Source organism: Gadus morhua, chromosome 7, assembly GCF_902167405.1.
Source record: "Gadus morhua chromosome 7, gadMor3.0, whole genome shotgun sequence".
Taxonomy (NCBI): domain Eukaryota; kingdom Metazoa; phylum Chordata; class Actinopteri; order Gadiformes; family Gadidae; genus Gadus; species Gadus morhua.
The window spans coordinates 14,387,698-14,459,050 of record NC_044054.1 but is presented as its reverse complement, the minus strand read 5'-3'; the positions used below and the strand labels follow the sequence as shown (position 1 = coordinate 14,459,050).

At 44.4% G+C, this 71,353-nt stretch overlaps 4 protein-coding genes across 5 annotated transcripts in view; 2 read left to right on the top strand and 2 right to left on the bottom strand.

The window, feature by feature from the left end:
• il13ra2 (interleukin 13 receptor, alpha 2) overlaps positions 1-2,854 on the top strand; it is a 5,358-nt gene extending 2,504 nt beyond the window's left edge. The window contains exons 4-8 of the mRNA XM_030362123.1: positions 1-40; positions 899-1,083; positions 1,214-1,254; positions 1,608-1,727; positions 2,103-2,854. The exon at positions 1-40 is cut by the window's left edge and continues 72 nt beyond it. Coding sequence (XP_030217983.1) covers positions 1-40; positions 899-1,083; positions 1,214-1,254; positions 1,608-1,727; positions 2,103-2,267 — 551 coding nt within the window. The 3' untranslated portion in view covers positions 2,268-2,854. The remainder of the gene's footprint in view (positions 41-898; positions 1,084-1,213; positions 1,255-1,607; positions 1,728-2,102) is intronic.
• Positions 2,855-13,116: 10,262 nt separating this feature from the next.
• Positions 13,117-30,815, top strand: sms (spermine synthase). The gene is made up of 11 exons (XM_030362116.1): positions 13,117-13,414; positions 22,397-22,517; positions 24,615-24,702; positions 24,855-24,919; positions 26,276-26,451; positions 27,305-27,459; positions 28,043-28,132; positions 28,545-28,659; positions 29,029-29,108; positions 29,321-29,436; positions 29,858-30,815. Exons 1-11 carry the CDS (start codon positions 13,369-13,371, stop codon positions 29,886-29,888), a joined length of 1,083 nt encoding a protein of 360 aa, XP_030217976.1. The 5' UTR covers positions 13,117-13,368; the 3' UTR covers positions 29,889-30,815.
• Positions 30,672-51,353, bottom strand: LOC115547665 (uncharacterized). The gene is made up of 35 exons (XM_030362056.1): positions 51,243-51,353; positions 50,981-51,054; positions 50,674-50,771; positions 50,259-50,292; positions 50,123-50,160; positions 49,689-49,819; positions 48,928-49,018; positions 48,060-48,124; positions 47,638-47,708; positions 47,467-47,534; positions 46,859-46,892; positions 46,547-46,584; positions 43,386-43,516; positions 42,966-43,062; positions 42,426-42,493; positions 42,250-42,300; positions 42,072-42,139; positions 41,757-41,800; positions 41,635-41,671; positions 41,011-41,045; positions 40,454-40,578; positions 39,960-40,077; positions 38,942-39,831; positions 38,287-38,497; positions 37,569-37,725; positions 36,965-37,123; positions 36,036-36,158; positions 35,743-35,788; positions 35,535-35,638; positions 34,917-35,041; positions 33,878-34,249; positions 32,968-33,251; positions 32,544-32,645; positions 32,219-32,350; positions 30,672-31,328 (listed from the first exon to the last, which is right to left on the bottom strand). Exons 2-35 carry the CDS (start codon positions 51,038-51,040, stop codon positions 31,237-31,239), a joined length of 4,299 nt encoding a protein of 1,432 aa, XP_030217916.1. The 5' UTR covers positions 51,041-51,054; positions 51,243-51,353; the 3' UTR covers positions 30,672-31,236.
• Positions 51,354-58,309: 6,956 nt separating this feature from the next.
• Positions 58,310-71,353, bottom strand: part of gabrr3a (gamma-aminobutyric acid type A receptor subunit rho3a) — a 13,733-nt gene continuing 689 nt past the window's right edge. The window contains exons 2-9 of one of the 2 annotated variants that reach the window (XM_030362098.1): positions 67,927-68,039; positions 66,902-66,969; positions 66,108-66,331; positions 64,895-64,977; positions 62,332-62,469; positions 61,606-61,758; positions 60,452-60,645; positions 58,310-59,135 (exon numbers count right to left, since the gene is read on the bottom strand). In XM_030362098.1, the coding sequence (XP_030217958.1) occupies positions 58,824-59,135; positions 60,452-60,645; positions 61,606-61,758; positions 62,332-62,469; positions 64,895-64,977; positions 66,108-66,331; positions 66,902-66,969; positions 67,927-68,039 (1,285 nt within the window). In that variant the 3' untranslated portion in view covers positions 58,310-58,823. The remainder of the gene's footprint in view (positions 59,136-60,451; positions 60,646-61,605; positions 61,759-62,331; positions 62,470-64,894; positions 64,978-66,107; positions 66,332-66,901; positions 66,970-67,926; positions 68,040-71,353) is intronic. The other variant, XM_030362099.1, reaches the window with a different exon arrangement.

Genomic DNA, 71,353 nt, shown 5'->3' with positions numbered 1-71,353 from the left:
AACAAGCCAACCACACCTCACTACACCGCCTCTACTACTGGTACGCCCTTATACTCATATCGACGATAGATACTTATCCTACTTATCCTTATTCTCTGTATTCTCCGCTACATAAATACTCTCTATTTTACTCTACTCCACTGCTACAGTACTCTGACACATAACATATACATACTCATATACTCTCCGACAACATAGCTATACTGTACCATACTCTATACCACTTGTCTAGACTCAGGACCCACATGAGTCATTGGTCATGAAGTCACGACCCAAACGTACAACATTAATTTACCAATATTGTAGTAACCAACAATGTGCTTCATGTACTGTTAAAAACGTTGAGCAAACAAAAAGCTACAACAATTGGGGGTTATTTCAATGAAATAGTAAGCCATTAAAAAAGGAAATAACATTGAGACATTATTTAATTCATTGACTATTTTCGAAAAATTAAGATTTGGCATATGCTCTGCGACTCACTCAGAAGTAGGCGGTACAATTTTTCGCCCCCGGTACAATTCTGGTGTGACACCGCCACCAATTTATGAACCGCAACCCACCACGGGAGAATCACTGCTCTATACTCTACTCTGCTATACATAACTATACTGCACCCTACGATACTCTGCTGTACATTACTATACATAACTATACATAACTGTACTCTACTACACTTTACGTTACATTACCATACTCTACTATACGTACACTTTGCTTTTACGACTAACACGATTCAACACTACGCCTCACACAACTCGGCAGTACACCTATCTCTTCTCAGGGGTTAATTCCACCATTCTATTTATTTCTATATTTGAAAAATAATTTAATGCATAAATAATTTCCTTAACTTCTTGGTAATAGTTAAGGTCATTGTTTATTTGTAATCCCCAAGGTACGTTGACTCTGGGGCCACCCAGGAATGTCCCGAATACATCTTCCATGACGGCGTCCGCAGAGGATGCAGGTTCACTAGGGGCCAGCTCCCCGTGTCTTCACTTGTCAGCATCTGCGTCAACAGTTCTTCTCCCACCAGGGCATCTGAACCGGCTTATCTATATCTCAAAATCCATAACCATGGTAGGTTTGGTAATACTCCCCATTCCTTTGGTACTCAATGTACCATATCAAACATTCTTCACACTTCATGATGTTTACGCAGCCAGAACACTTCCTGATATGACTCATGGATGTCTCCTTTCATGTGCAGTGAAGACTGCGGCCACAGAAGAACTCAGCCTCAAAGTTGTGGTGCGTGTAATCGATGAATCCATCTTGATTCTTGAATCTTCAGGATATTTCTCCCTTCTAATTGCTTCTTATATATTTTTATCCTATAGTTACTTAAATTGTTTTTTTTGCTATTTTTTTGATCCTATCTTAAACAAACTTCATGTTTAAAAGTTTGCAAAAGAAGTGTCTGTTTCTAAAAAGTTGTTCTATTTAAAAAGGCTGTATTTGTTTCAACTCACCCCCTTCCACCGGCTAACCCTTTAAGGAGCAGGTTGCCTCCCTCAAATCCTGCTTGTTGACTTCTATCATATGTTCAAATATACATCCGTGTGTATGTATGTGTCTGTATTTGTTCATATGTGGCCCTACAGAGCGATGTGGAGCCCCGGTTGCAGCTTGAGTGGACACAACCAGTTGGGAGGGTACCCGGTCACTGTCTGCAATGGGAGGTGGAGCATGGCTCAGATAGATCCAACGGCAGCCAACCGAGGGTAGGCAACCTTCTCCCCTCGAACACAAGCTCTGGTCCACTCCGCTGTTGTCATGGATACCCTTGAGGGAGTGGGTATATGTCATGTAACAAGCATGTGCGGTGGGTTGGTGCATCTTGCTCTCTGGGATCACCACACAGGTTTGGCTGCAGGCTAACCTCTCTGGGGATCAAACCCACTAACGGCTGTGAGACAAACACCCTAGAGCCGGTACACTAGCCCAGTTGTAGCTTGTATTTTATTCATAAATAATAATAAATTAATAAAGTATAAACAAGGTATTACTAGGTTACTGTTATGGAAGTTGAAAGCCAAAAAATCTGTTAGATGTGATCGCAGGAGGAGGATGACACTGACTCCATTTGTCCCCGGCAGAAAAAGTGGACCGTAACCACGGAAACAAGCCTGAGGATGCCGCTCCCATCTGATACAGAGAGGTTTTGCTACAGGGTTCGCTCGAAACTCGCTGACTGCTGTGCCAACCATGGAATTTGGAGTGACTGGAGTCACTGGGAATATTACCTTCCTGCCAAACGATGATTAGTTCATGCAGGAATGGCTATCTTATACGTTGTTCATATATAACTTATACTTATACTTACTTATAGCTGGACATTTTGAAATGCCCACATGCGGAGGAAAATCCTTGTGTGTGCATGTTTTTGTGTGTGTATGTCTGTGTGTGTGCGTGAGCGTTTAATTAACCACCTGCGTTGAAACAACGGCGCTATGGCGCCATCTAATGGTTAGAGGCCAACAGGCCTCTCTCTCTCTATTGAGCGCCGATTGCACACATTTAATCTTTAATCCTGGCAATTTATCCTACGGTAGCCCATTTTATCGTGTACATTCGTACTGATCCTGGGCTTGTTAAATAACTGTTTGTTTCCTTGGACAGAAACAGATTTAAATGTTGTTTTAGGAAAGCTTTCTGTCCCAGGGCATTTGAACCTGCAAACAAATATTATTGATCCGAAAAGAGAGCGAGACACTTTGAAATGGAATCAGATGTGCCGCTGACAATAACAATTGAGACAGATTAACAAAAAAAAAATGGAAGACTTTTGTACAATTTATTAAAACTTTTTTGATCAATAAATAATCACGCCTCTGAATACAAACATTCATAATTTGTGTGTTGTGTAATTTGTATATGTAGCCTATAGACCTACATTTTCTGTGAGAGGTTCAAGTCACCATTCATGCAAATCAACCCTTGTTATGATGTTTGCATGCAAACAAATACCCCTTCCGACCAACGATGCAGAGCTCGTAAGTACGCCCTTTCCGGTAGACCCCCTTGGGACCGGTGAGGTCGTAAAATATGAATGGCTTTCAATGGAGAGAAAGTCATTCTTTCTGGTCCCAGTCTTTCATGCCCTGGAATACACATGTTGTTTGTGGATTTAAATTATAATTTTCCATGCAAAGAAAACGGAAAAAAATCCTAGAGGAAGTTTGATAATGTTGTGTGAGGCCGCTTTGTGAAGGTCACCACCACTCTTGTACAGACATGGCGATCTCTGCTCCACCTCACTGCTTTTTTCCAAGGGGAGGATAAGAGCATCGAAAGAGGAGAAAACCATTATAAGTCGGGGTATGTGTAGATTTTCAGTTATGCCGATGGGGAGATTGTCGGTCTTGACTCTTGTCCAAGCCAGTCGCAAGGAGCGTGACGTCACATGCGAGATGTGTAGTCTTTCTCATTGTGTTTTCTGAGTCTGCAGCCTTTAACTGAACAATAAACGGTCAAACTCTTTATATGAAAAATTATTATTCGGACCCACACAAAACATATGTGTAATCCAAGGCATTTAATGACTGGGATCAGAAAATAAGACATTTCTTTCCATTGACTCCCATTCTAATTTTCCTAGCCAAGAGGTCCCATGAGGGGTCTACCGGAAGAGGCGTACCTACGAGCACTATAGAGTGGCGAAGTCACGCCTCTTCCGGTAGAGTTCATGGGACCTCTAGCCGTTTCTCAATTCCTAGCACGCGTACTACGGATTCGATGACTTGCAAGTACGTACTTGGCAAGTCCGCACTTCAAGCACAGACTTGTGAGCACGCGAGTACGTACCTGCAATTGGAACAGCAGCGGACTCGATGACGTCACCACCTCTGCTCGTCCGTTAGCTGTGCTACGGCCTCATTTAGCATACTACTGAACAATATAAACAAATGATATAAAACAAAATCCCAGCCTCTTTCATTGTCAAATAGTATGTAAATATTCTGAATGAATAAAAATTTAAAAGATATGCGTTTTCCTGTCATGTGTATAAGCTATATACACACGACTTTATATATATTTATATATTATCTTATGTTATTATTATTATTATTATTATTATTATTATTGTTATTATATTATTATATATTATATAAATATATATAAAAGGCCCCGTCCACACGAAGCCGAAACGGGCGAAACCGTTACGGTTTCGATCTATCCGGTTTCGAAGTATCTCCGTAAAGACGAAGCCAAGCGAAACCGGATAGATCTGTAGAAACGCTGTAGTAAACATTCCAGGCCCATAAGGGGCGCTGCTTCTGGTACACAAATCCAGAAGAAGAAGAGGCGAGCATGCGCATAAAGGCTGCCCCCCGAACCACTAACAACACAAACAAACAGCTCTTCTACGATGGCGAACTAGATTCTTAATAAATAATGGCTTAGCAACCAAACAAGGGACATGATATGCTGCAGAACGATTACAAGCTTGTAGTCCGCCATCATCATTTTTGTTGTAATTTCTGAGACTCCGCGGGCTTAAGAGCCATTGGCTAGGAGGTCGAGGGGTGGGGCGATGACGTCATGGTTTGCGGTTTCAGTCGGTTTCAGGCGTCCACACGAAAGCAAAACGAAACCGGATAGATTTGAAACCACCTCCGAGGGTGGTTTCAGAAGTTTGCGGTTTCGGTCAGCGGATTCGCCGGCTTCGTGTGGACGGAAGGCCGAACCGTACAAGACCTTTGCGGTTTCGCCATGAAATCGGCTTTGTGTGGACGGGGCCTAAAGGCCTATTTAGGGTCGTTTTAGACGCAGAGACGTAAGCACGTAATTTACGCAAGGGACTTGTTTTAGACAAGTTTTGATTTACGGTTCCCGTAAGGTTCCTTAAGGACTGCGCGTGTTGCAAGGGGATTCTCCGCCAGAACAGTAGGGGGAGCAACGAACGAATCTGTGGGCGTGGAAGTGGAAATCGCTGGCTTGTTTATATTTATAATCATAGCCGCGGAAATGTATTCTCAGCAGGGGGTGCTGGAATAAAAAACTTTGCCTGGACTAGACTCGCAACTCGCTACATTGATAAAAAAGATATATAGCAGCGCAGCTCAATTACACCAGTGCATGCGCGCACAGTCGAAAATCGATCGTTGTGTTCACACCATGGTTCACATCCAGCTGCTCACAGAACAAGTTTAGCGCGCCACCGCTCCCCTCACACTTTTTCATACAACTTTTTTTCAGCACTAGTTCATATGAGCATTAAATAAATGCTGCGTCTCAAAATGCCTTGGACAGCAGCGACGATGACCCGCTTTGCCACGGGCCGAAACAGTGCGGAGCGACCACAGCCAGAGCGAACACAGCGGGGCAGAGGAATGTCAGGAATAGTCTTTTGTGTACACATCAGTTCGGCCTATTTGCACTACTGTTTAGTGGCAATGCAGTGTTTTATTCTATGCCTTTTAATTTTCGTATATTATTTCAATGAATACAATTTATTTATTTATAAAAACAAGATCTGGTCTTCAAATCTTTTTTCCAAACATAGGTCGGGTTTGTGTTTATATTCGGACCAATACGGTACAGCGGGCGCTCACATGACGTTAAGCATTTCCTGGTGCATAATGTGACGCTTCAGAACCTAAAATCCCGTTTCTCCCCGTTGACACAACACATAACCGGCGTTTTCAGAAATCTCCACTTTGGCCGGAGTTTTTAGAAATAATCGTTTTCTGTGATAAGACAGGGCCTCAGACAGGGGGTGCGGCAGCACCCCCAGCACCCCTACTTCCCGCGGTACTGTTTATAATTATCATAATTCGTTCTTGTGTTTTCTTCTTCTCCTTCAAAATTCTTCATTCGCTTCTGTCACGGCCTTTTAAAAATGGCGCTATTATGCTGTAAAACCGGAAATGTGAGACTCCTGAAAGGATGTGGTTAGCTGGCCAATCACAGTCTTTGCGTGCTGCGTAGGGCCGTAGTGTTTTAGTCGCATAGTCAGGAATTTGGGCCGACGCACTTAAGCACGTAAGGGGGGATATTTTACCGCGCAAGGGGGGGTTATGTATCTTACGTGCTTACGCGTTACGTCTAAAACAGAGCATATATCGGCCTTGAGTTAAGAGTAACTTAAGCTACAGTTGTGCGTCTTCTCCATATTGTCCGCCATCGTACTGCTGCGAGTGCGAAATGCATCCTGGGATTTATAAGGGTTGCAAGCACACACGAGCCACCTCCGATGCATGCTCGGTGAAACGGCGAGATCAAGCACGCATCAAGAACACTTCCGGGTTTTACGACAGTACTCGCTTGATGCATGCTTCGAATTGGAACAGTGCTCGGGCAACGACTGACGACGTTTCACGAGTCCACGAGCACGCACAAGTACGAGAATTGAGAAACGGCTTATGAGAACGAAAAATATGAATGGGTGTCAATGGAGAGAAAATAATTATTTTCTGGTCCCAGTCTTTATATGCCCTCGATTACACATGTTGTTTGTGGATTTAAATGATCATTTTTCATGCAAAGAAAACTAAAAATGTTCGTGAAGAAGTTTGATAATTTTAGGTTTTATGTGAGGCCGCTTTGTGAACTACGGCCGTTTCTCAATTCGCGTACTTGTGCGTGCTCGTGTGCTCGTGGACTCGTGAAACGTCATCAGTCGTTGCCCGGGCACTGTTCCAATTCGAAGTAGGCCTACGCATCAAGCGAGTACTGTCGTAAAACCCGGAAGTGTTCTTGATGCGTGCTCGATCTCGCCGTTTCACCGAGCATGCATCGGAGGTGGCTCGTGTGTACTTGCAACCTCTATAAATCCCAGGATGCATTTTGCACTCGCAGCAGTACGATGGCGGACAATATGGAGAAGACGCACAACTGTAGCTTAAGTTACTCTTAACTTATATATATATTTATATAATATATAATATAATAATAAAAATATAAGATAATATATAAATATATATATACATAGAGTCGTGTGTGTATAGCTTATACACATGACAGGACACGCATATCTTTTCAATTTTTATTAATTCAGAATATTTACATACTATTTGAAAATGAAAGCGGCTGGGATTTTGTTTTATATCATTTGTTTATATTGTTCAGTAGTATATGCCTAAATGAGGCCGTAGCACAGTTAACGGACGAGCAGAGGTGGTGACGTCATCGAGTCCGCTGCTGTTCCAATCGCAGGTAGCCTACGTACTCGCGTGCTCGCAAGTCTGTGCTTGAAGTACAGACTTGCCAAGTACGTGCTTGCAAGTCATCGAGTCCGTAGTACGCGTGCTAGGAATTGAGAAACGGCCAGAGAGATCGCCATCTCTGTGCCGAGTTCCAAGTGCGGGTGTGGTGACGTATATCATATGCGTCGAGAGCAGCGAAGAGCTGTAGTTCACAAAGCGGCCTTACATAAAACCTAAAATTATCCAACTTCTTCACGAAGATTTTTAGTTTTCTTTGCATGAAAAATTATCATTTAAATCCACAAACAACATATGTGTAATCCAGGGCATATAAAGACTGGGACCAGAAAATAATTATTTTCTTTCCATTGACACCCATTCATATTTTTCGATCTCATAGGTCATACGGGCTCTACCGGAAGGGGCGTGACTTCGCCACTCGAGCTCGTAAATCGAGCTCTATAGAGCTCGTAAGTCCGCCCCTTCCTGTTATCCTCCTCTTGGAAAAAAGCGGTTCAGTGGAGCAGAGAGATCGCCATGTCTGTACCAGAGTGGTGGTGACGTATATAATTTGCGTCGAAAGCAGCGAGGGGCTGTAGTTCACAAAGTGGCCTCATACAAAACCTAACATTATCAAACTTCTTTTTTTTTGTTTTCTTTGCATGAAAAATTATAATTTAAATCCACAAAAAACGTATGTGTAATCCAGGGCATATAAAGACTGGGACCAGAAAATAATTATATCTCTCCATTGAAATACATTCTAATTTTCCTAGCCCAGAGGTCCCATGGGGGTCTCCCGGAAGACTTTCGAGCTCTATTCTTCTCTGAAAAGACGTTCTTTCCTCATCAGAGAACTATAGTTCAACTCGATTTTAGGGAGCTTTGCAGTCTTAAATAGTTGGACATTTTTGTCCAAAAATAAATATAAATATCTGCTCTAAAATAAAAGATGAATGAGCGGCGAACATCGCAAAAGCTTGAAAATGTTACATGCAGTAGGGTGGGTGCATCTATGGAAGAAGTGACTGGGGTCATGTCCTCTTCCTACTATTTGGCCGCTGGAAGGTCTTTACGTAAACTTTCCCTTGTTCCGAAATAAGATTGTTCAGGAAACATTTTCAGGATATGACATAAAACTGGAAAAACAGATCGTTCTTGAGACTAGACTTCAAAACAACAACATGTATGGATGCCCACAGGGACCTCTTTGCGTTCTTTGCTGAATCAGATGAATCGGTTATTAGGACTGCTTGCGATGGTTGAACATGAGGGAGAATTTATCAGTTGATGTTTATAAGATAAGATAAGATATATTTATTTGTCATTGCACAGAAGTACAACGAAATTCAGTGCACTCACGTACTGCTCTCAATGAAAGAAAATAAGGTAACATAATAAATAGTAAATAAATAAAGAAAATACATCCAACATTTCGTTCACTCACTACATTCATGTCGTCATACACTATACCGTTAACTTAGTGCCATTGTATGCCTAAAAATAGTATGCCTTAAAATAGTAGTGCAAATATGTAAAGTGCTGAGCATTGCATTAGGTGTGGATGTCACTGGTTAATACTGTCGGACTAGTGGATTTATTTTCAGGTCAGAATTGAGTATGGTGACTGCTTTGGGATAAAAAGTGTCATGAATCTTGTGGTGCGTGTTCTGATGGACCTGTAACGTTACCCTGAGGGCAGCTGTTCAAACAGATAATTGGCAGGGTGGTATGAGTCCTTCAGAATGTTGTGTGTCTTCTGCAAGCATCGGGAGTTGAAGATGGTGTCCATGGTAGGTAGCTGTTGGTTGATGATGTTATGAGCGGTTTTTATAATCCTCTGCAGTGACATTCTGTCTGCAGCAGAACTGCTACCAAACCACGACAGGATTCCGTAGGTGAGCACACTCTCGATGGAGCAGTGATAGAAGGACCTTAGGTGCTGTTGTGAGAGATTGACTTTCCTGAGTGTGCGGAGAAAGTATAACCGCTGCTGTGCTTTCTTAACTATTGCTGTGGTGTTTATTGTCCATGATAAGTTCTCCGAGATGTGTACGCCCAAGAATTTGAAGCTGGACACTCTCCACCGTCTCCCCGTTCATGTGTAGTGGTGTGTGTGTGTCCTGCTTCTTCCTGTAATCAATGATCAGTTCTCTAGTTTTTTTGATGTTGAGGCTCAGCTTGTTCTCTGAGCACCACTGTCAGCCTTTGAACCTCCTCTCTGTAAGCGGCCTCATCACCTTTGGTGATCAGTCCCACCACAGTTGTGTCATCTGCGAATTTCACTATGGTGTTGGTAGTGAGAGATGGAGCACAGTCATGTGTGTACAAAGAGTAGAGTAAAGGGCTCAGTACACAACCCTGTGGGGCCCCTGTGCTGAGTGTCAGAGTAGGCCATAATAAGCCATAATGTATCCTAATGCAAATGTTAGAATGGGTGTTAAGTTTGCCTCTTAGTGCTTGCAGCAAGTTCACTTTAGACTATCAATGTTGGGCAGCTATTGTTCTGATGTCAACTCGGAGGCTCGGGTTGCTGTACTTCCGCACAAAGTTCAGAGGGAAATCTCAGACTTTAAAGAGTGTTTAAAATCGATTTCCTCCGATCTTAATGTCCCAACCTCCGAAATTCCTGGAAACTCAGACTGCTTTGAAGTAACCATAGAGCTACCCGAGTCCTCTGAGTTCACGTCACAACAATGGCTGCCCATTTCATTGATAGACTAAAGTGAACTTGCAGCTAGCACCTAGCACTAAAGGCCTGATTCCACCGGACGCGTTAAGGCCTAAATACACCGGTGCCGCAGCGGCGTGTCAAAAAGTCTGCCCCCATTATTCCGGATATACTAGCCCACACCGGCGCTGACTAGCTGCGCGGCGTCCTGTTGGTGCTAGGGGCGGCTTTTGACGCGCGTAAAATGCGCGCCGCTGCGCTGCGCCGCCGGTGTATTTAGGCCTTTACGGCTGCGGCACGTCTTGGCCGCGGTCACCGCAGCAGATTGGTTCCACTCTAATCAATGAGACCATTTCCACCGGGTGCGGCTGCGGAACGTCTCAGCAACGTCCCAGGAGCGGCTCGCCGTGCCGCAGCGCTATCATTCCGTAGCATTTCTATTTTTGCCGCAAGCCGTTGCTGAACCGCGTCAATTTCAACGGAGCAGACCGAGCAGGGCAGGATGTGAAAAAGTAAAAGCCATAGAGCATCCGGTCAATTTTCAAAATAAAACACAATACTCAGCTCATGTAGCCTATCACAACATCATTTATGTACCAAATCATCCTTTTTATAAGGGCAATGGCCGGAAGGACAAAGCCTGGCATTTAATTGCAGTCGTTTTGGGAGTGGAAGTTGAGTACATCAGGTTTAGGATTATCGTGTGATCTCTTGATCTCGCGTGAATACGGCTGGCTCGCAACGCACGTTGCGCTGCCATAACGCCTCGTGCCCACTACCTTCGTCCGTTGACTGATCCCCATTGACTTTGAATGGGGACGGACGCGCAATGCATTGTGGATCCGTCCGTTCCGTTGGAGAAAAAGAAAAATGTTCAACTTTTTCGGCAGCGACGGATCCGTCATCCAATCAGATCGCGTATGCAAATTTAAGCACTGTGACGCGACTCGGGCTCTGACGATACTGGAAAGCGGGTCATCTTGCATCGCAACAAGCAGGAAGAAGCGGGAAGAACCCGGCGAAGCGATTTGATTGGCTGACGGATGCCTCTGCAAAGACTACTCCCCCATCCGTCAGCCACGCCTTCCCACGTCCGTTGACTGACGGTGCAGTGGGCATGTAGGGTAACGCGCCCGGTGGAAATGCAAGCAGGGCAGAGTCGCAGCCGTTCCGTGCCGCAGCCGTAACGTTGCCATAACGCGTCCGGTGGAATCCCCGGGTAACGCCTCGTGCCCACTACCTCCGTCCATTGACTGATCCCCATTGACTTTAATGGGGACGGACGCGCAATGCATTGTGGATCCGTCCGTTCCGTTGGAGCCTTCGGCTCCGTCAAGAAGTTGAAAAATGTTCAACTTTTTCGGCAGCGACGGATCCGTCATCCAATCAGATCGCGTATGCAAATTTAAGTACTGTGACGCGACTCGGGCTCTGACGATACTGGAAAGCGGGTCATCTTGCATCGCAACAAGCAGGAAGAAGCGGGAAGAACCCGGCGAAGCGATTTGATTGGCTGACGGATGCCTCTGCAAAGACTACTCCCCCATCCGTCAGCCACGCCTTCCCACGTCCGTTGACTGACGCTGCAGTGGGCATCCGTCAGCCAATCAAATCGCTTCGCCGGGTTCTTCCTGCTTCTTCCTGCTTGTTGCGATGCAAGATGACCCGCTTTCCAGTATCGTCAGAGCCCGAGTCGCGTCACAGTGCTTAAATTTGCATACGCGATCTGATTGGATGACGGATCCGTCGCTGCCGAAAAAGTTGAAAATGTTTCAACTTCTTGACGGAGCTGAAGGCTCCAACGGGACGGACGGATCCACAATGCATTGCGCGTCCGTCCCCATTCAAAGTCAATGGGGATCAGTCAACGGACGGAGGTAGTGGGCACGAGGCGTAAGAGGTGAACAAATGGTGTGTTCCTGAATCCTCGGATACCAGCCTTCCGAGTCGGATGTCGGACGTCATTTCCGGTCTCTGAGAATTTATGGCGTTCCCGTGCAACGTTGAGATTGTGTCATGAAATTGGCTAGTCATTGTTTATTGTTAGCTACATTAGCCTCTTTAGCAAACCAGCTCGAAAACAAACAACACAACTTTACGTTGTATGTACAGCAAGACCGTGCACAGCAAGACCGTGCAATGCATAAATTGGTGAACAGACATTAAAATGGTACAAATAGGCCTACAAAGAAAATAAATCTCTTCACTCTTTTGAGCGTCATCACTGATCTCGTACTACTCTCTGAATTCCCAGAGACGAAGACAAAAAGGGGGCGTGCCTCCGAGAAGTGCCTCAAGAAAGCTGGGAGATTTTCTGACTACCGACTCGGAATGCTGGCATCCGAGGAGTTCAGGAACACACCATTAACACCCATTCTAACATTTGCATTATGATATATTATCGATTGCAATTATAAACATCACCTGATCAATTCTCGCTCATGTTCAACCATTGCAAGCAGTTGTAATACTCAATTAAACGGATTAAGCAAAGATGCGCAACCCTCCGAGCTGTTTTGAAGGCGGCGTAACCCCCGAGGCGAGAAGGGAGTATCTGCGGGCACACCCACATAATTACATAACACACCCCTTTCATTCAGCGATACACCCCCCAAAATAACCAGTAGACCTACGGGATGGCGTGTTATTGGCCGTAATTACTGCAAGAATACTTAACCACATCTAAAATACCTAAACCAACCAAAATCCAAATCCTATATTGAACAATCTCTGAACAAATACCTAAACGTAACCCTATTTAAAAATACCACAACTAATCCGAACCCAAACATAAACTTAACCATCTCTGACCTACGTACCTTATACCTAAACATAACTATCTCTAACTTAACAACCAAACGTAACTCTCTCTAGAATAACAGCTCCATTTATGCATTTTACCCGCTAATAATACACAAAACTACAGGACACTCCCACTACATGACTCATCCACATGGCAGAGCCCCTATGTCCAATAGTATATTCCTGCCCGGAGGTGGCAGGACAGCGCTCATAGACCTACCTGCACTAGGCTGAGAGAGGAGCCTGTATTGCAGTGTTATACCGGCCTACCGCAACGCAATTTCCGGTGTTTTACTTCCTATAAGTAATGTACGCCTCTTAACATACTCCGGGGCGATAACAGTAAAAGCATGATATAAAATAATAGCAACAATGACAATGAGAATTAATGTGAATTTTGACGAAAATTGGACAAAGCAATAACCGAAACATGTAACGGAAGCGGATATCCCTCTATGGAAAGTCCCGCCCTCTCTCTGCCCTCTCCGCTAAAAAACTGTTTAACTGAACGTCCCGCCCCCTCTCTCTCGGCAATAACGCTGATTTAGAGTATCCCGTCCTAGGCGTTCTGTCGAGAGACGAGGACGCCTGCGAACGAGGTTACTGCCCTACAGAATGTAGCTTCCAGCACACCGCACACGCAACTGATAGGACCCTTGCTCTGTGCTCTCAATCCCCGCGATTACCCGTTTACCGCCGGCTGCCTGCTAACCCAGGCATGGCTGATGGTTGTAGGCAATTATGGCTTTGCGACATTATACCCTTGACTTCAAGCTCTCTGCCCCAGGTAAGAAACAACGAGTACCGGATCTGTTGTGCGACATGCCGGTAACGGGCACTGCAGCAGAACACATTATGCTAGCTAGCTAGCCCGCATTAATGGGCTAGGTTGCATGTTAAAAGATTATTGTAATGGAAACACGGGCTTCGGGATGAAACGAGTCCTACAATGTGTTGTCTTTACTTTGTGACAAACCCGCTTCTGTGGTTAATCGTAAGCACGATAGTTTATTTCAGAAAACACATCCAGCTCATTTGAAACGGCGCCGATAATGACAGTCAAACCCTGATGTCTTTAGGTTACTTTCAGTCTGTCAATAATGTGCTTAGCATGTAGCATTATTAGCTGTCCGCTAAAATTCACGTTTCTGCCGACACGAGTTTGCGTCTGCATCATCACGCACATTTTTACTTCTCCAAATTATTTTAATGACAGCGGAGGTGTCATAAAGTAGGATTGGCACGCAGTTGTTGGTGTTTTTTTTTTTAAATTCTTTTTAATAAATTGCACAGTACATAAACTTATTTCCCCCTGGTATTTTCAAGGTAATTCGATACGACTCGCAATATAGGGAGAAACTTGATCAGGAATACTCGCAACGTTACTGCTGTTGATTAGTGCTAGACGAACACCTGTCTATTCAACTTAAAGTTAGCGTACAAAAGGGTACATCCTAACAAGGAATGTAATGTAATGTGGTGTCTTTATGGGCAGAGAGAGGGTGATCGATTGACCGCATGATTGGTTGGCTGATTGATTGGTTACTGGACCATATTGTTGGTGGTGACCCAGCATTGCTGGGACGTATAATAAGCATGTTGGTTGCACTGGGTCGTTATTTTGCATGCAGCATGGCATTTTGCGCACCGCACAGATGTGCGGTAAACCACTAGGTTGTGTTTAAAAAAAAAAGAAAAAAAAAAGAGCCATATACAGTTCCCAATCTTTTGCAACACATGATAATTGGGGATTTGAAAATTAAACGATAATAATTTGGTTTATCAGTGTCCTGGCTTTATGTTCGAGACTTTCACGTTTCACTGCACTTGGCCGATGTCGTTGTAGCCAATCAAATATGCTCTCTCATTCTAGGTCACAGGCCGACCTAGAATATAAACTTGCTCGCAGGCGTTCTCTGCTAGAATGACAAGTGTATTATTTTGCATTAAAACAATAACATAGTTGCAGACGTCTTTATTAAGGTATGCTGTTTTATAACCAATCTGCAAAATAAAAAGTTAAATCATTAACCTTTTGTTATATGGTCTGAACACAACTAAAACAACCAAACAAACTTTATATGTTGCTCACATTATGTTGAGATTAAATGAGCATTATGTTACCATGAAAGAGGGATTTTTTTAAAATAAATAATATAATAATACAATAATATACATTTGGTGTTTATATTATAAACTATCCCGTAAGACCCCCATATTTATAAATGTTAATTCAAGTATCTTTATTTGCATGTTTGCATGAGGATTCCAATGGTTGTTTGGAAAATAAGTTCCTGATTCATTGATTTGTGTGAATTTAATCAGTTTTAAAGGGATACTTCACCGGGGGAGATATGAAGGTTATGTGAAGTAAATAATTCTATGTATTATAAATGCGTTTCTTTTTTTTAAATCGGTTCATCCTAGCCTGAGAAAAGGCAGAAAGTGTCTCTCTGGCTCAAAAGTAAGAAACCCTACCACAGTGCATTGCGCCCGCCCGCCTGGTTCCTTTTGGAGGGGGTATGACCCATGGTCCTTGCGCGAGTGGTAGCACGAGCAAACTTTGTGCAAACATATCCCCGTGATACGTTGACTAGTTAAGGTTTCTGCCCTCGTTTAAAAAAACATAAAAACATTTGCTAATTACAGTAGCTCAGCATATCAAGTATTTGTACTCAACCTTTTCTCCCCAGTTGAAATAAGTGTTTATCTTATACAGTAGGCCTACTTTAGTATAACAGCACTTGGAATAGTAAAGAAGTCACAACAACCAACATGAATTTGAAGTTTTATTCATGAAAAAATGTGAACTATTTAGAAAAATAAAACGTGTAGGTAGGGCTGGGCGATATGGGCCAAAATGAATATCTCGATATTTATTTACTATATCTCGATACACGATATATATCTCGATATATTTTGAATCTCCTCTAGAGCACATCATAAATGCTCGATTCAACCATGTCTGGCATAATGTTACGTCAGTAATAATTCTAGTATTACTGAAACATAAGTCTGCATGTAGATTACATGAAACAAAATATTGTTTAAACTCATCAGTGCTTTCTATTGGAACAATTTAGAACTTGCACATAAGAAAAGGAAAATCACAGCAAGTTAGATTTACCAAAACAGCATTTATTCAAACCGTTAATTATTTATTAACAGTTTGAATAATAATTATTATATATACACTGCCAGACGCAGGATCCAGTGCTATTCTTTTTCAAAACCAAATCCTCAGTTTCCATCCTTTTTTCTCTCTCTGGCTGTTCTCACTCACCGGTCGGAGGTACACACACCTACAGCAGCGCGCCTTCCAGACTACGGCACACACGCGCGTCCATGAGAATCTCGTGGACTCGCAATGGGCGGGGGGAGTGAGTGTGTTTAGAGAGCCACCGGAAATAGCGAGAGAAGGGAACGCTGTGCGTTAAACAAACCCCGAGAAGCCCAATCCCTATGAGAGCTCCCCACGCTACGGCCATCAGGAGGCGCACAGAGCTTTTGGCCGTGATATTATATAAACAATTATATTATATTATATATTATTATATATATATAGAGCTCCGGGAGTCGCAAACGGCAACAATCACTTTCTCCTCCGTGCTGCAGTTCACCCCGGACTGCACTGCACCGAGTTTGACGGTTGAACGCTGGTTGGCTGTTACGTTGCACATGTCACTCAGTGGCCACGCTGTTGAACGCTGATTGGCAGATACGCGTCTCTACGTTCACTTTGTATGAGATCTTGTCGCCCCGTCGCGTGAAAGCACAACGAGTATGCCGGCGGCGGCAAAAAGAAACATTGCGTGCCAATTTATATTCGATGTTCGCGATAGGGGCATTTTATACATCCCCTGGAGAACATCTCGTGATACATCGCATATATTCGATATATCGCCCAGCCCTACGTGTAGGGTGCGTTTGCTAGAGTCAAAATAGTCACAGCTCATCTTGAGCATCTACGGTCTCCTGGTAGCCACGGTACTGCCCATCTTGTGCTGGGTAATTAGCTTTGATGGCCTGGACAACACAGGTAACATTAGCAAAGCAAAAGTCTTCCCCGCAACAGCCCTCCCACCCTCTATTTGTCTAAATTCTTCCTGGCTGTATTCTGGCTCGTACTAATAGCCCTGAATGTCCAAATCCAACAATAGATTTTCAAAATCCACTTCGGCTGTTTCACATTGCAAATTTGTTCTCGGGGTGAAAAAACATGGCAGACATTTATGAAGGTATTATTGTAGCAAAAGTCTTTAGCACCTGTAACTGCAGAATTTGAATGCGTACACTAAAGTCACAGTAAATTTGAAGTCGTATATATTTATTTTGCATGTGTACTCTAAAGTCACAAATGTGTAACAGTACATTTGTAGTCGTAAAAAAAAAAAAAAAAAAAAATTATACCATTGTAAACACAAAATAGGGTCTACGAGAACGCTAATCTGTGTTACAGATGCACAAATCCTTTTGCTACAATTATTGCGGCGCAGTTGGTGCAAAACACATTCGCACACCCGTGTTTCATAATCTGAGAACATGCCCAAAAGGTGTGCATTCGTAAACCCAAATTTGAACAAATGCATCAGAAGTTGCACATCTGTGAACGCAAAGGTAATTCAGCATTTTAATGAGCGAGCACAAAACCATTTTCAGATTTCAGATACAACTGCTCGAATCTGCTCCTGCAAGTCTCAGCTGTGGGTTTTTTTGCAGGTTGTTTTGCAACACCCCTAGGTGGTAAATGTGTAGCAAAAGTATTCGTATCCGTAGATGACAGAGCGTCCGTGAGCGGGACAAAATAGTCCTGCCCATAATTTCCTAATCCAATGAAAATCGCCTTTTCGACTTTTCAAATCGAATCCATTGAAATTTGAATCCATTCAAATCGACTTTTGCTACAATAATACCTTCATAGACATTGTGTGTACATCTCGTACGCGAGCTCCCGCCCCGCCTCATTCCTTATTGGTGGGCTCACACATTTGCGGAACCAGTGGTTTGTAGTCCTCGGCCCTTCTAGCAGGCAAACAAAGTTCTGCCGAGATGACGTCAAGCATCATCTCGGGAGAAAATTAGATCAGGAAAGCTGGGCCATGGGGAGACTGGGATAGACTGGGGAAAAAAAACTATTTTTTTATTTTACAATAGCGATTTTATAATGATAGAACGCTGGTTCTGAATGGGTGATGTATCCCTTTTAAAGGTAAAATATGTAATTTTCTGCCGCTAGCGGGCTCTCAATCAAGACCATTTAACAAAATCGTAGTTTGATGACGTATCTTGGTAGCGTGGGCTAATGCGAGGAGTTCTCTTTCCCACCATTTCGGGTGAAAATCGATCTGTCGCCACTTGGCAGCGATCATGTTCATGGACGAGGTAAAGTATGATTGTTTAATTCATGTTACATTTAATCACGTAATGTCCTTTAAGTAATGAAATAGCTGCGACTAGCATTAGTCAAAGTACGGTACATAATGGTAGGGAGAATTCAATTGTGGGGGAACCCAGGGCGGTTTTCCGTAATTAGGTTATGTACTGTAACAGTTATTACTGGAGTGGAAATCTAAGTTTGTATAACTATCCTGCAAGGATCTCGCCTACCGCTATTCCCCTCTGTTTCAGTCCCTTCAGAATGCACCGTTTCTGGTGTCTGTAGCCTTAATGCAAATGAGCTGCTGCCCATTGACCAATGAGCTGTCTGACTGAACCACAGCATGGAGGAGAAGGGATTGTTGCAGTTTACGGACTCCGGGAGCTCTATAATATTATATAATATTTTATAATAATAATAATATTATTTATGGGTATTTATATAATATTATATCTATTATCACGGCCACAATTGCCCCTCAGATGATATTATGAATCATAAAGACTGCGTCTGACGTCTCTGGTACTTCCACAACAAGTAAAGACCCGTAGTTGGGCATATCTCGGCCATGGTTGAGAAGAATTGGGGGAAAGGAACGTTGGCCGTGACTCTCTGAAGTCCATTAACCGCGATATGGATGAGAAAGGTGTTGTACTCCGGGAGCTGAGCTTCCGGACTTCCGCCGAGCTCCCCGCGCCGGAGCTAACGGCGCGGGGAGCTAAGTCCGGCAGCTCCGGCGGTGTACTCCGGGAGCTGAACTGCCGCCAAAGCTTTCCGGCAGCATTCTGGCGGGGGTAGCTCGACGGCAGTCCGGCAACTAAGCTCTGGGAGTACAATCCCTTTCTCCTCCATGTTTCCTGCTCCGGACCGCCGCGCAAGCGCCGGCAGGGGGTAGCTCGGCGGCAGTCCGGCAGAGAAAGGGATTGCACTCGCGGAGCTGAGATGCCGGGCTGCCGCCGAGTTCCCCCCCACCGAAGCTGCTCGTCCGCTGGTCCACAAAATCTGAGCTATGCTTTGATTGGAGGGGGTTGGGGAAGTGGGAGGTAATAATTAAAGGTTGGGTAGGTGATTTGCGAAACGCCAGCAGATTTTGAAAATACACAACTCAAATGGTCCTACCCCCTCTCCTTCAACGCTGACTCTGACTCCACCCATTCCAAGTACCTGGACGCGCAATCATGCACGAGCGCGAACAGAGATGCGCGAGAGCGAGCCAGGCTAGCGTAGGTTTTCGTTTAACAACATGGCACTACATTCAGCTGTAAGTTGCACCCAGTACCGCGGGAAGTAGGAGTGCTGGGGGTGCTGCAACACCCCCTGTCCGAGGCCCTGTCTTATCACAGAAAACGATCATTTCTAAAAACTCCGGCCAAAGTGGAGATTTCTGAAAACGCCGGTTATGTGTTGTCGTGTCAACGGGGAGAAACGGGATTTTAGGTTCTGAAGCGTCACATTATGCACCAGGAAATGCTTAACGTCATGTGAGCGCCCGCTGTACCGTATTGGTCCGAATATAAACACAAACCCCATTGTAAGACGACCTATATTTGGAAAAAAGATTTGAAGACCAGATCCGTTTTTTATGAATAAATAAATTGTATTCATTGAAATAATATACGAAAATAAAAAGGCATCGAATAAAACACTGCATTGCCACTAAACAGTAGTGCAAATAGGCCGTACTGATGTGTACACCAAAGACTATTCCTGACACTCCTCTGCCCCGCTGTGTTCGCTCTGGCTGTGGTCGCTCCGAACTGTTTCGGCCCGTGGCAAAGCGAGTCATCCTCGCTGCTGTCCAAGGCATTTTGAGACGCAGCATTTATTTAATGCTCATATGACCTAGTGCTGAAAAAAGGTTATATGAAAAAGTGTGAGGGTAGCGGGGGTGCGCTAAACTTGTTCTGTGAGCAGCTGGATGTGAACGATCGATTTTCAACTGTCCGCGCATGCACTGGTGTAATTGAGCTGCGCTGCTATACATCTTTTTTTATCAATGTAACGAGTTGCGAGTCTAGTGCAGGCTGAATTTTTTTTTTTCCCTGCACCCCCTGCTGAGAATACGTTCTCGCTGCAATGGTTGGACCAGATGTTATAAACATTAAACGGTCACATAAATCATTACTATTTTTAGAAAATGTATGTTTGTTTCATATAATTGTATTGGAAGTCCTGGTTTTCACTAGGGTTGCCGCGGTGTGGACATTTTCACACCGAGTAATACACTCGTCTCCACACCGGTATTACCGAGTATAAACGGTATAAACTTTGAAACTAGGTCAACCGCCACACAAGCATCGGTTTTTAGACCCTTCTCGTCCTTCAGTTGCCGCCAACGTTCGAAAGCAGCGCCTAGGATTATTCTTGATTTCAGTTTTTCTCTTTCAGCGTTTTTATTATCAATTACTCTCTGAAAAAGAGTTTTCCTTCTCTTTGCTGGTGGTGGTGGTGGTGGTGGTGGGGATGGTGGCGTCTTGTCTGCCATGGAAATTGTCTTCTACTGCTAGGTCCAAATGTGGATTAACTAGTTCCAGTAGCTACCGCAGGATAACAACAAACAGGAGCTTGCTCTGGGTCACGAGCTCTGGGTCACGAGTACTGCACGAAGGGGTCGCGCGCGGGGCGCGGGGGAGGGGGAGTGCAGTACGACCGTTTGATTGACGTACTTACTGTCCAATGCAACTCGGTGGCAATGGAAATGATTGGCTGGAGTTTTTCGAGCCCTGCCCGTTCCACAGATGATTGACTTGTTTAATTTTCATGTCAGTACTTCTAACTCAGTGGCTGTAAGCGGGTTATGATAAGGATTTCAAGTAATTTTGCAAAAATGGCCAAAAAAGCAAATCACCTATACAACCTTTAACTGTTCCCCCTTCCTACGTAGGTAACTGTAGGCGGGGTACTTTCAGAAATGCATATCTCACTCAAAAAATCATGTACAGACTTTTTTCAAAGTTGGTATGCGTGTGGGAACAACAGAGGCCCAAAACAACACCCCAAATCCCAGGAAAAGTGTTTTCATAATGTCCCCTTTTAAGACTTATTTAGAACAAAGTACTACAAAAGCAGAGATGGTCTGCAGAACACCTGCTTTTCCAGCTTTTCCAGTTTTTGTTTATTCGCACCTCTGGTATTCCTCCTGTAAGCCCCAAGGCAGTCGGTTGTTATCAAACAATCATCATCATCAGTTTTCCCGCTAGGCGCATATCTGGCCTTGGGGCGCTACTGCTGGAGAGCCGGAAGTCTCCGCTCCAGCAGCAGCAGGATATCTGTCTTCGACATCATCGCTCTTCTGGCTTGTGTAACATCAACCCCAAGCACTGTCTCTATTTTGCTCCAGACTTTTCTGGGATTTTTAATGTTAAACAATACTTGCTTTTGTAAGGTATTGTTTTCTAACCGGCACACATGACCGATGTATTTAACATGTTGCCGGTAACAGAAGTTGCGGATAGGTAGTGTTTGTGTAATCTCCCGGAGTCTATCGTTCGAAAGTTCAAAACGCCAGTCTAAATCCTTGTCCGTCAGTCCTTGCCTTCCCCTATCTGTGGGAACGTTTTTTCGAACGTACCCCCCTTTCACCATTCTCCTCAGGAACCCAGTCCATATAACCTCAAGGGTATCAAGCTCTGCCTCCGTAAGTGCCCAAGCCTGGATACTGTACAGGAGGCGAGACCGCACGCACGTCGTCAGGAACCTAACTCGCGTTGATAATCGATATCGTATCCGATAATCGTATACCCATACATGGCTCACCATCAACCAACCAACTTGTGTCGACTTTGTTACCAGGCCTGAATGTTAGTATACTGGTGGCACAGAACATTAGTGTTGTCAACGTCACTCCTTTTATCCTCTTAACGAATATCTTCCTTTTTATAGTAGGGAATTGTCAGTAATTGTTTTGTACATTTTCTCGTTGTCATATTTATTATATGGTTCCATACTATGTTTGACTGATAAGTTGCTCAGTTTACCGTTGATTTTGGAACACTGGGGTTTGAAAGGAACGGGTTGGTAGCGCTCTCTCTCTCTCTCTCTCTCTCTGTCTCTCTGTCTCTCTCTGTGTGTGTGTGTGTGTGTGTGTGTGTGTGTTGAACGACATGCTCAAATATTGGTTTTTGGAGACAAAGTTGAGAATTGCGTCATCTACGAACTTTGAAAGTTCTTTATGGATAATGGTACCAGGAAGGTACAGCATTTGTGGGAATAAATAAATGTCAACATTACTGAAAATTGCTGCTGGGATCGCAGTTTCAAAACACTGGGTTTAGCCAGTTATATAAATGTATACCGCCATTGATTTACTTTTGCAAATTGTAAGCACGGCATTTTAGTATAATAAATGGCTGCTTGTCGTTTTTTTGACCCTGTGCTTTGGTTTCTCTCCAGCTGACTGTACTTCGACAGTCCATGGTCTACAGTCCATATTTCAGGAGCAGGAAATGACAGAGACTGTCCACGACACAGAGGGACACGGCCACCTGGCTACCTTCGTAGGCAAAAAGGGAAGGTCAGTTGAATTTTGACTATCAAAGTCGTTTTGGTGAACTCATGCGCACACACTTCCGCAGTTGCATTCGGACGACGACATCAAAGGGTGGCTGCCAAGTCCTTGGCCGGGGGTTACCTCTGGCCAGTGGAGTCCTCTCCAGGGAGGAGAGGGAGGAAGATCCTCCTTAACATTGTTGAGAATAAAAATTTTAGCTTGCCCAGACTACTGTAATGAATTAATGCCCTTAAATATGACTACTTTAATGCATTTGTGTATGTAATGTTCGTTTCCCTGGGTAAAGGGACATTTGCACCCCCGCCCTATCGCCTATTGACGACTACCATTCATTTCCCCGAAAGTGTTGGTGGCCGGTGAATAACATGGGGTTCAATGGGAGAGTGAGTGGGTGTGACTAGCTAAGGGATCTGGACCCCGCCTATGTCTATTCACGAATAGGCTGGAGCTCTGGCTCCGCTATGAACCAATAAGAAGGAGCCCTCACTGCGCTTTGAACCAATAAGCAGGAGTCCTGGCTGTGGAACAGCCCAGAGGGAAGAGTTATCCCCTCCAGTCTAGACTACGAGAACCAACGAAGAGAACCAACGCTCAGTCATATGCCTTGTTTCCACCGAGCGGTGCGCTACTGTTCGTTGCGGTACAGTGCGGCTCTGTTCGCTTATATTGGCGTTTCCGTAGCGCGTGGCCGGGCTGCTAGCGCGGCCGCGCTGCGGAACCTGCGGCCGGGCTGCCCACGGCCGAGCTGCAGAGCCCTCGAGGAGGATTGACTTGATCTATAAATGAAGTCCCTCAATCTTAATTGGCCTAACACCATGACGAACATTCTGAAACATCCATTAACATCCACATTTGCCTCAAACAATGTTAGGCTTACAGCCCATGTAAATAGTTGTGAATTAAAGTTCTTGTTGTTCCTTTAATTGTTTGTTACTCTGAATGATTCAGAGCATGATGCATTTTAAATGGCATCACTTACAGTCTTGTGTCTTAATTTTTCTTAAAACAATTGTAGCTGAAAATAAACATAGCAAAATTACAACCAATAGCTTCAGTCATTGAGGGCAAAAATAGGCCCATTGATAGGCCCAGAGTTTAGCCTTACAAATCAAGAGTAGGCTTGATTTGACTAATTGGCTTTGCACCCTTTCCTTCTGCCCTTATAGTCCAAGACAGGCTGCCAACAAGCTTTCAAAGTATATTGCTGGCACTGGTGGATTTGTATGTTTGTAGTTCACCAAAACACCCTGAAACATCTTGAGTCTCATACTTATGCCACCATAGGCCACTGACAGTGCAAGCAGGCCAATGTCAACCAAGCGCGCAGTCCTTCCTCCCTCACTTTAAAATCCAGCAGCCCCCACTGCCTAGGGCTGATATTGAGCCAGAGGCTACTGGTTTGCGTTTCAGAGCATAGGCGATCGATCACAATGGATATATGGGAGCAACATCTCTGTACCCTATGTATTATCTGTCCAGATTTTTTTTTTTTTCATCAAGTTGAAGTCCGCTTATATTGCTCTGGGTCCAGACTCCAGCCTATCCGTGGGCGTGTGCTGCTGGGATTCCATTGGAAATGAATGTTTGCTAGTCGTTTGGCCACTGTCTGTAGTCAGCGGTGCAAACCGACCTTGATCAAACATGATTCCCTCTCAACACAAAGCTGTTGGATGGTCTGACGGCTGGGCTACATTCCAAGTCTTCTCGGCACTCTTTTGTAATCTGTACGTGATGGCTCCTGGCCAAACCTGTAGCCAGGGAGGAGCCGTTTTGAAGGGCATATTGTATTTCAGGTTTTAAGTTCCACCCCCCCCCCCCCAAACCCCTCTAAAGAAAAACACATAAGAGGGATGCCTCCTTGCAGGGATAGATAGTACAATAATTAATAGACATAACGGTGGCATAAAACCAAGCTGAAATAACGGTTTCATACTGCCTTTTTTGTTTCTACCATATCATTTCTCTTTTGGACGCCACTGTACGTAAAAAAAATAAATACAATGAGGCATCTACTTTTCAGTTTGGTTCACAACATTCTACACACCAAACAAAATGGCCTCTCTAAATCGTTTCACTTGTCCTTATCTTCTTTCTCACCAGATTTGTCGTTCTGCGTGTGCACACGCACGGGCTGGTCACTGTTGATCTCCAGTGTTACGAAGGCGACGACAGCGCTCAAGTAGACAATGTAGGTGCTCAGATAATTGACAATTTTATGCATTCATCGTCATTTGAATCGACTTGACGTGACGACCTATTGCTTGCCTGTCAAGACGAGATGTTATTGTGCACAGTGTTGTAAAGTTCAAATGTTAAAGGGGCTCTTTTTTTGTCCCACAGCTTTTAAATGCACTGGAAACAAAGTTGGAGAACCTTCTACGAGGCATTATTACCAGAGTCAAAAGGTGGGTGGTCAAACGAAAATCTGTAACATGTTGAAGTATTTCGTTTTCAAGTGTTGATTAAAGAGTATATTATAATAAAGGGTAAAGAGTATCAAATCAGGGAAACGTCCTTGAGGCACAGCTGGAGATAGGGATGCCAGTACTCCTTTCAGGTATCTCAGGGAGTAGCTCCTGGTATTGCTGCGTCTGAGTCAGCCAAGGTTGTCTCCGCTCCCCTCAAGGGCTATACGCGTTACCAGAGTTAATAACTAAGGGGGCCCAGTGTCTTAGTGACTTGTGAACAACACGTCTTATGGAAACGCCCAATATACCGGCAGCCGGTGTTCATCCTGAACTCTGATATACTCTGAGAAATGGCCAGGCGCACATTGGCACTGAATGCTTTTCAACCACTGTATTGAAATATGGAAATGCCACACTCAAAATGTACCTGGCAAATGCAAACATCTCCTTACTCCGTAGAGAGGAAACTGCCTGAAACGATTCCCTCCCTATAATAAAACAAATGTGTGTTTGTGTGTGTGTGTGTGTTATCATTGCGAAGCAGATGGGCAAGGGCGATTCGGTTAGAGGTGGAATATGTAGTTTGGCCTGTAGCTCTGTTTTACGACACGCTCCAACACGCTGGTGTCAATACACATGTTCTGCACTGGCCGTGCGAGGTTGAAGCAATCCAGAGAATGATATAATTAAAAGATATGACGGAACTGGGCACGGGAAAGCAAGTAGCGTCACACAAAACGGTTGTGCCAGCCTAGCACACAGCGCCAGTGCCATCAATGATATAACAATAAAAAAAAGCTAAACTGTTGACTAACACCATGGGTGTAAGCAACATGCCTGTGGGAAATGCACCACAAAAACAATCAAAACGGTCTAAGCGTTGCAAATTCAGTCCAATCAAGGGTGTGCTCCTTGGGAATCCGAAAAGATCTAACGACTCTTCTAAAGATCTTTTCCCCTCAGGTTTTGTACTGTTTACTTTCACTCACATTTGACCGGCAGTCCACATTTCTAGCGTTGAAGACCTTGAATAAAAATGCTTTGGATTAAAGTGTCTGCTGAATGACTGGATAGTACATGAGATGAGGGATGATGAGATTCAACTTTATTGTCATTTAGCAAAGTACAGGTACAGAGCAAATGAAATGTAATTGACATCCCACCAGAAGTGCACAAGAAGCATTAAATACAACGCAGGAGGAGCACAGTATTCTGGGCGGTTCTGTACACAATAGATGAGTTATGTGCAACAGTGTATAGTTATTTAAGGTTTTCCAGATGACATGTCTACAGGGACAGATAAGAAGTCTAGAGGGTTCTGTACAGACGGTAATCCTACCTATGTGTGGTCAGACTCCCAGCTATCAGTCGCGGGGCCTCCGTGGACCGCTACTGGCCCACTGCGGACGGGCGGCTGGTGGAGTATGACATCGACCACGTGCTGTACGACAAGGACTCGGCCTATCAGAACATCAAGATACTACACTCGCAGCAGTTTGGGAACATGTTGGTCCTCAATGGGGACGTCAGTAAGTACAGTCAGAGTGGGACCGTTCTGTTTTTCTGGTGACTTGGTTTCTTTATGGGATGTTTGTTTGGTGTGAAGGGGATGGCGGTTTTTTGGTAAAATGTGATATTATGATGTACTGTTGATAGGTGTTGGTTTGGTGTTTATTGGGTGTTATGGTAATTGGTTAGAGTTTGTTTGCTGCTACGGTGATGGTTTGGTTTTATGGTGAATATGTTGTCTTTCTGGTGTGAAAGTTGGTGTGATGATGTTGGTTTGGTGTGTGTGTGTGTCGTAGTTTGGTGTTATGGTGATTGTTTGGTGTGACTGTGTTTTTCTTTCCATTCCTTTCTCAAATACGTTATACTTGTATTTTCATTTAGTTCTCAGCCTTCCCCCTGATCCACTTTTTTATTCTCTCTGGAATTAATATTAACGACCTTGTTTACCAAAAGCATGCATATATTTTTTTATTAAAGGATTCTGGCAAACAATGATAATGTAATAATTAGAGTTGTCTTTGGCATGCCCAATGGCATTGTGTAGCTTTATTAATAACGGCGGGAGGAGGTAGCGGTGCCAAGGGGAAGGGCTTAGCGCTAGGCTGAATGCCAAGATGCTCAATTCTGTCATGGAGAGTGATCCTCTGTTCGCTCCATTTGAAATGCCCTTCAAGGTACACTGTCCGTGTCTAGACCAGGACGGACTTTTTGCACATATTAATCAATTGCAGCAGACACAATTGTTCAGAATCACCATAGCAGAGACTCTGGCGGCAGTTACCCCCTGTGGTCAGACACGATGGTGTCTGCTGTCCTCAGAGCACAGGTGCTAAATTCACAACTCCTTTCCTCATGTGTTTTCTTCCGTTCCAGACATGGCAGACAGCGACCTGGCCTACACCCAGGCCATCATGGGCGGCGGGCGGGAGAGCTACGAGGGGAAGGAGGTCCTGATCCTGGGTGGCGGAGATGGAGGGATCCTGGCCGAGACGGTCAAACTGAAGCCAAAGATGATCACCATGTTGGAGATATCCTTCTGTGTTATGTCTTGAGATGAAGTCACACTGGGGACAATTGTTTTGAATGTGGCCCCCCCCCCCATGGTCAGGCCGTCCGATGGTCTGATCTCATGGTGCCGTTTGGTTGGCGTTGGGCCCGTCCTATGTGGGTACCATTTGTCGAAAGTGAAACATTTTGTTGTGCAAACAAAATAATGATTCCAAGAAAAACAATACGGCTTGAAGGTTTTAAGACTGGCCACAACTATTTACCTAACCCTGCCCCAAGGTGCCCCACACATCCAGACACACCTCACCTCCTGTGTCCCTTGGTCGGGACGTCGAGGAGTATATTAAAAGGCACTTTGACGTCATGGAGAGATAGCCACCTGCTTTCAGGGCAGAGCGAACCGCTCACTAGCCGTTTGGCAGAGACCGCTATCTTAAGAATCCAATAAGTGGTGTTGCCACATTCAAAACAAAACAAGATTTTTGGTTTTGGTTTCAAAGCCCATGGTCGAGCCCTTCAGGCCTTAGTGGTTGAGCAATTCAACCCTTAGTGGTCGTTGTTGACATTCCTCCATGGTCCAGTGAACCTTAACACCACCTTCACATCGACGAGGCGGTTATCGATGGCTGCCGACAGCACATGAGGAAGACGTGCGGAGACATCTTGGACAGCCTCACCGGAGATTGTTATCAGGTGAGCTGGGCTATGACCGTGTAGCGCTGCATGCATTCTGAGTCGTCCTCCCTGGCAATTCAGCCCATTGGTGCTATGTCTGTTACATGTTCGATAGGTAGCCTGTTTGGATTTACAGGTGACATATTATACCACCAGGTGTGAGTGTGATTAGCCATTTGCTTCAGTCCTCTTGGTAGGCTGATAGACTCACCTATCCAGCACACATCTAGGTGGACACGCCCATTAGTGATGTCAGAAGACGCAGCTTTTGTAACTGCTTGTAACTGCTAATCACACTCCTGGTGGTATAATATGACTCCTTTTTAAGTGTCCTGTGTGTGTGTGTGTGTGTGTGTGTGTGTTTAACCCATGGCTTTGTTCCAGTGTGTATTTCGTTAAAGGTCACTGTGTGTTTGTGTGTGTCGTCCAGGTGCTGGTGGAGGACTGCGTTCCTGTGCTCAAGAAGTACGTGGAGGAGGGGCGGACCTTCGACTATGTCATCAATGACCTCACGGCGGTCCCCATATCGACATTGCCTGAAGAAGGTGTGTTTGGCACGCGTGTCAGTATTTTTCTTAATTGCTTTGTTCTAGCTCAACCGATCCACAACTCGCTTCAAGGCAAAAGGAAACAAATATATGCCTGCTTGTTGTATGTTGTGAAGCAATGCCAGAGGGCTTTCTCTGGCAAATACGTGAGTCAACAGTTGTTATGCAAATCCCCTAAATTACAGCTGTTTGTTTGTCAGAATAAATGTTAATAAGATTAATAACCGAAACAAACACTCGTTTAAAGTATAATTTCAGGCATTTTATACAGTCCGACCTTGGCAAAAGGAGGCCACATTTGACTTAATTAGTCTGATCACATTTGAGGTTGTGTTAAGAGCTTCTTTGCGCTACTCTTTATCCTAGATTCAACGTGGGAGTTCCTGCGTCTCATTTTAGACCTGTCCATCAAGGTGTTGCGCCCCAGTGGAAAGTATTTCACACAGGTAGGCTCTCTTTCTCTGTCTGTGTGTGTGAGTGGGTGGGTGGTTGGGCATTGTCATAATGGGTTCTGCATAATCTTATTATAGCCACAATACTTGACTATGGTGATAATCAATAATCATTCTAATCACATTATGGGGATGATAATTGACTATGGGGACATGGTTGCTTTGGTGGTGCTGATGATGCGGATGTGGCGCTGTGTGGTTTCCAGGGTAACTGTGCGAACCTGACGGAGGCGTTGGATCTGTACGAAGAGCAGCTGCAGAAGCTGTCCTGTCCTGTGGACTTCAGCAAGGAGGTGGTGTGTGTTCCCTCTTACATGGAGCTGTATCCTTCTCTCGCCCTGAACACACACTCAACACTCACTGTATATACAAACACACGCTGTACACGCGGACCAACACACATGCGCTAGACTGTAACTTACTGTCGCCACCGTCAATGTGTCCCACGGTATGGGCCGATAATCAATGAGTAGTTAACAATAAATGCATAGAAATCCAACTCTAAAGCACAAATGGTTGATCGGTGAAATCAGAAATCAGATCAGAAATCTTCGCGGAGGATTAAGGCATCGAGGAGCTGTGAGGTGCTTCTCCGATGAGCCACTGCTGTTTCCGTCTTCGCAGACGCATCGGGGGGGAAAAAACATGTTCAGCGTGATAATGAACCCCAAGGCGCTGGGGTGTGCAGTTATGTTGAAGCCGTCACTCCTCTCTATGTATTCTTTCCTTAACAAGGCTAACAGCTGGGTTTTCTACTCCGTGTGGAAGAAGTGAGTCACTTCTTCAGCGGGAGCTCCAACAGAATGTGAAGAACCCCCTCCCCCTGTCCCCAAGCTGCTCTAGTTCCTCCCTAGTGAGAGAGATGGCACTGTTTTACCAAGCTCCCCTCAAATGTTAGTCCCACCCCAAGAACAACTACAACAGTGATTGTTTGGTTTTTACCATTTTATGTTAACGGTTCTTCATTTACTCTTTGTGCTTCCTGCACTTCTACCTTCGTTGATTTGCATGTGTTCCGGCCGTACGAGCATAACTCGACGCGCACCTCGATAAGAGTGGTATCGGTATGACGGTACCAAAAACATGTTCCTCCCAATACTACTACGACCCACTGTACACTGTACCAGTAGCGGACCCACTCTGCCCCAGCCACGGTCCCCTCGGGGTTCCCCAAGGGAGTGCCCGTGAGACTGTGACACCTTCAGCCTCACACGCCCGGCGTCGGCATCAGCGTATGGGCGGGGGTTCCCCGTTGGGTTAGGTTCCTCGGTGACCTGAGGGTTGAGTCGAGTATTAAGTCCTCAGGATGTCCCTGTCCTGCCGCCGCCGCCGCCACCGCAGCCCAAGAGACAAATGCGTTTGATTATTTTTGTTAAAGGGAAATGGATGGTTGTTGGAGAATATACTTTTGTGCTTGCGTTGGTTTTTATTGAATGTTCTTTGTTACTTGGCACCTTTTGTTCCTCCTGCTGGATTCCATTTGTTTTCTGCTTAAATCTTTTTATTTTTTTTCTTTGAATTTGACAGAGGTGGATTTAGCTTGCTTTTACCATGGGGTCCATTGTTATATTTATTTATTCAACAACAAATATGGTTTTATACAGTTTGTTGAACAGTGGCCGACTGCACCTGAAGTAGAGAAGGGTGTTGACTGCTTTTGTCCAAAGTAATATGAAAATAAATGCCTGCAGTACCAGTGTGTCTGAAGTGTCATCACATTCATATACCGCCACACCAGTACTCCATGAATTAAATATATATAGCATTTTTTTTTTAAATATAGATCTGTCTTTAGAATCAACACAAATACTAACGCAAAGAAATGGCCATTGTGCTCTTCGACAATAGAGGGTATCACGAGCCAAGAAGAAATACCAGTAGAGATTGTTCACCTTGATTGTGAATGTATCAACGATGATGGTTATTTGGCGTGCAATCAGAGACATGGGAAATATTTCCCAGTGTAAATTCCCCCTTTATCTAAAATGTATAGGGTATATAGTTTTTTTTCTGCATCCATACGACAGTCTTCAAGCTCCACAACCGTAACCACAAAAACAAGTTGGAGGTGACGTCCTGAAGTCTGTTTGTTATGACGACTGGCTCCGGACTGCAGCCGTGTTCAGAGGTTGTGTGGGTGGTCCGTCCCGTTGAGGATCGCGTCTGAATTGAGTGCCTCGTCTGCTGTGATCTCTCGGTCAGTGAGTCGACTTTCTGCAACCAAAAATACAATTTAGGTTCCTCAAAATACAGTGGCCTTTATTCTTCTTTAAATAGAGACGTATGGGCTTGCCTGTCTTTTAAGTGGCCAAATGGCTTAGTTTCACTGTAGTGCTAAATGCCATGTGACCTGGAGCTTCGGTTTAGATCTTCAAATAGCTGAATGTAGCAGTAGGTCTACACACGAACACCAGTAGGCCACCCCAAGAGACATGTTCCCCCCCCACAGCTGAAAAAAAGATTTGCCCAAATCTCATATCTATATATATATATATATATATATATATATATATATATAAATGTGCACACTTGAGTTGTAAGTGGATTCCATTGACATTGCTGTTAAAATCAAGTACGTTTCCTTAATGGAACTCTTAATCAGCCTCAAAGTGCTTCACAAGCCACATTTTACGGCCCTCTCCTTACCCTAATCTCTGAAGGACAAGGAAAATATCCAGCAGAAAGGTGCTGTGTTTGATCCCCAATGTCCTACACTTATACCAGTAAAGCATCCTTTAGGAAGATACCCTCACCTTACATTAATGACCTGTCTCTAAATCCATACTGAGTGGCGTTGGATAAAAGCATCTCCTAAACGACCAAATACTAAATTGGCCTAGAATAGCAGAGCAGGTACTGCCAAGAGGGTTATAGGTCTCAGGCATAAAGGTACTTGGTTTGACGCCCTTTACCCCCCGACCTGCTTCTTTATGACATTTTTCTGCATTCACTGCAAGATTTGGATAACGGTTATGACTGGGTGATAATAAATGACTAAATAGTGGTTTATTAGACCCCGGGGGCAGGAGCCCAGCATGGGGTGACCAGGCCGGGCATGGCTGGTGAAGTGGTGGTGGTGGTGGTGGTGGTGGGCTAGGGCTCACCGATGCCGTTGGGTAGCTCGGGGGAGTCTCTGGCCAGGAAGGAGGAATTGTTGGACTCAGAGGAGCTCAGAGAGGTCACTCCACTAACAGACGATTTCTTCTTCGTCTTCTGCGTGGCAGTTCGACTCCAATCTGAAGAAAGGAAATTAATGAAGTCAACCCACTGCAGTCGAATATACAGGTAGCGGCTATTGAACAGTTGTTTATGGCTATTGGGCCCAAGGTCCAACGGCTGATTTATTAGACCAAATGTGTAATGTCAGTGGTCAATGGTGAGAAGAAAACTTAAAACTTAAAATGTAGCAGCTTATGAAAATTGCCTCACCAGAGTTCTCGGCCAGTCTTAGTTTTCCGCAGCAGAGGGAGGTTCTCCACTGACGGCGCACGTTCTCCTTCACCATACAGTGGAACAGGAAGATGAAGAAGCCTGGGGAGGACGGAGGAAGCAGACATTGATAATCAAGTGAATTTATTTAGTCAACTTAATTCATCTATTAATCCAAACCATGTATACTCTATGTGGGCCTACGTTTTCACTCATCAGTTTTTTGTTCAAGATTATTTGAAAATAACGTCCAAATAAGAGTGGTCTTAAGACCAATGAAATCAACCCCAAACACCAATGAAAATAAATGCCTGCAACTACAAAGGGTTACATAACCCATAACCCCTAAACAAAGGAGAGTAAGGCTGACGTAAACCCTGTTAACAGTGAACAGCCTACATGTGGCACCAATGGCGTCGCCCACCTTGGAGTGTGTTGAAGATGGTGAAGAGGTACATGAAGGCCAGGTTGACGGGCCCCCAGGAGAAGAAGGCGAAGCCCCAGGTGAGGCCCAGGAGCACGGTGACGCCAGCCACGCGGCGCACGTCCTGCAGTGAGCTACGGTGCTGCTCGCTGTGCGGGTTCTGCCGCAGGATGCGGGCCAGTTGCACCATGACCACCACGAACATGATGGAGTTGAAGAGGAAGATGACGCAGAAGTAGGCCACCACCGCCACGTAGAACACGATGTCGTTCCGCAGCCAGCAGCTGTGGAGGGCCGGAGAGAGGGAGCAGACAGTTGGCCTCGGTGTGGACCAGAGCTCTGCAAGCTATTGAACTACTAGTGTTGTTAATAATAGGGATCCAACGATGGATGCGCCACTGATAATCATTGGAGTTGTACTCGTAGACCAAAATGGACGTCATATCGGTCTCATTAGATATTCCCTAATAAAAAGGAAAAACCTATATAATCGTCCCATGCTGATGTGTGTGTGACTACTGAAAAACGCCTTCTGCTAATGATGCCCGTAGCCAGCTAAGAGGCCACCAAGGTCCAGACCTCTGTCATTTCTTTAGAGTCAAAAATAAAATCAGAATCTAAATTCTAAAACTGTAAAAAATAATATCTGCGTTGAGAACTTCTACGAGGTGAGTGCACGTCTGATTCAGTTTACACTTGTTACTTTGTGTCCGCCGTGTGGGATTTCCCCCACCCACCCCTATCAAAACTGCACCCCTGCAACTAAACCCCAGCCCCAGAACGCACTATTTGTCAAACCCTGGCTACGGCCCTGCTGTTAACGGCAGGATGACTTCACAGGCGAAACAATCCTCAGTGGTGGCATCCTTGCATCCGTCATCACTACACACGTTGGGCTTCGAGCACTCACAAGTCGTCCGACGTGCCGTCGTGGTACTTGGCGTAAGTCACCAGACCGTAGTTCTCCGAATCCACAGCGATCACGATGACCACCACCACCATGGGCACGCCCCAGCCCACCAGCGAGAACTTGAGCATGTAGTGCGACACGTAGGTGTTGAACACCTTGACCAGCGCCAGGTACATGTGCACCGCCTCCAGGCCCATCCAGGTGAAGGACGCCAGCAGGAAGTAGTGCAGGAACCAGGCGGTGGAGAGGCAGAGGCCGGGGACGGAGGGGTACAGCGACAGCCAGGAGTCCACCAGGAACACCAGGTTGAGCAGGAGCAGCGCCAGGCACAGCTGGATCAGGATCTTGGATGGCATGTCCTTACGCAGCTTCCTGTTGTGTTCCAGAGAAGTCATGCGGTGGGGAAGGAAGTGGTGAGAATGAAGAGAGATGAGATGAGATTTAACAAATATAGGACTTCAGGGACGATTGGCAGGAAACAGGCTTTGTGAAACTAGCTTTTTTTTTACCTTTTTAAAAAGGACTCTGGGAAACAACAGGTTATATTACAGACACTAGGGATCAAACATCGTATTTTGCAGGTTTTTGCACAGCCACGCCACAAAAGCTACCGTGCGCCCCCTAACCCTGGTTTGCAAATCCTACTGAGCGTTTCAAAATAAAGATCTTCGGGGGAAAGACGACAATTTCAAATGCCTCATGCTCAAGGGTACCTACCGGTGAGGCTGCAGACATTGGAGGATTGAACGCCCTCGCCACCAACACATACCTTTATATACATACCCCCCGCACTATATATACTCTTGTACCATATTGTCACTTCCTACAGCAATTGGCGCTCATGTACATAGTTCATAACTCTCCCCTGTATATGTCTGAACATATACATCACCACTGTTCCACTGACAATACTGTTCTCACTGCATATAGCTTATTTATTATATGACCCACTATGCATGTCTACATGATACTCATGCACTGAACTGCTTTTATGTGCATTTGGTGTGGGTCTGGTGAGTGGTTGAGTTGAGTGACTCACTCGAATGCCAGGTAGGTGAGGAGGGTAAGGGAGAGGAAGATTGCGGACAGGCCACAGCCAATGTATGTGATGAAGGTCAGGATGTTGGCCTGGAGGCGGTCCATGATCGGTTCCCTGTCGAGATCCTACAAACCAACAGAGTATCCCATACACGTCAACACACCGGGTCTACTGCACCAGGGGTTCACCACACATCTCATGCTGGGACCTTATATAACATTTCATCGGCTAAGTGACCCCCTTGCAGAGGTACTTTCGGCGCAGGTCCCACTGCATACTTTGTGCAGTAAAACCAGAAAGGAAAGTGAGATCCTTCCCATTGCTCTGTGAATATTCCTCATAATTAAAGGGGTCATATCACGCCATCAGGTGAGTTTGTTTAGCAATTACAGTCTACCAGCATCCCTAGTGGCAAATGCTGCTTATCACTAAGGCACAGGAAAAGTCTGATTTTCCAACCCCTTGTAATGGCTAATCACATTCACACCGGTTGGCCTAATATCACCCCTTTAAGGCAGAGAAATGCGGGCAGGAAGGGAACAGACATTTCTTTCGTTATTTTGTTTCAAAAACCTCTCCTGCTTTCTCTCTCTTAGAAAGAGACTTTGCGGTACTCACCAGCAGTATGGCAAAACTGGTGAGATGGTTGCAGCTGCAGATGGTCTCGCTGTCTGTGCTGTTCTGAAGGAAACATCCATCTGAGTTCCAGCCTCCAGTTCCATCTGGCAGCAGAACATGAGAGCAGACAGGTTCAACCTTTACCTCAATGGGAGTTATCTGAGAGCGTCTGTGTGTAGTTCTGATGGACGGAGGAATGGAAACTCACTGTTCATGGCAATGTCCCAGAAAACACAGATTGCAGAGTAGTTCTCCTAGAGTTAAGAATATCAAACGACAGATTAGGTTGGTATGCATAACATTTATCAAGTGTGTGATCCGAGATTCTCCCCACACATTTGAATTACATACAAATATGTGTATTCATGCTTTTTTATAGTTCAGTGCTTTATCCATTGAGTTTTGTGAAATGTCTTTTGTGCCTTTTAATCACACAGCCACAGTATGCCCCGCTAGAATGTAACTCAACCTACAGTAGCTATATTGGAGAATGTGACTCACCGGAACAGGCTCTGTGTTCCTGAGGTTCACCGTGACGTTCTCTTCCAGACCGTGGATGGACAGGTTGGCCACGCTGGCCCCCAGGATGCCACTGATCAGCCTCCGGGTTCCCAGGTGAGGGTCCTGAAACAGAGAGGGACACTGCTGAAAAAGGAAGGGACACTACTGAAACAGGAAGAGACACTACTGAAACAGGGACACTACTGAAACAGGAAGAGACACTACTGAAACAGGGACACTACTGAAACAGGAAGAGACACTACTGAAACAGGGAGGGACACTACTGAAACAGGAAGAGACACTACTGAAACAGGGACACTACTGAAACAGGAAGAGACACTACTGAAACAGGAAGAGACACTACTGAAACAGAGAGGGACACTACTGAAACAGAGAGGGACACTACTGGAACAGGAAGAGACACTCCTGAAACAGGAAGAGACACTACTGAAACAGAGAGGGACACTACTGAAACAGAGAGGGACACTACTGGAACAGGGAGGGACATGTCTGAAACAGGAAGGGACACTACCGAAACAGAGAGGGACACTACTGAAACAGGAAGGGACACTTCTAAAACAGGAAGGAACACTACTGGAACAGGAAGGGACACTACTGAACCAGGAAGGGACACTTATAAAACAGGAAGGAACACAACTGAAACAGGAAGGGACACTACTGAAACAGAGAGGGACACTACTGAAACAGGAAGGGACACTACTGAAACAGGAAGGGATACTACTGAAACAGGAAGAGACATGTCTGAAACAGGAAGGGACACTACTGAAACAGGAAGGGACACTACTGAAACAGGAAGGGACACTACTGAAACAGGAAGAGACATGTCTGAAACAGGAAGCCGGTAAAGAGGTTACTGACCTGAAAGAGGAATAGAGCTAACTGAACCCAGAAGCAGGGAGAGATCCTACCTGAAACACAGTGCCTTTCTGGTAGAAGTTGAACTGGACCCTGGAGGCCTGGCTCTGCTGCTCTGAGGTCAGAGCCTGGGTCAGGCTGGGGGGCAGCCGGATGGACCCCTGGGGGACCGCGGCCCTCACACTCCTTCGGCTCCGTGAGCCGTCTCGCACCTGCAGAGCGAAAAATGCACAATCAGACGCACAGAAGAACACACATACGGACAACACACACACACATACACGGATACTTTAAGAATGCACACTAGGAACATCATACTATACTGAATAAAGTCGTATCTAGTATTTACAGCACACCTGTACACCTGTTAGATACCTGCATTACATTATACCTGTACACTGTTAGTTACCTGTAGTAATATTATTGCTGTACACTGTTATTTGTAGTAATATTACATCTGTACACTAGTAGTTAACCTGTATTATATGGTATACCGGTTCACTGTTCAAACCTATCAGGTAACTAACAGTTTGATTCTATCAGCATGGAACCATACCTGTACTCTGTTTGATACCTGAATTAAACCATACCTGTGCATGCTTGCGGCCTGTATCAAACCATACCTGTACAAGCTTGATACCTGTATGTATTTCTTACCAGTACGTTTTGTGGGTCTGCGATTGAGAAGGTTGTCTCCCTGAAGTTGGCTCCGTCGACGGCTTTGATGGACAGAGCGAGGGAGTCCGACAGCAGCTCCTCCACATCTGCATCGAACACCAGCTTCAGCCCCACCGCATCCACAATCCTCACGATCCTGGGAGCAACGTCGCCTGTCATTATCATTCATATCATTGCTCATTTTACTTTACAGTTATCTCTTAAACTGATTTGTACACTTTGTTTCTGTTCTGTTTTCATCCCTTAACATCCATCTTCTGGAACACGTTTGGTTGAGATGTGCCACTTAGATCTAACGATAAAACATTTCTCCATCTGCTATATGACTGAATGTAATGATGTAAAGTAATGTATGTACGGTTATTCTAGAATGTTCCCCAGTGGCGTGGTCATTGTACACACATTTGTCAGGGAAATCAATCAACTCCCAGCTAGGATGGTACATGTATAAGTACATGTATATAATGTATAGATTTCACAGGTTTACATTAAGGCGGGTACTTCACTGTAAAGAAAAATGCTTCTATGGTAAAGCATGGAATAAAGCCGTAAGCCAATCATGGCTGTGCTAGCAGGAGAGACGTGACAACTTTGAGTCGGTTCCATGTAGTGCTTATTTGTCAAATGTGAGTTCTTGCTTCCCCATGGCAATTTTTAAAATAAATAATGCAAAATGTGTGATAGTGTAGCAGCGTACTGGTTGGAGGAGGAGGCCAGTGTGCTCTCGGATGCGCCCAGCAGGTTGCTCACGATGTGGACAGAGAGGTTCCCCAGAGCCACGCTGATCCGGGGCCCCGCCACCAGGCCCTCCAGGTCAGACACCAGCTGCTCCACCTGGCTGGAGTTTAGGCGGGACACGTCTCCGGTCTGCTGAAGCAGGAGTCCGGCCGCGGCCTCGTTGCTCATGGCTGAGGAGATGGGCTCGGGGATCACTTGAGATTGCTAACTCTGACAGCTCTCATTTACATTTTTCCCTAATTAAATTAAATTAAATTTAATGAATCTATTATTTTTGTAGGCTTGTTGTCTGCAACAGTGCGGAGGAGGAGGGCTTATGGTTACACTTAACTTCAACAGCATTCATATGTTTTTTATATTCAAATTTCAGTTAAATTGAATTCAGTTAAGTTAACATTAACATTTTCCCGAACACAAATTGAATATACATGAGCCTGTAGTTCCTGTAATTAAATGCCATTATGTTGCCCTGGAAAATAAAGTTTGTGAGGTGGGTGTGTGTTGAGGACAGGGGAAAAGCCCTCAATAGAACAGACAGACACAAGCTGTTTTGTCATAATGGGATAATAACAATAATTGCCATGATATTCATAGTCGAAAACATATAGACAAACCTGTTGTGGGAAGCTCTGTCGGGGAACCGGTACCTGCTATGGCGGTGGTTAGTGTCCCATTGGTGGTTGCTGTACTTTTGGTGTACATTGTGGTGGAGGTCAGGGACGCATTCGGCTGTGCTGTCACTGGGATGTTGGGGCCGAGGTTAGAGGTTGTGTTCAGGGGGCCAGAGGTCGTGTTAGATGGGCTAGAGGTCGAGTTCACGGGGCTAGAGGTCGAGGTTGTGTTGATGGGCAGGATGGTCGTGCTAGCTTGGCTAGAGGTCGTATTCAGGTGGATAGGGAGTGTTGTGTTCAGGGGGTTAGAGGTCATGTTCACGGGTCTAGAGGTCGTATTCAGGTGGATAGGGAGTGTTGTGTTCAGGGGGTTAGGGGTCGTCTTCAAAGGGTAAGAGGTCGTGCTCACAGGGTTAGAGGTCATGTTCACAGGGTTAGAGGTCATGTTCATGGGGTTAGAGGTCATGTTCATGGGGTTAGAGGTTGTGTTCACTGGGTTAGAGGTCATGTTCACAGGGTTAGAGGTCATGTTCATGGGGTTAGAGGTCATGTTCATGGGGTAAGAGGTTGTGTTCACTGGGTTAGAGGTCATGTTCAGGGGGTTAGAGGTCATGTTCATGGGGTTAGAGGTTGTGTTCACTGGGTTAGAGGTCATGTTCACAGGGTTAGAGGTCGTGTTCATGGGGTTAGAGGTCATGTTCACAGGGTTAGAGGTCATGTTCACAGGGTTAGAGGTCGTGTTCATGGGGTTAGAGGTCATGTTCAGGGGGGTAGAGGTTGTGTTTGCGGGGTTAGAGGTCAAGGTTGTGTTCATGGGAGGGATGGTGGTGGTGGCGTTGGGGCTGGACGTACATGGCTCCCCCTGGAGCATACAGATATTAGATCCTTGTTGACTAGAAAAGGAGCGGGGTAAAAAGGTAGCAGATTAATTCAAGGAAACAACTTCAACAGAATCATCCAAATTGCATCCATTTGGATGACTTACTTAAGAGAATACAATTAAAACAAAAATTATACGAACCAGGGGAATTCATGTCGGTAAAACTGGCAGAAAATGGTGGGACTCATCTGGGTAAATTCAACCCAGGCACAGCTGGAGTTTATTGGATTGTCCTGGTACCTTGCGTTCCCACATAGTGCTGGGTCATACAGCCACACAAACAAACAACAAACAAATATGACCTCAAGACAATTCATTTTATACAGCATGTTATATTTACATACAGCATAATGGGTAGGTGACAGCAATATGTCAAGAAATGCTTTGATTGCCTTTTTACCTTTTTTTATCTTAAATTAAAGAATAAATACAATGAAATAATAACAACTAAATACATAATAAAGAAATACAATAGATTACAAATAAATAAATGCATTATGTGAAAATGTATGCAAGATGTGCAGCAAAGGCCTATTTTTTTCATGGTCATCCATAGACTAGCGTTCCCAGACAATAAGTGAACAAAGACAGTTGATGCCATAATATATTTATATGGTTGTGGATTTGCTGTTCACCTATTCTGCTCAGCTGTCCATTGTAACTGATGCCCTCCTCGGAACTGAATGCCATCTCCAAGGCTGCGGAGATGGCACAAGTAGGAAGCTTTTGGGAGAAACTGATGATCAAATTGCACTCAAGCCTAGGATAAAATATAAGAAAACAGCAAGCTTTCACAAATACATTTTAGTGCATTATGTTATGAAAAAGCATTATCGCCAGTTCAGTGTCTTCATTTAGTGAGAGGGTTTAGGGCCGGAGGGGTTGGGATGTTGGCAGATAATGGACCGTTACTGTGATGAGGGGAATTTTTTGATTTTAAAATACTTTTTATTCTCCCTCCCGCTCCGCCCAAGCTGTAAAGTTGAAACACTCAATCACCCAATGAAAAACCTCAAAAGCCCTAAACCCAATGGAAACAGGAAGAACGGTACTAATAAAGGATCCCTTCTTCAACACTATTCTAGAACACAAGGAAATGTCCGATGTGCATTGAATAGAATGAACAATGACATGACGATGAAACTATTAAGGGTAATTTGGTAAACAAAGGTGTTATCATACAATATCTCACCTCGTAGTTGTTTGTACACATTCAACTTCATTATCCTGGGGAAAATGTATCACAGAGTCATACATTTGCTTGAACAATTATGTAAAAGTATGGATTAAAACTGATTAGGTTGATGCTGCTGACGGCACCGTGCTGAGCATGGCTAAAATGATTCGATTTGAAAATGCCCCCTGTAAAACAACCAGGATTTTTTCCCTTTCCCGTTTCTCATTGAGATAAATAAACTATTTTAGACAGACTTATGCTTGAGCATTTAGTTAAATGAATAGCCTTGTTTATATGTTGGAAGTTGAAGGTTTAAACCTGGGAATTCTTAAGAACGCTGCATTTGTTTGGAACTCTGAAACTGTTTAGAACTCTGAAACTGCTTAAAACTTTGAATCATTTTAGTACTATGAATCAGCTCAGTAGTCTTCCTCTCTGCATAATTGTAGTACTCTTAAACTGCTTAGAACTCTGCATCCAACGGCATAGCTTTAGAATGCTGCATCCGTGAATCCATTTAACAACCAGTTGGGAACTCTGCCTTCAACAAGGCATTATTTAGGAAAACTGATGGTCAATTTCAGCTAACAGCTGCAAACATGAATCATGAATATGAAAGTCCTTTTGGATCGTATTTACCTTGTATGAGGTTCTGATGTCGGGCAGGCATGTTGAGCTGTAAGAGAACATTGTCAGTGATTATGTGTTCTTTTATGACCATATGATCCTGTAGGCATGCCATGAAGTATTACAGAACCTACCCAGAGTCGTGGGTGCAAAGGGAACGAGTCCCCAGCTGAGAGATCTTAAGAACATGAAGAGATGTGGTGCACATTATAAAACCATTCATTTACCACATTAGAAACATAACAGAGGATAAGCATGGACATATGTGCAATAACACACACACACACGCACACACACACACACACACACACACACACACACACACACACACACACACACACACACACACACACACACACACACACACACACACACACACACACACACACACACACACACACACACACACACCAACATGCACACACACACATACACACACACACACTCACCAGATTAGAGATGTAGGACACGTTTAGTGTTCTGTCCGTGATTGAAATTCTAAAAGCATAGTATGCATCTATAAACCATGAAAAAGGAAACATATGTTAAAACACATGTTAAAAAAAATCTCAAAACACCAGCACTATAACCGGTAATGGTGTTGGTGTTAAATAAATAATTATTTACCAATTTCTCTTCCAGTGCAGAACCCAGAGCAGTTACAGGCTGTTCCTATGACTACGACAAGGAGAAAGGGAAATGTTGATGGAACCAATGGAACTGTACAGAATATCGGTGAACACTGCTAATAAGAGGAGTTATTATAACAGGTTGTGGAAACAGTTGGTGTGATGGTAGTTCACCTTGTTCCTCTGTTGGACATGTGGTGTTGAGGTCAGTCAAAGAGCTGAACACAGTAGAGGGGTCTCTACTGTTCAACAAGAGAGTAAAGAACCAAAACTAGTATTTGATTAACCTTTCAGTTCAATTCAATAGTTATTTTGCTACCTATTCCATCAAAACTTTTATACTTTTATTAATATTCTAAATTGTCTTTCCTATTCTTATACTACCTATTATATTCTACCAAGTCTCATTCCATTCTAGATCTACTTAAATGTGCCTTGATCTATTATTGTAGGCTATACTAACTATTCTACTCTATACCACCTTTGTTGTTCTGTTCTATGTTATATTACCTATTTACTCTATTCTATACCAATTTTATAATCATATTCTATGTTAAAATATTACTATATTATAGGTTAAACTATTCTATGCTTACCTGGTTGGTTCTATGTTAAAGTATTACACTTATTCAATTTATTTGGATATTCTATTGCATCATATTCTACTACATTCTATTCTCCTCTCAGTGTCTGAGAGCAGAGAGTTCTACACACCATGTTGCGTTGTGAGGAGGAGTAGCCATGCAGGATTCTGGGTAAGGATTGGAGACACTGCTGCACTCTGAGCTGCTATTGGCTGGCTTCAGTATCCCTGCACACAAACACACACACACACACACACACACACACACACACACACACACACACACACACACACACACACACACACACACACACACACACACACACACACACACACACACACACACACACACACACACACACACACACACACGCACACACACACACACAAACACCTGTTAGAATAGCATCTTGCTTAGCATACCAGTGACTTAGGATGGGTTACAGGACATATGGGGGACTCAAGTCCCTTATATTCATATCGATGTACAGTGAATTGAGATCCACTCCTTCAAAGGAGCTTCGTAGATCCTTTACGTAGAAGGTAGTCACCTATCCTGTCCACTGTGTGTGCGGCTGCGCTGATGTTGTGGGAGTTGCTCCCTGCCCGGCAGAGAGTCTGGAGGAGGCAGCAGGGTTGGACAGCGTGCCAAAATTCCAACCGGACGGCACATGACGTCTTCCTGGGGTACAAACGGGGCATTGTCACCACGATCCCACCCCGTCCCGCCGGCATCCCACACACGACCTGTTGTTTATGATGTGTTTCCTCCTATGCCAGAACCTATGCCCTTATCCTGTGGTGTCCCTCAGGGATCGATTCTCGGCCCTCTTCTGTTTAACTTACACATGCTCCCCCTTGGCGCGCTCATCAAACAGCATTCCATCTCTTATCACTCCTATGCTGATGATACCCAAATCTATCTGTCTTTATCTCCTGATGATCTCTCCCCCATGGACTCTCTCTATCAGTGTTTCACTGATATCAACACCTGGATGTCCCAAAATTTCTTACAGCTAAACACTGAAAAAACAGAGGTGATAACTTTTGGTAAGGAGAACCAAAGAAATAAGCTTGCTGCTCAACTTAATACAAAGGGTTTTAAGGCAGTTGATTCTGTTAGAAACCTAGGAGTGATTCTTGACGGTGACCTAACTTTTAGCAGCCACATCAAGTCAGTCACTAAATCTGCCTTTTATCACTTAAAAAATATTTCTAAACTGAAAAAATGTTTTTCATATGTCGACCAAGAAAAACTTATTCATGCCTTTATTACTAGTAGGGTCGACTACTGCAATGGTCTTTTCACCGGCCTACCTCAAAAAACAATTAAACACCTTCAAATTATTCAAAACGCTGCAGCCAGGTTACTTACACAAACAAAGAAAAGAGATCATATAACACCTGTACTAAGGTTCCTACACTGGTTACCAGTATCATTTAGAATTGATTTTAAAGTTTTATTACTTGCTTTTAAATGTCTTCAAAACCAGGGATCCCTTTATCTTAAGAATATGCTCAGAATCTACTGCCCTACCAGATCTCTTAGATCTGGAGAGCTTCTTATGCTGGTTCAACCCTCTGCCCGTACTAAGCAGGGTGAGGCTGCTTTTAGTAACTATGCGGTCCGTTTGTGGAACCAACTACCTCTGGACATTAAAACAGCCCCCACTGTTGCCACTTTTAAAACCAAACTAAAAACTAAATTGTTCAGAGATGCCTTTAATTAACATGTTCTCCATGATTGTATGTTTTTACTTACATTACTACATTTTAATTTTAACTCTTATTATTCTTATCTACTTGCTACTATTATTGCTTTTGTAACTTCTATTTGTATGCAAGGACCATCCTTTTTTTGACTTGTGAAGCACATTGGGTTGCCTTGTTGTATGAAATGGGCTATACAAATAAACCTGCCTGCCTCTCCCGGCTTCATTAAAACGTCGGTTACGAAAACATACGGCAAGATTCCTTCATTGTGGCGATTTTGCCCAAAGCATTTTCTGTGAAAGCGCCTGCCACCACGAATGTCACACACCTAGACCACGGAGATGGGTTGAGCTGAACAAAAAACATGACTGATTTTCATCTCGACATAGACCATAGCAAAAATGAACCTGGGGTCAAAAAAAGAGCTTCCGTAATCTCCTTGCATAACTTTTCTCTCAAATTGAAACCAAGCATCTCAAGTTGACCCCCCGCAATTTGAACATTGGGGCTTCCCGACATCAAGAACTTCTGAAAAATGTAAAGTAAAATAAGTGATAGAATCTACCCTATAACATGTTCTATACATTAGATAAAATTATTATTTAAAATGTTGACAATAATACAAAAAGAGGCTGAAATGGAAGCTTTGGGCCCCCCCCCCCATAATGAAAAGAACGACCAGGAGAATATATATGAAATTTGACAGAGAACTAACAAGCAATATCCAAACCATGTCATGGAAGTGGATAGCCCTCGAAAGTCCCACCCTCTCGCTGGCCTCTCGCCACCTAGTCTCGCAAAGCCATACCAAACTACAGCAAGTAGAAGGGTCTGGAGCCACGCTACCTCGAGCCGTCTATCCGTGGGGAAACTGGGCGGGCCTGTTTTTATTTCTTTAAACCAATCACAATCGTCTAGGGCGGGGCTAAGCCCGGGAAGCAGCAGCGGTGTCCGTGCAAAATAGAACATCTTTCTTCCTCAGCCAATGCTGCAAGCAAATCTTTTGCAGTTCTTTGCAATTTTCAACGGAAAGAGCCAAACATGCCAACTTTACAGCGCCGTCAAAGTCCTCTTCAAATCTCGCCATACTGCCTAGCTCCGAGTTTGAGGGGGAGCAACCGGAAGGGGAGGAGTCGCGGCCAAATCCGACGCTAGGCAAAAGACACTGTCCACTTCCGTTCAGCCAGACTACTCACCACCGGACCCCTGTTACTGAAAGTCCCGCCCTCTCTCTGGCCTCTAAGCACCTAACCCCTGTTACTGAAAGTCCCGCCCTCTCTCTGGCCTCTCACCACCTAACCCCTGTTACTGAAAGTCCCGCCCTCTCTCTGGCCTCTCGCCACCTAACCCCTGTTCCTGAAAGTCCCGCCCTCTCTCTGGCCTCTCGCCACCTAACCCCTGTTACTGAAAGTCCCGCCCTCTCTCTGGCCTCTCGCCACCTAACCCCTGTTACTGAAAGTCCCGCCCTCTCTCTGGCCTCTCGCCACCTAACCCCTGTTACTGAAAGTCCCGCCCTCTCTCTGGCCTCTCGCCACCTAACCCCTGTTACTGAAAGTCCCGCCCTCTCTCTGGCCTCTTGCCACCTAACCCCTGTTACTGAAAGTCCCGCCCTCTCTCTGGCCTCTCCCCACCTAACACCCTGTTACTGAAAGTCCCGCCCTCTCTCTGGCCTCTCACCACCTAACCCCCTGTTACTGAAAGTCCCGCCCTCTCTCTGGCCTCTCACCACCTAACACCCTGTTACTGAAAGTCCCACCCTCTCTCTGGCCTCTCACCACCTAGCCCCCTGTTACTGAAAGTCCCGCCCTCTCTCTGGCCTCTCACCACCTAACCCCTGTTACTGAAAGTCCCGCCCTCCCTCTCGCTTGCCAAAAACACTAATTTGGAGCATCCCGTTCCAGGTGTTGTGTTGTTAGATAAGAGCGCCTGGGAACGGGACGAGCTAGGAGGGGGTTGTGGAGGGGTGAAGGTTATTAGGGGTGGGGTTCACTTCACTGACCTTATTCCCGTTTTCTCATCGCAGGAAATGTCCAAACTCTGTTGGAAAAATGTGTGATGTTTATTTTAGTTGATCTGGAGTTTGTAAAAAACACACTCTCACAAACGAATTCAAGACAACTACACATAGACACACAAACACAGACAGACACACAAACCGACACACACACACACACACACACACACACACACACACACACACACACACACACACACACACACACACACACACACACACACACACACACACACACACACACACACACACACACACACACACACACACACACACAAGTATTAAAGTGTTACCTACCTTGAATATGTTGATTGGGATAGCTTTTGTGAAACTGCAACAAACAAAACACGATCAAATAACGTACAATAAAAAGAAATTAAACATCTAAATGTAGGTTTGTTTTGTCATTCATTTCATTCATATGAGTAGAGCAAAGCATGGTATCATGTCACATGCTTGGGCGTAACAGACTTTGAACAAAGCACGGCTGTTTGCAAATGGCTTACTAATGGCTTTGCAAATGTGTTTGATCTGTTATGGTTGTCATGGCAACTTTGTGAGTTGTATTGTAGTTACGTTTATGGGTTAAACCTGCATTATCTAACTTTCCCACTGCAACAATTGACCCCATAAAAAAATATCGATCTAATCTCTAAGCCGGAACGTGTCTCAAGAATACAATCATTGGTCCACTGATGCACACCACCTTGGTGTACTTAGAGCATGACATGAGCCTTGAAGTCTTTCAGAAGCATAAAAACGGGAACTGTCATCCAAATATTATATAGCTATAACCGTATCTACAACTCAAGCCACTAAAGGCTATTAATGTGAAAATGTAAATAGTGCTGGTTTAAGTTTGTCATGGCGTCATTGTAAATGAATGTATTGTAGTTGTGTCATACTTTGTCATCGCTGTTGTCATCGCTGTTGTCAAACAGCCATCTGAGTGATCATCAAAGAGCTCCTGAAGCTGTAAGAGGTCATGTGATGTTCAGTACAACATCAACCACACATATTAGTTATATTATTATCAGTCAACTATCTGTGTTGAGTCAGAGGATTCATTTTCATACCCATAAACGGACGTCATGTTCATTGTTATTTTCTCCAGAAATGCTGACATTGATCTGCATCAGGTAACTAACTGTAGATAGGATTAACAATAACAGAGGATCCAGCTTAGACAAAGGGAGGTACTGGACATGTAATCGATCAGTACAAGGCTGGGAAGGACTGCACCTTTATCAGCCCTGGGTTAACAATACAATGGACTATGAAGTAACATTGGTTTTAAGATCATCATTATTATTGTTTTAAAAAATGACAAAAAAATGGTTAGATTAAATGCAGCATATTAATAGTTCAAATTTGAGCTTAAAAATGTAGGTTATGCAAGCTTATCTAGCTTATCTTAGTTTAGCTAGAATTTCTAGTATATCTTCTCTCAGTTTCTGTTAAAACAAACTATAAAATATATTTAATATATATATTTTACCTGTTGGTTTACTGCAGTTGCTTGACAAATTCCAAGCAGGAATGAATAGAGTCAAAGGGTCTGCACTGTGTGGAATGAATATAATGTAACTGGTCAATTTACTTCATTTATAAAGTACTTTAAAGACCTGTGGCCATTTAAAGTGCTTCCCAATGATTACCTCACATTCACCCATTCATGCACACATTCACTCACCGACCGACCATGCAATGCAACGGCAAGGTCGTCGTGAACAATTATGGTGAGGAGTCTTGCCCAGGGTCACCTTGACACTTGGCCGGGAATCTTACCAGCAACCTTCGGGTTGCAAAAAAAAAACCCCTCTATCTCCTGAACCACTGCCGTCTCTCAATGCAAATGTTTCATGTTCTGGTAAGAGGTGTGCTGCTGTTACACCTTCATTCACCGCCAAGAATAAATGAACTGCATACAAAGTAATCTCACATAAACTGAACAATTGAATCTTGTATCATCAAATCTATTCAAATTGTATTTAATCTAATCGAATCCAATGTTATATAATACAATATAATCTCATCTCATCTCATCTCATCTCATCTCGTCTCATCTCGTCTAATCCTATTCAACCTAATTTCATGTAAAGTCATTTAAATCTGTTTGGGTGGTCGCCAGCCCTCCTGCTCCTCTGGGGGCTAAGCAGGGCTGATCCTGCTCCATTCTCTGATGGGAAACCGGTCGGGGCTGGTAGAGGTTTCAGCCCTGCGCAGGCCCTCCGGCCTGTATCATATCCACAACTATATAAATGCAAATGATAATGATAATGCCTTCAATTTACACATATTACTGTCGGTGGCTATCTGCAATTCAGTAATGTAGGTTGTTTCTAAAATCGAATGCCAGAACTCACCAGGTTTTGCTTGGAGGCGAAACGGCATCGCAGCCCTTAACTGCGGGGACGTCGCTGCAGTCTGAGGTGCTATTGGGTTGTGGCAGTCTCTCTGCAGGTGGGGGTTGGACAGTGAACACAGAGACAGGTCATTAAGGAGCAGGTTGGGGTTAGGCAGTGAACACAGAGACAGGTCATTAAGGAGCAGGTTGGGGTTAGACTGTGAATACAGGGACAGGTCATTAAGGAGCAGGTTGGGGTTAGACTGTGAATACAGGGACAGGTCATTAAGGAGCAGGTTGGGGTTAGACAGTGAACACAGAGACAGGTCATTAAGGAGCAGGTAGGGGTTAGACAGTGAACACAGATACAGGCCATTAAGGAGCAGGTAGGGGTTAGACAGTGAACACAGAGACAGGTCATTAAGGAGAAGGTTGGGGTTAGACAGTGAACACAGGGACAGGTCATTAAGGAGCAGGTTGGGGTTTGACAGTGAGTACAGAGACAGGTCATTAAGGAGGCGGTAGGGGTTAGACAGTGAATACAGAGACAGGTCATTAAGGAGCAGGTAGGGGTTAGACAGTGAACACAGAGACAGGCCATTAAGGAGCAGGTAGGGGTTAGACAGTGAGTACAGAGAGGGTAAAGAGCAGGTAGGGGTGAGGCAGCTAGACAGTGTTTCAACTGGTCATGACGCCTAAGGCTAAGCTTGTGACGTCAGGGGTGCGACCCAGTAGTTCTGGACTGGGAGCCGTTCCCCTATCCCGCCCCGCCCTACTCACTCATCCTCTCCACCGTGTGTGCGGTGCCACTGATGCTTTGGGAGGGGTTCCCTGCCTGGCACAGAGTCCGGAGGAGGCAGCAGGGAGGCACCGTGGGGCTCACCCCCACTATGACGAAGCACGTGGCCCTCCTGGGGGGGGGGGGGGGGAGGGGGGGGGGGGGGGGGGGGGGGGGGGGGGGGGGAGGGACAAGCTGGAGTGTTTTATTCAAATTGTATCACAGTTACCAGCAATGATTAAAAGCTATTCTCACATTGGATGTTATCGATTCATTTCAACGTATTTAGCTGGAATTAAAATATCCTTCCTCAGAACTTTTGCGTTTTTGCTTTTTTTTCCCCGCTATAAAAATATAATGCACCACCTTGGAACACTGCTGACCAATCAGGATCAAGTATATAACAAGGTTGTGGTCTGATGTTGTTTTTCCTCACCTTATTCCAGTTGTCTTTGGGCATGTCACCTGGAGGCCCTGGGAGAACACAATGTTAGTATTGATGAATCTATTGGCCTGTGCTCTCCCCTTTTGTACTGTTACAGACATTGACAGATTCACAAGATGCTGCTTACCTGGAGAAGGTGAACACCACTTCGGCCCATTTCACTGCAATAATAAATATTCAATATGAAAATAGTGAAAAAGTCCTGTCTTGGAGTGCACGATATTTAAATTGTTATGTTTTTTATTCCGATTTTTAGTTTATAAAAATATGAATAGAAAATTGTTGGTTGGTGTAGTATTGAAACTAAATTCATCTCATAATTAGTTATTCATCAGTTCATTTATTAATTTATTAATTCATGCATGTTTTTGTAACATTGCATGCTTCATCTATTGGTTTGTTAATCTATTGGTTCATCTGTTTGTTTGTTCATTCACTCATTCAAGCTCTATTGTGTTTTAATGTTACCATTCCCTCATTATATAGCATTGTAGCTGTATTTGTGCTTTGGTTGTTGCTGAAGTTGTGTGTTAACAGTGTACCTGGGCACTTCTGTTCTCGGGGGGTCATTGGAAGGACTGCTGGGTGTGCTGCCAGAGGGCACACAGCTGCCCAAGTAATCTTTGAACAGCTGAAAAAGCTAGGTAAAAAAAAGCATGACGCATCAAATATTGGGTTGATGGCAAGGGTCAAAAGAGATTTTTTTAACTCAACAGGCTCTCCTGGGAAAAAAAAAGAAAAAAAAAACACATTACACTGTCACTCACCCACTGATGATGTCATTCACCCAATCACACACGCCGATTACACATTACTCTAATAGTAGGACAGTAATGTTGCAGTACATACCCAGGATCTGATCTCTGATACATTTTTTGTCTGTCCAGATATGTCCACGGAGACTTCCATATAGTAATATATTCCTGTGAGAAGTAACCATCATGATATCAACAATAGGAAGCTAATTTAAATGAATTCCTGTTTTTTTTCTGTTACACTGAACTTTGAATACATCCATTTAGCATTCAGTTTCATCGCTGTTACAAAACAAAAATAACACGAATAAAAACAGAATATTTTGCATCTACCATACATATGTTTTTACACACACCTGTATCGTTTAAGTTTGAGGTGGGGGTGTTGGTGGGTGAGGTGGTGGTGGTGTTGGTGGGTGAGGTGGTGGTTGTGTTGGTTGGGGAGGTGGTGGTGGTGTTGGTGGGTGAGGTGGTGGTGGTGTTGGTTGGTGAGGTGGTGGTGGTGGTGGTTGGTGAGGTGGTGGTGGTGGTTTTGGGTAGTGAGGTGGTGGTGGTGTCGGTTGGTGAGGTGGTGGTGGTGGTGGTGGTTTTGGTGGGTGAGGTGGTGTCGGTGTTGGTGGGTGAGGTGGTGGTGGTGTTGGTGGCTGAGGTGGTGGTGGTGGTGTTGGTGGGTGAGGTGGTGGTGACGTTGGTGGGTGAGGTGGTGGTGATGGTGTTGATGGGTGAGTTGTTGGTGGCGTTGTTGGGTGTTGTTTTGGTGTTGATAGGTGCGGTGGTGGTGGTGTTGGTGGGTGAGGTGGTGGTGACGTTGGTGGGTGAGGTGGTGGTGATGGTGTTGATGGGTGAGTTGTTGGTGGCGTTGTTGGGTGTTGTTTTGGTGTTGATAGGTGCGGTGGTGGTGGTGTTGTTGGGTGTTGTTGTGGGGTTGGTGGGTGAGGTGGTGGTGGTGTTGGTTGGTGAGGTGGTGGTGGTGTTGATGGGTGAGTTGTTGGTGGTGTTGTTGGGTGTTGTTGTGGGGTTGGTGGGTGAGTCGATTCGGCCGACAGAGGGTTGTGTAGTGTTGCTGGTAAGGGTGGTGCTGGTGGTGTTGTTAGAGGTAGTAGTGATGGTCTTTGTCTGTGGGATGGTGGTGTTGCTGGTGGCTGGGGTGGTGGTGGTGTTGCTAGGTGAGATGGTGATGGTGTTGCTGGGTGATGCTGTGGGGTTTGTGGGTGAGTTGGTGGTGCTGTTGGTGGCTGAGGTGGTGGTGGTGGTGGTGGTGGTGGTGGTGGGTGAAATAGCAGCGATGGTCTTTGTGGTTGGGGTGGTGATGGTGTTTGTGGGTGAGTGGATGGGGCCAACAGAGTGTTGTGAAGTGTTGCTGGGTGGGCTGGTGGTGGTGTTGGTGGGTGAGGTGGTGGTGGTGTTTGTGGCTGAGTGGATGGGGCCGACAGGGTGTTGTGTAGAGTTGCTGAGTGGGGTGGTGGAGGTGATAGATGAGGTGGGGAAAGTGGTGGTGGGTTGAGTGGTTGGGGTGAGAGAGGGTTGGGTGCTGTTGGTGGTGGAGGTCTTTGTGTGTGAGGTGGTCTTAGTGGTTGGGGGGATGTTGGTAGTCTTAGTGGTTGGGGGGATGATGCTAGTCTTAGTGGTTGGGGGGATGATGCTAGTCTTAGTGGTTGGGGGGATGATGCTAGTCTTAGTGGTTGGGGGGATGATGCTAGTCTTTGTGGTTGGGGGGATGATGCTAGTCTTAGTGGACGGGGCGGGGCTGGTGATTGGGGTATTGGTGGTTGGGGTGCTGGTGGTGGAGGTCCTTGCGGCTGAGGTTGTTGTCTTGGGTGGGTTGGAGAGGGTTGTCTCAGTGGGGGGGGGCGGGGTTGATGGTGGTTGTGGAGCCTATGGGCGGAGACGGAGGTGTTTCAGTTGGAGCGGCAGACATAGAACTTGTAAGACTTCCTGAAGAGAGAAGTAAATATATAAATGATTGATTTAAACAGTAAAGATTCACAGGAAAAAAACGAAATAGTATAACTAATTATTGTCGGTAATGTGTACACATGAATACAGTGGTCTCGTGGGTCTCATTTCTGTTTTTGCATTGTGTACTGACGTTCACTGAACTGAAGTTCATTGTATGTGTGAATATACCAGGCCAACGATATGATTCTTATTTGATTATTACATTAGATTCAACTTTGATGCTAAATTTGTTTCCATGTATTCCATACATTGCATACGTGTAAATTGTTTGGAAATATTATTGTCTAAATAACAAAGTGGAAAAAAGTTGATATGATCATGCTCTCTGGGCTGCCAAGAGTGCTTTAACAAACTTGATATTGGGCACAACCGCTGTTGGTTCTATAGCACTGCTTGAAAATTCATGGCGACTGTCAGTGAACAGCCAGCACTGGTTTATTTTAGTGCTGTCAAGCGATTAAAATATTTAATTGCGATTAATCACATTAATGTCATAGGTCACTATTTTTTTCATATGCAAATTATCCCTTGATTTCTTTGTCCCATTAATTTTTCTAATTTTAATGCTCTTATCAACATGGAGAAGTGCATCGGCTTGCCTTGTGCAAATGTTTTTTTATTGATAATAACATTGGCATTTACTGATCAAACAGGACGATACAAAAAAAAAGCCTACAGTGCAATTAAATGATGAACATACAAACATACTGCCTTGAACATAGCAGTCAGGTTCTTTGTTTTGAGCCAAAGAAAAAAAAGAAACTTTTTTTTTTGTTTTTTTTTAAATACAATTGCGTTAACCGTGCGATTAAAAAATGAACGCCGTTAAAATTGGTTTACGTTAACGCGTTAATAACGCGTTTAACTGACAGCACTATTTTAATTTAATCCTAAAACTTCATAAAAAGTGTGGACTTGATTCCTGATTTCATATTTAGATGCAATGCTTAGGTACCTGGTTTGGGAGTGATGGTGTTAGTGGCGTCTACTGATGATTGGAGAATTGGCGAATTTGTTTCCGGGATAGTTGTTTGACTTGATGCATTTCCTGAATAAGGATACACATTAAAGAATAAAGCGTAAAGCATAGCTGTTCCTATAATTACATATAGGCATGATGTTTTATGTAATTGTTCACATACTTCTAACATATAGCATTAACCATAAACAAATAGAGAGTTGCTTTTGTCCTTATTTAGCCTGATAGAGTGATAATGTTCATTACCTGCTCCCAAGAATTAATGGTAAAAAAAGTGAAAATGCAAGAAAGAACTGAATTCAGGTTGATAGTTTCAAAATAGGAGTCCGCTTCTAAGGACAAAGTATTATAACAAACCTACAGCTACTGTATTCATAGACCTTGTAAAGCTTTCTATTATTTTCATTCTTTTTTTAAAGCTAGCATGACTCAAACTAGTCAAGCAGGTTGGCTATATTTAGGGAGCATTTTGTTCATGGTGCGGGCTACATAAAGCGGATTGTATGTCTGACATGTGCCATTGGCATACATCACAACTCATAGATCTCAAGTTCATGCTATGTGAATCAACATAGAGATTTACATTTAGGGCACGCTTTTATCCAAAGTGACTTACAATAAGTACATTTGTCAGAAGAAAGAGTAACACTATATCGCTGTAGGTAAAATAGGGATGTTCATAGAACATCCCCTTCCCTTTATACAACAAAGCCAGGGAATGAATCTGTGCTAATGATATCACCTTACCTGCCATAAACAGGACCAATAACAGTGTCTGGACCCACAACGGGATCCTGGCACATGGTTCTGCATTGATGATACCCCTCCTGTAATAGGCAAAACACACAAAGCAAACCTTTTGACCTTTTGACCACATCGTGACTGCTTGTCATGTATAAGCTTCCTCACCTTAAAGGCCCACTATGCAACTTTTTTAGCCAAAATTACATTAATTATGCTGGTTGAGAGTTATTCTGATGGTTCTGCAACCATTTCTGGGTCGTTTGGTGGGTGTGTCATTGCCCCATGTCACCTCTCCAAGGAAAAAGCGCATATGCAACTTGCTCTGTTCGGACCGACACAATCCGGATGTGACGCAGCGGAAGTATCCAATCGCGCCTCGAAAATGTAGTCAGATTGTAGTTTCGAAAATGCTTTACGGCACAGACACACACCCAAACATGGCACCGGCTAGATATAAACAGCCAGTTGCGAGGCAATTGTTGCATTCATCATGGATCAATTGACTGATAAGGGACCCAAGAGGCGACTGTCGGTGGAACAAATGAGGAATGGACCAGAAAAGAGATCAGACACGAGTGAAAGGGGAACTATGCAACTTTTTTGGCTTGATTTACCTTAATATAACAGGCTAGGAGTCATTGCGATGGTTCTATTACACATTTTTGTTCGATTGTTCGTTGTTTCGACTCGCCCTTGCGCATCTTGGCGGAGAAAAGGAATATGTTTCTGCCGGCGACCCGCTGCCCACTCTCGCGGGAGTCTCGGGTCTCGCGAAGTAACGAATTGCTTTACGGCACAGACCCCCAAACATGGAACCGGCTCGATATAAACACAAGTAACTAAGGGATCGTTACATTCATCATAGATCAGCCGACTAAAAAGAGACAGAGAAACCCAATGTCGGAGGAACAGAAGAAGAGAAAAGGGAGACTGACCGACAGAGAGGCCAGACACGAGTAAACGTTGGGCAAGCTTTTCAGGAATAGCGTGAACTGAAAGAAAAAGAAGACTGCAAATCAGACGCCGACTTGGCCGTGTTGCTTTTGAAATTGAAAGTACCCTTGGGTGAACTTTGTCTTCGTGGTATTCTTGATGTTGATAGTCTCTGTACAAATGTGTTTGCTCAACCATTTTGTTGTGAGCCCTGTAAAAATTGTTTTCTCGACCGTTTTGTTGTGAGCCCTGTATTTTTCTAGCTTGCTTGGTTGCAATCATATAAACACCTTTGTTTCCATGGGTGTTTTGCTGTTCGTATGTCTCGTCCCCCAGATACAGACTGAATCCCCGAATCCAGGTTCTTGTTTATTTAGATTATTATGTTGGCCAACACTCTTACACTGATTGTTCTGTTCAACCTAAGATAAAACAATTATAATCTAGGATATAAATTCTCCCCGTCAACTATAAAAAAGGATGGATTTATGTTTATTGCAATACAAATACACCATTTTAAAAATGTATAACCTTGCCTACACTTTATGAACATCTACTTCGGACATGGCTCCACGCATTCGCCGGCTTCTTTGAAAACAAATGCACATGGCTCGCGTAGAAGTGCATGGGGAAGGGTCGTCAACGAGTTGTTACTGCTGTGGGGGCGCTGTGTAGAGAAATGTGCGTGCCAAAACCAAGATAACAGCGAAGAAATGCCCGAAGTTGCATAGTGGGCCTTTAAAGGGGTAATCATTTTGGGTTTAATAATTGCATAATAATAATAATTGCTCTCTGTGTCATACACTCCTCCTTTCCCAAACCCTCCTGCTGACACCACCGGTGTTATATCCACCTCTTCATCTTCTACTCACTCCTCTACTCTCTCCTAATGAGGTTCTATCCCCGATCCCCTCGCCCCTTCTTCAGTCTATTGCTCCCGACCGCCTACCTTCCTCACCCATCCAACCCATCTAATACGGCATAAAACAAACTGACTAAAGCGGAGGGAAAAGTCGAAAAAGCATAATATCACCCCTTTAACTGCAATTCAATGTTTTAATGTGACGGTTTAGTGATATTTTACTATTTTTTTGCCTTGTAATATATAGCCATTGGTCTATGAGAGCGGTTTATAAAAATAAATAAATAATTTATTTATTTTTATTATGAACTTTTTTTTTTACAATGTTCAATATCTTATACATACAAATGTAATACAAGCATAAGGGCACCCCTCTAATGGCTTGTCGTGCAAAATAAATCATTGTGCAAACATCCTAATGGACCACAATCACGACACACCTTACAGAGAAATTCGAGTTCTCACGGTAATGAGTTAGTCATGAATTCAGTATCTTTATCATACAGCTTTGGAAAAATATAAACAGGTTTGTTGTACCGGAGTCTCCCCCCCCCCCCCCCCCCCCCCCCCCCCCCCCCCCCACACACACACACACACACACACAACACAAACATAAATTCATGTGAAAAATCTAATCTGTAAATATAGTCTATTTTTCTTTAGTTATTTGTTTATTTTTGTCTGTCTAACAAATGTAATAACTCAATCTGCCCCTCTGTCAGTCCAGAACTCAGAAGCTTTTAATCTTTTCCACTCATGACCCAAAACATCGCATTAAATGACTTCAGTGTTAATATTAGTAAGCTGGGAGCTGGAAGGACGTATGGGAAGGGAGGGTTACCTGGTGAAGCTGGAAGGACGTGTGTTAAGGGTTGGGAAGAGAGGGTTACCTGGTGAAGCTGGAAGGACGTGTGTTAAGGGATCAGAAGGGAGAGTTACCTGGTGAAGCTGGAAGGACGTGTGTTAAGGGATCAGAAGGGAGGGTTACCTGGTGAAGCTGGAAGGACGTGTGTTAAGGGATCAGAAGGGAGGGTTACCTGGTGAAGCTGGAAGGACGTGTGTTAAGGGATCAGAAGGGAGGGTTACCTGGTGAAGCTGGAAGCCTGGGGACGGGATGTTCGGCGGCTGCAGCTCATGTCTGAATCCCTCACATCCTGCTCAGCATCCCCTGGGCCACAGGACATAGGTTTCACACCAGCAACGCACAAATCCAGACTTTGTCTCAAAGGCAGCGTTTGTCCTGAAGCCAACCGACGTGTGAAGTGATCCACAAACTATCCACCTGTTTCGTGTGTTAGATATCAAGGTTTGTTTGACACCTGTGTAATTCCAGCAGCCAAGCTTCGAAGCACAAAACTGATTTTGGCAGCGTGGGACAGAAACCTGTATCGTCTTACGTAAGAGAAGTTGACAGACTTCCCTCAGCGTCGGTGGCACGCCCCTACCGCGTCAAACTCATTCTTTCACAGGCCAGTGACAAAACACACACACTCATTCTTTCATGTCAAACAAACATTACTTTGCCATTGTTCACACTGCACCGGCGGTGGACAGAAGCGATTCACAGTACATAACTCAAAAGAAGACAAGGTTGATATGGGCCCTGTTTTCAAATGATCACAGCATTTTTTGTGTTTCTGGACAGTTGTGAGTCTGGACAGTAGTCAGTCGTTGAAGGGTCAAAGCTGTGGCCACAGGTTATAGTGGAGGAGTGGTAGACAACAAGAACAAAGAACAACATAGCGAAGAATGCAATGCACCTGCTCTAATTATGAAAACATTTAGGTGTCATTCCTAAGGTGCAGCACGCCCAGCATGTGAAAGGACAGGAGTCACAGAGCGCTACACCTGGGCAGCACGGTTCGACGTGGTCGGCCAATGTACTGCTTTCAAAACAACCAATTACCAGAGTTGTAGCTTGAATATTGGCCATAAAAGTAGTTCTGTTGATGTGAAAAACGGTTTTGATTTATTTTGGATTCATCATACAATGAATGACTATAATGAATGAATAGTATGAAGGTCTGATGGTGCCTTTGGACCATGTGGGTCATGGTTTTTAAGTTTGTGATTCAGTATTCTCACCATGATGATGCATAGAATGACACATTTATACATGTTAATTCAAGGAAATGAATACATTCAAAAATACGTTTTACCATTTTTCCACAGGCAAATGCAATGTTTAACTACAAAACAATATATACTTTAAAAAAAAAACAGTTTTGTCTGATACAAAGAACAGACACACGCACATCCAAAACACACAAAATGATATTGTAGCTCATCGTATATTGCCCACCGCAAAAAAGGAAGAAAAGTACAATAATATTTTTGAGAATGCCAAGAAGGAGTCACTGCCCGATGTCATTCATGTTTCCACTTTGTGTCCAACGTCAGCACTATTTCAAGTACAGTCATACGGTGCATCCATCTCTAAAATCCCCTGTCTTCCAAGCCCTATGTGTACATACTCCAGTAGATGACGTTGAACAGCAGGTAGGACATGGGGAATATGACCCGGGAGTAGGAGTCTATCATATGGCTGTTGCTCATAACATACTGGAGCTTTCGCACGACAGGGTTTTTGCGGCGCAGTCTGGTGCCCTCTCCGGGGGCGGAGTCTGCGACAGAGTCCCGAGAGTGGGCGGTCCTCTCAGTGTTGGTCGTGCTTGCCGCTTCGCCGAACGAGGCCAGGTCGATGTCGTTGTCGTGGTAACAGCCGTCGAAGGCCATGGCCTGCGTAGTGGAATTGAAGGAGGGAGGGACCTGCTGGGGCGCAGAACGATGAAAACTGGCGTTTAAAATGAGCACTTAGCATTGTGTAGCATCTTATCTTAGCTAGCTTTGTTGTGTATGGGGAATGGATTAAGCTAGCAATTGTAAGTGCTTGACACTTGTTTCTGTGAAAATCCTTACTCTACTGACAGCCATATATTGTTGTTTCTCTTTCTTCTGACAAATGTACTTATTGGAAGTCGCTTTGGATAAAATCGCCTGCCAAATGCCCTAAATATAAATTGGTGCATAATAGACTATCAACATTGTATAAATATGAGATACCTTTAACAAGATACAAAATGTCTCTCATAGTAACGCAATGAACAGTGTTAGTTTAACATTATGGATGCTTCGATGAGAGCATAGGGTTTGAAGCTTGAACCCTTTGCTGTTCTTCGATCAAGATATATTTTGACGCCGTCCAACTTTATGACCTACACCCTGAATGTACGTCCTAACCTCTTGGTGGATCTTCTTGGGTATAAATCCATCAATCATGTTGTTCTGCATTTTCCATGTAACATATACTGATATGTCTGATATATCTTTTCTGGGTCCCATGCTCTTCTCCCCGTAAAGCTAGGCACTGGGTCCTGTCATTCAGTGGGCGGTTTTCCTTCTACAACAGACGACGCATAACTTATTGTTTCATTTTCACGGCCTTAAACTAATGCAAATCTCTGCGTGTCCAGCCGACATCCCTCAGTGCTTGGATGTCGGAGCTCACCCTAAATCTGGACAAGAATGATCTCCTCCTTCCAGGAAAGGCATCTCCTATCCACAACCTCTCCATCAATATTGAGAACTCGGCATGGATGGAAAGGGAGCTGGGTGTGAGACTGTATGGCTGTCCTTCACAGCCAACATCGCTGCAAAAACGCGCTCCTGCAGAATCATGCTCCACAATATCAGGGGGATAAGGTCCTCAGCCAGAAGACCAGGTAGGTTTTGGGCCAGGCACTTGTCACCTCTCAGCCAGACTACTGCAACTCCCTTCTGGTTGTTCTGCCTGCATGTGCCATTCCACCTCTGCACCTCATCCAGGTTGCAGCAGCCTGGCCGGTCATCAACCCACCCACATTCTCCCACGTTATACTACAGCCTGCAGCCTGCACTGGCTACGGCGGCTGCTGCTACGCAACGTACGTCAATGGTACATTCCTACCCTGCTGCAAATGGCCCAGGCCCACCCTACATCCAGGACAGGGCCAGACCTTATACCCCAGCCCATCCAAGCTCTGCACTGAATGTAATCCATATCCTCGACAACCGTGACCAGCAGGCAGGTTTGAAGACGTATTACACACCTTGGCCCGCCTGAGCTTCTTCATCTCCTCCATGGTTGTGAAGTAGTTGACGGCTGCGTATTCAATGACGGACAGGAAGACGAAGAGGAAGCTGGACCACAGGTAGATGTCCACAGCCTTGACATAGGACACCTGGGGCATAGACGCCGACACACCTGTGATGATGGTGGACATCGTCAACACCGTAGTGATGCCTGCGTGAGGAAGAAAATAAACAGGAGTCACTACATTGACCAATCCTACAATACTATGAATTGTTTAAAGATTAGAATCAAAATGAGATATTTTTGCTCCTTGTCACATGCACACATCTTGCATCAAAGATCCAGAGGTATAAAGAAGAAAGACACACATTTTGATCGTATGCTTTGATTGTTGTTACTTGTAAGATCAAAGCTACCGGTACTTACATTTTTTTACTGATTGTTGAATTAAAAGGTATAATCTGCAACAAATGTTCTGTACTAAATCATGAATTTACCATGATATCGCATTAGGGATTAAGCAAACAAGTTAAGTCGAAATACTGGCATTCTCCGACAACAATGCTACAGCCAGTATATTCTTTGAAATGTGCGTTCCGGATCAGAATATATGTTTTTGTTTTGGCCTGTGTGTAACAAATTGGCACACAAACACAACATGCTGCAGCCATGGAAGCAATCAGACAAACTGGATGAATTTAAATTGCATTAATGATGAATTTAAATTGCAGTAGATTCTATTCAACCTCAAAAGCCTTGTCTCCTTTACAACTTCCTACCGACTAGAGCCGTGCTAAAACATAGGAGGCACATTTGAAAGAAGGAGACATCCAGGCGCCCAGTAAGGAATGAGAGCCACATGAGCTGGTTTATAATTTTGCAAACAACAGACACATTGTAAAGGTATCCTCGCTTGTGCTCATTGTTTCTCAGTGGCCTCAACCTGGCAATCCGCAAGAGGTTCGGGTCTGGGGACGAGGGGGCGGGCAGAGACTACACTCTCAAAAATAGTTAATTTGAAACACCGTTCCCATTTTTAGATGCTCAGGTTCAATGTGACATACAGTACCTTTATTGTAAAATGTAAATACTGATTAAAGGGATTATAATATGACGTCCATAATGTCACAGTGGGTGCCGGCAGGACGGGGGTGTTGTGCTGTACTGAACCGAGAGAGACGCGTGCGGGCACGGCGCGGCGGTCGATCCAGAAGGACACCCAGGACAGCATGACCATCAGCATGGTGGGGAAGTACGTCTGCAGCATGAAGAAGAAGATGTGCCTCCTCAGGATGAAGTTAATGTACAGCCGGTTGTACCAGCCTGAGGGAGAGAGAGACACAGAGAAAGAGAGCGAGGGAGGGAGAGAGAGAGGGAGAGGGAGAGAGAGAGAGAGAGAGAGAGAGAGAGAGAGAGAGAGAGAGAGAGAGAGAGAAACAGAGAGAGAGGGAGAGAGGAAGGGAGAGAGGGAGGGAGAGAGAGAGATACAGAGAGAGGGAGAGAGGGGGGGAGACAGGGTGGGAAAGAGAGACAAAGAGACAGAGAGAGACAGAGACAGAGAGAGAGGGAGGGAGATAGAGAGACAAACAGACAGAGAGACAGATAGAGAGGAAGGGAGAGAGAGGGAGAGAGAGAGAGAGAGAGAGAGAGAGAGAAGAGAGAGAGAGAGACAAAGAAAGGGCGATACACATTAGCACATGAAGACACGGACACATTAATATCAACATACAGAAATGCACACATAAACGTACACACACAAAACACACATATATATATATACTGTATATAGTTACTTCCAAACCAAAATGTATAATAACCGAATGCAGCCCGAATACGGGACAACAACTCTTTGGTATATTACAACCACCTAAAAATGTAGTGCTGCAGTTCACACACCAGTGCTGCTGTAGAAGGCCAGACCGTAGGAGGGGTGGAAGGATTCAATGAAGAAATGGGACAGCACAATCTCATCGGTCCTCAGCGAGTCGTTCCCATTCTTCCAGTACAGCATGAGGTCATTCTCATTATAGGCATCTTCAATAGAGGAGAGGGGAGGAGAGGAGGGGAGAGGAGAGGAGAGGAGAGGAGAGGAGAGGAGAGGAGAGGAGGGGAGAGGAGAGGAGAGGAGAGGAGAGGAGAGGAGAGGAGAGGGGAGGAGAGGAGAGGAGAGGGGAGGAGAGGAGAGGAGGGGAGAGGGGAGGAAAGGAGAGGAGAGGAGAGGAGAGGAGAGGGGAGGGGAGGGGAGGAGAGGGGAGGAGAGGAGAGGAGGGGAGAGGAGGGTAGAGGAGATGAAGAAGAGCAGAAGAGAGGAGAGGAGAGAGAACGGGAGAGGAGAGAAAAGCAATGGAGAGGAAGGGAGGGGAGAGGAAAAGCGAGGATCGGAGAGAAAAGGAGATGAGAAGAGAGGAGAGGAGAGAAGAGGAGATGTGAAGAGGAGGGTACATGAGAGCAGACCGATGAGGAGGACAATAAAGAGGAGAGGAGAGGCGAGGGGAGAGGAGAGGAGGGTAGGGGAGCAGAGGAGAGGTGATGTTTAGAGGAGAGTTTAAGAGGAGGGTGCAGGAGGAGAGAGAGATGAGGAGGAGATTAAAGAGGAGAGGAGAGGGGGAGAGAGGAGATGAGTGGAGAAGAGGAGAAAGAAAAAGAAGAGACAAGAGGAGAGAAGATCAGAAGAGATTATAATCGTAATATATTCAATACAAACAGAGCTCTATGAACTAAAGTAAAGGAGAAAGACCACTCATGTTACTCTCCACCTGCCTACCCAATAACCTCCTTCAAAACGTCCCTCTTCGACATGTCTCACACCCTCCCTCTCTGTCCTGAACCATCTGTTAGCTCAGGGAGTAGACAAGGAGACCGCAAGATGTTCTGCCAGAGTGGCGCGCCACAATACAAACACGTTCTTCATCCCCCAATTACCTGCTGATCACATTATCCTCATCAGCAAACAAACGCAGCTGTAGATTGCGTGCCTGTGTAATCTTGAAAATCTTTGCAGAGAACAAATACAAAGTTGTTTCCCTCGATTTAAAATAAAGAATATAACATTTTGTCGCAAAAAGAGGAGATGTATCGGCTTAGGATGACACGTTTGCAGGTCCGACGCTGTGCTTGTGTATGTGTTTGCGTGCTTGCGTGTTTTACAGAGCAACACAGTACAGCCTTAAGTGTGCGTGGGCTGAGAGCGTCTGTTTGTGTCTGTTTGTGTACGTACACACACAGCTTATATACTGGGTGTACATACACACAGTATATAACAACCAGCTTATGCCTAAGACCTTTATAAATCAGATGCATATGATTCTGTCCCACTTCTTCTGACAAATAAACTAGGCCAAAGCTATTTTATAAGGCTGACTTGCACAGCATAGCTTTACATTATTTTGGTCGGTCGGATAAAAAGTCATTATATAACTTACTGACTGTGGAGCAAAGCAGGGTAACAACATTTCATTAATCCGCTGTAGAGCCTGAATCTTATATAAAGATGTTTTAATGGTCAGCAATGACCTCAATTGGATTAGTCTTTACATGCCATCTGACCACACAGCACCTGCCATACTCTATGCTTTGCAATTGAGTTAATATGTGTAGAAGCTGTGCATCTGCTGGTGAAATACATTAGAGCACCGATACCGAGATTAAGCTGAGTCAGAGTGAAATGCAATCTGTGGAAAATATCAGCACCATCTTGTAGTGTCGTCGAATGTGCGTGTGGGTTTGTAACCATCCTGCACCAACCCCCATCACGTCCTGTTTTTTTTTATTTTTGCCCCAGTTTGTCGGTGCCTTGTTTGTTTCTGTCAAAAGCATCCTTCCACACCTACCCTGTGCCTGATCTCTGGGTCTTGGCTCACCTCCCTGAACGAGCAGTGACAGAAGGAACTGACCAGCAGAATAAAGCCACCAAAGTCTTTCCAATAAACACCTTCCTGGCAGCCATCTTTGAGCGCTAGGAACGCCTCATTTGTTTTTATCCTGGAGATGATTGTGACCAGTGACCAGCCTCACTCCAAAGCTACCAAGCCTCACTCCCCTGCTACTCAGCCTCACTCCACAGTTACTCAGCCTCACTCCACAGTTACTCAGCCTCACTCCACAGTTACTCAGCCTCACTCCAAAGTTACTCAGCCTCACTCCACAGTTACTCAGCCTCACTCCACAGTTACTCAGCCTCACTCCACAGTTACTCAGCCTCACTCCACAGCTACCTAGCCTCAATCCAAAGTTACCCAGCCATGCTCCCCATCCGGACCTGCCTAGCTATGTTGCTGACCTGCCTAGGCCTGTCCACATGTCTGAGGGGCCTTGATAATGAGAATAAACATCTCAAAGCTATAGGAGGATATACTCTGGTGCACACCCCTTAGTGGGAAGCTACACATTTTAGAACAACTGGTATAGTCCATTCTATACTGCACTGGACTGTGTTATACTACTGTGTGTGTATACTCACAGCTCTCCAGCTCCAGGGTGCAGTTCTGAGTGTCGAGGGGGAAGCTGCTGAAGTCCATGGAGCAGAGAGCTGTCACCGTGATCCTGAAACAACAGTTCAGTTTAAACCAACAGGAAACCAACAGTCTTCATAACAAATGGATTGCATTATTAGGATCGCAAGTTTATTTGTACGGGATTTAATAACATTTGGATTCTCAAAGATGCTTAGCAAGTTTATTTGATAAAGATTTGATGACAAGTACATTCTCAAAGAGGTTTATCAAATACATTAACATATAATTTATCAACTTACCTCCCCTATTAAGATCCATATTGTCCCACTCACTCTTTAAAAAGCAGCTTAAAAAACATCTTATCTTTTCATGAATCATCTCATCATCTCCTGTCCTCTTCATTGCCCCACTTTTTTTTTCTCTGTCTAAGACATGTATTTATAACATCCTTTTCCATCTAATTTTTATTATTTTGATTATTTATGTACTTTGTCTCCTTATTTTCTAAAGTTTATTTGTTAGCCTAATAAATATGATTTGATTGTGATGATTGACAGGGGTGGAACTCTTGCACAAGCCCATTGGGCTTCGTTCCCTCCTAGCACCATTTATGTTAATGTGTGCTAAATAAATTAACTAAACAAAGCTAGACAACAATTTCATTTTTAAAGACGCTCAAAGTGACACAGAAGTCGTCCCAACAGTCTCACACTCCTGTAGACAGCCTCTCCGCAGCCTATCACAAGGCCTCCCAGAGCAAGATGTCCTCCTGAGCCCTGCCTGCTCCTGAAGAGCCTTCACCTGAGCCCTACCTGCTCCTGATGAAGAGCCTTCACCTGAGCCCTACCTGCTCCTGATGAAGAGCTTTCATCTGAGCCCTGCCTGCTCCTGATGAAGAGCCTTCACCTGAGCCCTACCTGCTCCTGATGAAGAGCCTTCACCTGAGCCCTACCTGCTCCTGATGAAGAGCCTTCACCTGAGGCCTACCTGCTCCTGATGAAGAGCCTTCACTTGAGCCCTACCTGCTCCTGATGAAGAGCCTTCACCTGAGCCCTACCTGCTCCTGATGAAGAGCCTTCACCTGTAGCCATACCTGCTCCTGATGAAGAGCCTTCACCTGAGCCATACCTGCTCCTGGTTAAGGGGCCTTAACCCTTTCAGCTTATCCACTCGTTCTTCCCATCTGAACCCCCGTCTGCTCTCCCCTTTGCCCCGCACCTGACGCTGAACAGGATGTTCCCGTCGGGGTACACGCGCAGCATGATGTTCTCCATGGTGGTGTCGTGGATGAAGGAGCGCTTGGAGTGGACGAAGAAGACGTCGGGGACCCATATCTTCTTCACCAGCCGAGCGTCGAAGGTGCGACTCTTGTTGCTGCCGGAGGGGAAGGCCAGGCGGACGTCCTGCCAGTAGTGCCTCAGGTACAGGGTCATGGTGAAGTCCTGCAGGGGGACACAAGCACGCACACACACGCACGCACACGCACGCATGCATGCACGCGCGGTAAGGTATTCATCCCTGAGGCGAGAATGAAGGCGTAACAGCAGCATGCATTAAAAGAACACAATGGCAGTTATTAAGTAACTGACAATATAATAAGAAGCAGCATCCAAAATGCTGATACAAAAGCCATCCTAAAATGTAAACTAAAAGCCAGAGGAGTGCCAAATACATTTAAAAGTGTATAATGTGCAGCTTGATACAAAAGATGTGCAGTAAGGACAGCCTTACACTGGCAGTATTTACTGAATGTGTATATTCTAGTGTTTTGTGTCTGTGTATCTGCTCAGATGTGTCTGCTAAACTAGATGGATTCGATTAAGCCAATAACGACACGAATGAAGAACTTGACTCCAGCACCACAAGCAGTGAACATGGGTGTTATGTGTTGCTTTCAGTCAGTGTTGTGGGTCTGTGTAAATAACTTATAAGTGTTCTGCATTTGTGTGTACGTCAGTGTTGATTCTTTGTGTGTAAGTCAGTGTGCATGCTATGTGTGCAGAAGCCCGTACCATGTTGACTTCAGAGATGCTGTCGATGCTCTCCACCTGAACATCGATGCCTACGGGGATGGCTGAGCCTGAGGGAGCAGAGGGGTTACAGATACAGCTTAGGCTCGCTCTTCTTTTGCAGTAAATGCATAGGGAGGCCGAAGGTTAAATATGGACGTTTCTCCACTGGATTAAGTACATAGGGCCACCAATCCGATTAATATAATGTAGAGTACATTATATTGATTCTACTGTAAATTATATGAACAAGTATTGCTACTAGAATATTGTGTTGGAGATGATTGTCGTGTAACTGTAAGACATGGGGACATGACCTATATTAGCTGCTAGCCCTGGTCATTTCTAAAATTGTGTTTTTAATCATTCAGGCAAACCGGACAAACCAAAATCGTGTTTGGAAATCAAGCATCATGAAATGTATTTCGACAACCTTCTAAACCTTATCGCAAGCGACGCAAAGAACACAAACTCTGAAATTGACAGTTACTCATTTACACTGTTACCATGATGACATGTTTTTTTTGGAATATCCTTTAATATTCCTCTCTTCTCTCTGTTTCGGGATTTGAGTTCAAGGACCAGATTACCGTCAGAGAACAAGTGGGTAATACAGAGCTAGCCGTTGTTTACCGGCTCTGCAGACAATCTGGGTCAGAGAGGGTTTGATTTGCTTGGTGGGTCGGTACTGTAACCAATATTAAGCCTCCTGGGGACCGAGACACAAAACCAACAACGCTGGTGTTTATAACAAGGAGAATTATAGTCATAAATAGGAATTATAAGTAAGAAGGAGTTAAAATAAATAAAATAAAATATAAATGATTGATAATGGATAACTATTGATAAAAAATAACTAAAATAATGAATATTGTTTTAATATACTATATGTACTATTATTTAATATAAAATTGTTTTATAAGGTGGTGGTTAGTAGTAGGAAGTCATCTCGGATTAGGAAGATTAAGAAGATCATGTGATTCATGAGAACGCTATAGATCGTCATCAGTCCGTCTCCCAGTCCTCACCTCCGAAACCGGGCCGCATGGCGAAGTCGTGGTCCTCGATACGAAGTAGCTGCTCCGACTTGATGAGCAGAGACTTGGTGCTGTCCTGCTTCTTCAGACGAAAGTCCACCCGCCTGGAAACACACAGAACCACGTTACAACCACATCAGTATCACACAGAAACACACACAAAACATCGTCAGAAACACACAGAACCAGATCAGAACGACAGCAGAACCACAGAATAACCACACAGAAACAAACAGAACCAGAAAGACCCAGATCAGAACAACACAGAACCAGATCAGAACCACACAGAACCAGATCTGAACCTCACAGAACCAGATCAGAACCACACAGAACCAAATCAGAACTTTATAAGATAATCACATTGAGACCAGACCGAAAACAAACATCACATCGATCTCCCTTCCAAGTAAATCAAAGGTTTTTATGGCTTGTAATAAAAAATAAAATAAAAATGCATAACATTTAAGAGTTGTCAGTGAAATAGTACTCAACGATTGTCAACATTGGAATGATCCCCCCCCCCCTCTCTCTCTCTCATTCTCTCTCTCTTTCTCTCTCTCTCTCTCTCTCTCTCTCTCTCTCTCTCTCTCTCTCTCTCTCTCTCTCTCTCTCTCTCTCTCTCTCTCTCTCTCTAAACTACATGTAGAGTCAGTGACATCTGGTGTGGTGAATGAGCTGATCGATGTATTAACAGTGAGTCTAAACTCAAAGTTTAACACAAGCAAGGGGCTGTCTTTCTAATCGCCCTGCCATAGTTCTCTTGAGCAACCGCTTGGAGAGGAACAAGCTGATGCTGATGTTTGTTCTTGTTGTTGACCGGAATAGAAAAATACTGTTTAAACGTTAAGGTTTGTTGCTTTACATGTAATATCCCTGCATTGCTTTTCATTGAATCAATAGTTCCGGTACTCAATACTTGGATGCATTAGCTAACTCAGCAACTGTGTCAGTATGTGGTTACATGTATCTATGTATCTATTTATATGTCTGTCTATCGACCAATGCTGTGTGCTGATTCTTATAGCTCAGTTGTGTATAAGAATCTATGGCGATGCCGAACGCAAACTGTTAAACGGTAAAGCTTAAGACATGATAACACCATGAATCAGCATCTCACCAATCAAGGCCTTAAAAAATTTCGGCCACGTGGCCACATATTTAGCAGACCCTCCCCTGGTTGATCCTCGGTTCTAAATAATTACACAAGCCGCTTTTACCTTGATCAAACACGACCTGATGACGGCACAGGCCAACACACCCAGGCAACCCGGCATCCACATATTAATACAACACTGAAGCAGCACCCATTACAAACAAACATAAATTAAACCTTCAACGTGTACATTTAAATGTTCTAGACAAATGACTGTTTAAGCCCTTCCCCAAGCCAAACTAAACCGGTTCCTACTGAAGCTTCTCATCAGTGTTAGAACTCTCAATTATGCTAATACCACAAGTCATACTGGGATTAGTTAGTAGTGGTTGAGGTGCATGAATCAAACATTACCCAGTATATATACCCAGGATGATCTACTACAATCTAACCACAAAATAATAACCAACAAAAAAAACAACGAATGTATACAAAATTGAAAGGTGCAGGACAAATCTGGGAGGTAGTTATAGTGAGTGGTAGTGGTAGTGAGTGTCACCGAGTGACACTGTGACAGTAAGTGGACAGTAAGTGGTAGTGATATCGAGTGGTAGTGATATCGAGTGGTAGTGATATCGAGTGGTAGTGATATCGAGTGGTAGTGATAGTGAGTGGAAGTGATAGTGAGTGGTAGTGATATCGAGTGGTAGTGATATCGAGTGGTAGTGATATCGAGTGGTAGTGATATCGAGTGGTAGTGATATCGAGTGGTAGTGATAGTGAGTGGAAGTGATAGTGAGTGGTAGTGATATCGAGTGGTAGTGATATCGAGTGGTAGTGATATCGAGTGGTAGTGATATCGAGTGGTAGTGATAGTGAGTGGAAGTGATAGTGAGTGGAAGTGATAGTGAGTGGTAGTGATAGTGAGTGGAAGTGATAGTGAGTGGTAGTGATATCGAGTGGTAGTGATAGTGAGTGGTAGTGATAGTGAGTGGTAGTGATAGTGAGTGGTAGTGATAGTGAGTGGTAGTGGGGGTGAGTGTCAGTGATACTGAGAGGTAGTGGTAGTGGGTGTCAGTGATATTGAGTAGTAGTGATAGTGAGTGTCAGTGATAGTGAGTGTCAGTGATAGTGAGTGGCAGTGGTAGTGAGTGGTGGTGATAGTGAGTGGTAAGGATAGTGAGTGGTAGTGATTGGTGGTGGTAGTGATGGCGGGTGGTAGTGATAGTGAGTGGTAGTTATGGTCAGTGGTAGTGATAGTGAGTGGTAGTTATGGTCGGTGGTAGTGATAGTGAGTGGTAGATATAGTGCATGGTGGTGTTACTGGGTGGTATTGCTATTGAGTCGTAGTGATAGTTAGTGGTACTGATAGTGATTGGTACTGATAGTGAGTAGTAGTGATTGTGAGTGTCAGTGATAGTGGGTGGTAGTGATAGTGCGTATTGGTGATAGTGAGTGGTAGTGATATTGAGTCGTAGTGATAGTGAGTGGTAGCGGTAGTGATTGGTGGTGATAGTTAGTGGTACTGATAGTGAGTGGCATTGATAGTGATTAGTAGTGATAGTGTGTGTCAGTGATAGTGAGTGGCAGTGATAGTTACTGGTAGGGATAGTGAGTAGTAGTGATAGGTAGTGATAGTGAGTGGTAGTGGTAGTGAGTGGTGGTGATAGTTAGTGGTACTGATAGTGAGTGGTACTGATAGTGAGTGGTAGTGAGTGTCAGTTATAGTGATGGTGAGTGTCAGTGATAGTGAGTTATACTGATTGTGAGTGGTACTGAGAGTGAGTGTCAGTGATAGTGGGTGGTAGTGATAGTGCGTAGTGGTGATAGTGAGTGGTAGGAATATTGAGTAGTAGTGATAGTGAGTGGTAGTGGTAGTGAGTGGTGGTGGTGGTAGTTAGTGGTAGTGGTAGTGATTGGTGGTGATAGTTAGTGGTACTGATAGTGAGTGGTACTGATAGTGAGTAGTAGTGCTGGTGAGTGTCAGTGATAGTGAGTTGTACTGATAGTGAGTAGAGGTGATAGTGAGTAGTAGTGTAAGTGATAGTGAGTGGCAGTGATAGTTAGTGGTAGTGATAGTGAGTAGAGATGATAGTGAGTAGTAGTGCTCGTGACTGGTACTGATAGTCAGTGGTAGTGATAGGTAGTGATAGTGAGTGGTAGTGGTAGTGAGTGGTGGTGGTAGTTAGTGGTACTGTTAGTTAGTGGTACTGATGGTGAGTGTCAGTGATAGTGATTGGTAGTGAGTGTCATTGATAGTGAGTGGTAGTGAGTGTCAGTGATAGTGAGTGGTAGTGAGTGTCAGTGATAGTGAGTGTCAGTGAT

What these genes read in the sequence shown, in the direction of transcription:
- sms (XM_030362116.1), top strand. Translation starts at nt 13,369, where the DNA reads ATGGCTTTGCGACATTATACCCTTGACTTCAAGCTCTCTGCCCCAG. An exon ending in CTTCAAGCTCTCTGCCCCAG is followed by an intron (nt 13,415 to 22,396) that starts GTAAGAAACAAC and finishes GTTTCTCTCCAG; the next exon opens with CTGACTGTACTTCGACAGTC. An exon ending in ACAGCGCTCAAGTAGACAAT is followed by an intron (nt 24,703 to 24,854) that starts GTAGGTGCTCAG and finishes TTTGTCCCACAG; the next exon opens with CTTTTAAATGCACTGGAAAC.
- LOC115547665 (XM_030362056.1), bottom strand. Translation starts at nt 51,040, where the DNA reads ATGGAAGTCTCCGTGGACATATCTGGACAGACAAAAAATGTATCAGAG. An exon ending in CCAAAGACAACTGGAATAAG is followed by an intron (nt 49,820 to 50,122) that starts GTGAGGAAAAAC and finishes CCCCCCCCCCAG; the next exon opens with GAGGGCCACGTGCTTCGTCA. An exon ending in CATCTTCAACACACTCCAAG is followed by an intron (nt 32,646 to 32,967) that starts GTGGGCGACGCC and finishes CGTCCTCCCCAG; the next exon opens with GCTTCTTCATCTTCCTGTTC.